This window comes from Phragmites australis, chromosome 2 (genome assembly GCF_958298935.1).
Source record: "Phragmites australis chromosome 2, lpPhrAust1.1, whole genome shotgun sequence".
Taxonomy (NCBI): domain Eukaryota; kingdom Viridiplantae; phylum Streptophyta; class Magnoliopsida; order Poales; family Poaceae; genus Phragmites; species Phragmites australis.
The window spans coordinates 34689922-34759704 of record NC_084922.1 but is presented as its reverse complement, the minus strand read 5'-3'; the positions used below and the strand labels follow the sequence as shown (position 1 = coordinate 34759704).

Sequence of the window (69783 nt, the reverse complement as noted above, 5' to 3'; positions counted from 1 at the left end):
ATGACCTGGATGGATCAGATCTTAGATTACCTTCAGAATCAAGCAACCCTTGATGATGATGGGTCAGCAGAAAAAGTCACATGGAAAGACCACAAATACTCTTGGGTAGGGGGACGCCTCTAGTGCCAGAGGAGCAAAGGCCTTTTACTGAAATACATCACTCAGGAAGGGGGAGCATAGTGTTCCCTGACATCCTTGGAGGCATATGTGATACCCGCACTTCACACCGTACTCTGATCAGGAAAGCGTTCCGGTAAGGATTCTATTGGCCCACTGAAAGGACAATGAAGTCGCCTAGAGGGGGTGAATAGGCGTTTTTACAAAAATTCATCCCCTTTTACTGTTGGCCTAAACTTGCAGCGAAAAATAAACTAATGGATTTTTCACAAATAAAAATCCTAAATATGCTAGCCTCAACTAGTGCGCAATCACCCTAAATAAGTGTGGAGGTTACAATCCTAGGGTGACAAAGATTACTCAAATATAGCAAAAGATATGCAATAAAACTCACAAAGAAAATCTTGAAAACATTGTTCATCTGAAGTATCTGGGTTGACCCAGATACTCTAGGTTCAGAGCTAGTTGTACAGAATCCAGAGTATCTGGGTTCAATATGTAACCTTCGGGTTCAACAGAGAATGAACTTGAAATTGAAATTAAACAACATCTAAAGGGTTCTAGCACAAACCAAGTGAAGTTATGTGTTCCAAGTGACGATTTCAAGTAGATCCACTCAGTATCTACAATCGATTTCACACGAAACAGTAGATCAAGCAATATGCATAAATATTGAGCAAGAACACAAGAACAAGGAAATTAGAGAGGAGACACAAGATTTGTTTCTCGAAGTTCGGACACCTCCTCTAGAGGTTCCTACGTCTCCATTGAGGGGCTCAGTTACATTTGAGCCGGGTCTCTCTCAACTCTTTTCCTCTCCAAGCTCGGTCACACTTGACCTTGGCGTTATATTCTTGATTTCTTCCCTTCTGGAGGCAAAATCGAAGCCTTCACAAACTTCCCGCGGCACACCACAACCTTGGGTGCTCACTAGCGACACCTAGCTGCCTAGGAGTTCAAAGCTCCAAGAGTAACAAACGCCTCACAAACTTCTTGCCGATGAACTCGAGTGCTCAAGATGTGAGATACGCTCACTTGCACTCAAACTTGCAATCTCTCAACCCAACTCACTTTTCTTCTCAAATCACACACTAGATTGGAATGGGAGGGACTTCTTTTGGCTCTAGAAGGTTTTTCTTTTGTACCCAAGCAGCAGCAAACAAGGATGGGGTTGAGAGGTTATTTATACCCTTCCCCCAAAAACTAGCTGTTACACAGCTTTTTGTACTGACCCAAAGTATCCGGGATAACTCAGAGACTCTGGGTTGGCATTAGAACGCATAACTGGGAACCCTGGCCGGAGTAAAGTCCGGAGACTCTGGCCACCCAGAGTATCTGGGTCAACCCGGAGTATCCGGATGAAACACTTAGGCTCTAACAGACCATCTGGCTCGGAGCTAAACCCGTAGTCTCCGGCCAACCCGGATTATCCAAGTTCAGCCCGGAGTATCCGAGTTCAGCACAACTGGTCCTCTGAAAACGGTGATAATTTTTTATCCCAAAGTCCAATTTTGATGATTTTGGACTCTATGAAAAGCTTATTCAGAGGGCTACACATCCTAACTGAATTCATAATCTAAAACATATTGGATCAAATTAGGAACACTCCGAAACCCAATTTGGACATTTCCACACATTCCACACTGAGCTCCTTAAGCTAACGGTCACTTTGGGTTGGTTAGAAAACTCTTGAGCACTGAGACACAACGATTAGATGTATGTTGAATCCTTCTTAATAGTGCAGCATACCTATAGCAAAATTTAAATGTAAAACTCATTTGAACCAATTTGAGCCTTTAAAAACTTTCAAATACCGATTCTTTCTTTCAAATCTTGATGGTTGCTAACTTCTATATAATCTTCACTTCATCTCTTCTTGGTTCTTCATATGATTGATGCAAGTCACCCATAGCTTCTCATGGCCTCACACGGTCCATTGACACAAAGCCTTCACTTGCTCTGCACCATCACCTTGATCCTTCAGTGCTAAGCCATTTGCTTGCCCTTCACCACCGGATGGTCCATCGCAGCCGAGTCTCTTGCTCTTCACCGTGATGCCATAGAAAACCATTTTGTTAGTCCATAGGTATTACCATTAATTATCAAAACCACATATAAGGATAGATGCACTTTCAATCTCCCCTATTTTGGTAATTGATGACAATCTCACTATATCGTTATATTTGAAAATTTTAAAGTTTTAAGTATACATGTAATCCGAAGATGAATATATACAAAGTATAAGTTTTGGAAACATCAAACATCACAAAGACATCTGAGGTTACCAAAACTAGCTTTACTAGCATCAAACACCACAAATGTTTTGTTATTAGTAAAAACCACTATGTGTATAGTAAACTCCCCACAATCTATGCATGTGTGAATGAATCTTGAATATAATTGCATATATTATCTATCTCAAATTTTGGACGGAGTTTCCTTTATACATATGAAGCAAGCATGACAAAGTATATATGAAAAAGAATATGCTCATGCAAAGAAAAAACTTTTCAAAAGTAAAAGAGTTGCATGATTTTGCTTTTAAAACTGAGTTGCATGATTTTGCATTTAAAACTCCCCCAATTGATATTCTATTTACAAATAAAATATCTATTATAAATTTTCCCCCATGAGAAATAATTCTCCCCCATAAATAAAGCCCATTTACAAAATATGATATATAGTCCAAATTCTCCCCCAATTGACATCAATGCCAAAATAGAATCATCGAATAAATTCTCCCCAAATTTACGTCAAATTGGTAAGAATAATGGAGGACTTACCAAAAGAGAAATTTAATTCAAAACACATTAGTCCTATCCCACAAGAGAGAATCATCAAAAGCTAGTGCTTGACCATGTATAGTTTTAACTCCTCATGATATGTGCATTTCTCATAATTTGAGTTAAACCAAATACACTTATCTAATTATAAACTATGTGAGGAAAAAAAGTTATACAATAGGTCAAAGGAGTTTAAAGATATGCCAAATGAGATTTCAAAAAATAACCAACTGAATGAAATACCAATTGTGATAGATGCCAATTGAAACAAATTCAATTTATAGATGAGTCAAGCATGAGTCCGAGAGTAGGCACAAAATTGAACATAGCAAAATAGTTGACATTATAATGAATATCTCGTTTAGTACAAAGTGTCAACATCTCATAAGCATACATGTTCAATAAGTCCAAACAAACCGGATTAAAAACCTATAGCAACAGATTTTGCGATTTTTATCAATATTGCATATAGGGCAACTCAAGCATTTGATATGGATTCTTATGCAGGATTGAATGAACCTTAAACATGATTATAAAGTTTCCACAAAAATATGCTACTTTAAATTGTTCATATTTACAATCAAGAGGTTTTTAAGCAGTTGCAAGAAAAACATATTTTCACAAGTCGTTTTCAGGCTATGATTCAATATTGAAACTTATGTAGATTGCATAGAATTACAGCTAGTTACTTGACCTCGGTTACTTGTTCATCTCGGTAATTTGTTCATCCTTAATTGACATTACTTTGATATGATCATTCCTTTTGATTCTAATTGACATTACTTTGATATGATTACTTTGATACCAATCGAGATAGAGACCTCTTTCATGAAAATCCAATTGAGATAGAGACCTCGTTCATGACAATCCAATTGAAATGATCTTCTATTTGGAAGAACCTTCATTATGATTAACCCAAGCTTCCAAAGCTTCTCCATTATACATAAAACTCATTTAAGTATAATTTGGTTCTCAAACTCATTGGGTCCGAAAAGGTTTAGTAAAAATAGACCACACAGAGTAAACTCCTCGATAAATGGTGCATATAGGCATGGGATGATAACTACTGAAGTTCATACAATAGATTTATACCGATAAAAAATATATACCAATTGAAATCAAATGAAAGATCTATGCACCTTTTAGCCATTAAAAGCACTTGAGAGAGTCTTACTCTATATGTTGGATCAAAGAAGGCAAACATGCAATAGATATTAACATTTAATCAAACAAGCATGCTCGTTACTTTTTGAGATACAAAGGATATAATTAGGACAAAAAAGCATATAAGACATAAAGATACCAATGAAAGGCACAATATCAAAAAGGTTACCCAAATTACATGTAAGATAAAAAGATCAACAAATGGTCATTCACTAAGTGAAGACTAAGTATATAGAGAAATGAATAAGTTCCAAACATGCTTAAAAGCTTATCTCAAGCGAGTATATTGAATAGGATACATGCATTGAGATAGCAAGCTTTCATAAACTTCAAAATGAAAGTTTTCTTGAAGAAACCAATATTCCAATCATATGAGATAAATAAAATCTTTCACAAAGAGAGAAATCACTTAGAAGCAAAATTTGAAAGAAAAATGATCGACAAGGATCACCACTTGTATTACTATCAATTGTAAGAAAACAATGCTATATGGAGGTTTCACAAGTCGTTAATTGCAACAAGATATAGATCAACTTTCTTTCAAGAAGCATGAGAAGAAAAATTTTAGAAATTAAACATTATGCTTCAAAACTTTCTTCACAAAATAAACTATTACAAGTAAACACATAAAAACCAGACTTGACTTGATTCGAATGAGAAATGATTCAAATTAAAAATCTTGAGATTAAATGGATCACTAGATAAGTAACACGAATCTCAAATTTCAATTTAAGATCAAATATGGATTAATTATTGGATTGTTGCAAAGATAAGATTTATATGAGCTTGACATACCACATAGATGCTAGATAAACAATTATATCAATTTCAAATGATATTGCTCACACTTTATGGGTTTTAAAGATGCACAAAGCATAATACTCTCACATAATGTGATAATGCATTAATTTCTTCAAAAGAGCCAAAATAGAATTCAATAAGATGGATAAGATCAAATAAGGCTCTAAAATCACAATCAACATATGAATGTACAATGCATCTTACACACACTTGTTAGCAAAAAAAAACTAGATGCACTAGAAATAAATTCATAGCACACTTAGCAAGCAATCAAGATATGTATGGATATGAAATATAGATATGCCAAGATTGCAATAAAGTCTACACATTCTAGGATAAGCATAAACTCTAAAACAAACATAGATACAAAAACTACACATGCAAAGAGCTAGAGACTTTTAGAATCCGGAGTTTCCGGATACAATCCGGAACCTCCGAGTTCTGGAGCACTCAGATACTCCAGCCTGACCCAGAACTTCTGATTTCTAGAACTTTCCATAAAATTATGTAGAATAAAAATCTAGCATAACGAACAAGAGTACGAATTTAAGGCATTGTGATAGAATGTTACCTTCATAGAATGACATTGGATAGATAGTAAATATATTTTTGACTCTTTAAACAATGAAAACTCTTCAAATAAATAGTCAAATCTCTAATGCCAATTCTCATTGACATCCTTGAGGACATTCATTTCACAAAGAGACTAAACACAAATTTTACTTGAAGAAATATTAGTTTCAAAGCACAAAATAGAGGATGAGCTCCCCCTAAATATGTGCATTCAAGTAATTGAATTACTTGTAACATACACATAGTTCATTCAAGAATCTAGAGGAGTTTACCCTATATTTTGAGTTAAGGCACAAAATAAATTTACAAAGGAAATACTTGTACCAAGAATGAACTTACAACCATGAGATCTTGTAGATTAAGTTCATATTTTATAGCCATCATCAAGTCCAAATCCTCTAGTATTTCTTTTACCTAATATAGATCACAAGGACACAAAAGGTAAAATTCACAAGAAATTGTAACTAGTGGTTTTAGCAATTACCACCTCTTTTTAAAATGTCTCTTTGAACATTAATGATGAAATGGTCTTTTTGACACTTAATGAGCTCTTTATCTCTCTTGATATTTTTCTTGATGACTCCCACCAAGCATTCATTGTCTAGCCAACGAAATATCATTGGTTCTTGATATTAGAACAATAATCTTCATACTTGGTGCCCTTTCCACAAATGATGACAAATACCACTTGAAAGAAAACTTGATAAGATATGTGCAATATAATTCTTCTCAAGTGAGTCAAGTTTTCAATACATCTCCAAGTACCTATTTAGCAAATTAAGAACTTTGTGGTACCTGAACCATGTTAGGTTCTTTAAGGTTAGTCACGAGAGACTTAGGCACCCAAATGGCCCTTGCATTAGCATGAGGTGAACTAATCACCTTAGCAACACAAGTATCACTCTTAACCTTCTTAAGCAAAAATTGATCATTATTGAAAGAGTTAGGTTTAGTAATGTTACCCTTAGGATAATTTTTACCAATATGTCCCTTTTCGCAGCATGTGTAGCAAATGCGATGCATGTCCTTGCAAGATGTCTTCTCATCTTGCTTCTTGCTTTCTTCCTTGCTGGTGAGCCTCTTCTTTGATGACATAAGGCTTTCATTTTTCATGTACGGGTATGATGCAACTTGATGTCCCTTCTTATTGCATCCATAGCACTTTCTCTCGCTTTTTCTTGTTTTCTTCTGTGGAAGTGTGGTCTTTTCATAATTTTGTTGGGACACACAGAGTCATAGTGTCCCATGCTTGAGCACTTGACACACTTGACATAAGCTATCTTCTTATCTTGGCTCTTGCTCATGTCCTTCTCTTCCTTCTTCAAGGAGCAATCTCTCACATGGTGATCCTCCTTCTTGCACTTGAAGCAAGTGATGAGAGCATTGATCTGGTTTTGATTTTGCCCCTTGATCTTGACATTGTTGGACATGTTCTTTTTGTTAAAATTGAGTCCAAATCCACTTTTATTTCTTGAATGCACTTGATCTTTGAGCTTCTTGCTTTTCCCTTTACTATCAATATCACAAGTAACACTAGAGAAAATATTATCTTTAGAGCAACAAGGATTAGTTGGCAATTCATCATTTGATATAGAATTAACATCGAATGAATTGCTAGAACTATCATATGTAAAATTTACATTCGGCAGAGAAAATGTGCCAATATTTACATGAGGTTCATAGGATTTTACTGTGATGACTATTACCTCATGAGCTATTTTTAACACGGTATGAGAATCTATAAGATCCTCATGAGTGCACAAAAGCTTGTCATGACTTTCTTATAGTCTCACATGCTTGTCAGTAAGTTTTTCAAGTTGAGCCTTTAGCTCAACATTTTCTTTCTTCAAAGATGCTACACAAGAATTAGAGTTAGTAGCACAAGCATCATCAATAGGAGAAATAGTGGATTTATCCTTAGATACAATATTGCAATTAGAACATGATTTTTCTAAATTCACTAGAGAAATAGCATCTAATTTATCAAGCAAAAAATATGCTTAACTTTAAGATCCTCATAAACATTAGATAAATAACTATGTGATCCTTTAAGTTTTTTATATTTCACATTTAAGGCATTAAGCTCTTCAATTTTTTTAATGAGGAATTCCTATTGCCTCTCGAGGCTTTCCTCACGGCCTTCTATTATGCGCATGAGTTTGATCATTTTAGACATATCATTTTTGCTCAAATGATCAAATCTGAGCTCATCACTATCACTAGCACTAAAACTAGCATTAGCATTATTAACCCCACTTACTGCTTTCTTTTTACCTTTTGCCATAAGGCACAACAGAGAATCGGTGTGAGGGGATGAGCACCTTGGAGAAGTGAATGCTTCACTTATAGGTTGAGGATGATCCATACTATAATGTTCATATTGATTACATCTATAGCACTTCCTCATTAATCTTCTCTTATGTGGGTCTCTCTTCTTGATTTTTTTTTGAAGCCTTTTCACCTAAGCTTTGTCTCAAGTAAGCTTCTATTTCCTTCAAATATTAGTCTCATAAATACTAATAGAAATAGATGCATCACAATGAGGACATTTAACCATATCATCATAATATATAGGTAATTTTTCACTAGATGATATGCAAGGGTTAACAACACTACTAGAAATAGAAATCTCATTGCAAGTGTTGTTAAAGTCCAAAAGAGGGATTGGACACTCACTTATCACACTCACAATTTCATTACTTTGCTCGTTGTTAATTGGTGAGGTGGATGATAAAGTGATATTCTCATGGATAAAGGAGGAAGTCATCTGGTGCTCTTCATGGTGTGATGATGAAGTTAAGCATTCCACAAATGATGTCTCCGGAAGAAGTTCTTCTTCATCACATTTGGACTTGTCATATCTTTCTTTAAGAGTAGTCCAAATAAGATGAGCGTCATCAAGCGGCAAGATGGATTCAACCACATCTATACTCAAAGCATTAAATAAAGAATTAATGGCTTCAGCATTGAGATGTATACATTTCTCTTCCTCTTCAATTGATAAGAGTTTATCACTAGGAGGAGAAATGATCACGTCTACAACTCGCTCTATTTGAGAACTCATGGTCCTAAAATTATGAAGCATGCGAGTACTCCACTCAATATAGTTAGAGTCATCTAATAGGAGTGGTTCTATGTGCACTAATCCACTAGTCGACATCTTTACTCTCTAGGCAGTGAAGCCCTAAAAGAGAGACTTGGCTCTAATACCAATTAAAAGGACAATGGTGTCGTCTAGAGGGGGTGAAGAGGCGTTTTTACTAAAATTTGACCCCTTGTATCGTTGGCCTAAACTTGCAGCGGAAAATAAACTAATGGATTTTTCATAAATGAAAATCCTAAATATACTAGGCTCAACTAGTGTACAATCAACCTAAATAAGTGTAGAGGTTCCAATCCTAGGGTGACAAAGATTACTCAAATCTAGCAAAAAATTTGCAATAAAACTCAAAAAGAGGGCTACATATCTCAACTGAATTCATGATCTCAAACATATTGGATCAAACTAGGAACACTCTGAAACCCAATTCAGACACTTCCACACTCACCGCATCGGGCTCCTTAAGCTAACTCTCACTTTGGGTTGGTTAGAACACTCTTGAGCACTGAGACACGATAATTAGCTCTACGTTACATCCCTCTTAATAGTACAGCATATCTATACTCAAATTGCCAGCTGTCGGAGGATGAACTCCACAAGTGGGGATCCGGAGGGACCCCCTTTGAGATTCGGCCGGAGGGATGATTCTGAATCTACATCGTACGTGAAATAATGGGAGTAAATGAGATGCAGGTGGAACGGATGATCGGATGCTAGAGGAAATAAATGCTCAGGGGATTTTAGACAGGTTCGGGCCGCACGGAGCGTAATACCCTACTCCTGTGTGTATGCTATAAATGCTCTGGAAATGCCTCTCTGAGGATATCTTGTGTTACAAGGGATTTTGTCTAAGTCTAGAGCTTTGTGCTTCTTGTTCTTCGTCAGCTTGTCTCGGTTCGGAAGAAGTTGTTGTCTTCTCGAAGAACTTGATCGGCAGCGAGCTTGATCTCTTTTCTCCGGGGAGCCCGCCCCCCTTTTATACCCCGTCGGGGCGGTTAGCGTGCCCAGAAAGGATGACGCGAGTTCTAAGGCGCCATAAATGGAAAGCAACCATCATGGGCTGCAGTTTGATGTTACGGGGGGTTGAAAACGCGCCCCCGTCCGGTCCTATCATCATTATCCCTCTTTTCAGCGGGTGCTGCGGGGAGGGCCCACCGGGCAGCCACCGAGCAACCCCGCCTGCCACTCGGCCATGTAAAACTCGTTTGAACCAATTTGACCCTTTGAAAACTTTCAAGTACCGCTTCATTCTTTCAAACCTTGAGGATTGCCAACTTCCATATAATCTTCACTCCATCTCTTCTTGATTTTTCATATAATTGTTGCGAGTCATCCATAGCTTCCCATGGCCTCACACAGTCCATTGGCATAAAGCCTTCACTCGCTCTTCACCATCGCCTTGGTCCTTCGGCGCCAAGTCATTTGCTTGCCCTTCACCACCAGATGGTCCATCGCTACCAAGTCTTGCTTGTCCTTCACCGTCTTACCATAGAAAACTATTTTGTATCCGATATCTTCAATAAATTCACTTTATCATATATGAAGTCCAATCTTGTTCTTCACTATTGGCATATATAATTTTAATTCAACTTATGTCTTCTTATGGATCCTAACCCTAACTCACTCTCAAGCGCAAAGCACATGAGTTAGTCCATAAAACTCTATTGACAATGGCATACCTTTAGTTACTTGATTACCATAAGTAACTTAGCATTCACGCTTATCGCCAATCTTATATAAGTTTTTCTTTCTTTTTATGAGCATCACTAAGAGCTCATTAGTTTTGATGCAATTCTTTGAACTTATGGTATTTCTCAATGAATCAATACTTTATTTCTTATGTATCTCCTATGGAATAACCTAATAACAATTCTCAACATCATTGTTAGTCCATAGGTATTGTCATCACTTGAGCATCACCTAGAGCTCATTGATCTTGATGCATATCTCTCTTTCATTCATTACTTATGGAATATCCTATTAACAATTCTCAACAACATAATTAGTCTATAGGTATTATCATTAATTACCAAAACTACACATAAGGGTTAGATGCACTTTCACCTACAGCCCTCCAGGATGCTTTCGAGCTGGTGAAACGGTGTGGGTCATGTCAGAACCATAGCCGATATGCCAAACTACCAGCCCAAGCACAGCAAACCATACCACTCTCTTGTCCTTTCACTGTCTGGGGGCTCGTAATCATAGGACCATTCCTTAAAATCCCTAGGTGGTTTTGAATTCTTGTTCGTGCCAATCGACAAATTCACCAAGTGGATAGAGGCTAAGCCCATCAGGAAGATCACCGCCGTGGCAACGATTAAGTTCATACGAGAGTAGGTAGTGCGGTTTGGTAATACACATAGCATAATTATAGACAACTGCACTCATGTCGCTAGTTGGAGAGTGCACGTCGCCTCGTACGACTAGGATGCACGATGAGAGGACAATACAAACCAGAGCGAAGAGTCCCGCGAACATGCTCAAAATTCAGGCAACCCGATGCCAACAGAGCCTCAGGCACTACTGCGACCACAGGGTGCGAAAGCAGACACTGGTCGTAAGCGACTTCGACCTCAGACGAGTCCAGGAATAGCGCAGGTCATGACAGGCTCTTCCCCAAGGGGGAGGGGTCCTACAAAGTGGTCTGGTTTTCCTGACCTGGTTTGGTCGACGTGGCCAGAGGCCGACCACAAATTACACAAACACGCTAAACACAGTTTCTATGTGTATGTTTGCTCGAAGACAAGCCTATTTTTCTATTTTGTATGATCTTCCAGACGAGTGTTGAACAAGCATGTATGTTTTTTAAAATTCAAAAATAGACTCTATTTTACAGGATAACTCGGATATGAACGGTCCCACCAAATGGTAAGTTTTTCTGATTCATAGGCTTGACCACCTGGTCGATAGTCTTTTGGCCAGCCAGACGATCAGGGGCTAAAGCTTTTGGGTTTTGTAGTTTGTTTTTGTGCAGCATACAATTTTTTTTCTACCCGATCGATCATATGTTAGGGTGGGGGTCAAAATTACTACTCGCCAGTGTCGAAGGTATGGGCATCCGAGGAATGATGACCACGAGTCCTGAATAAAGTTGAGCGTTGGTCGCCTCCGACGGGCTCGTCATGCTAAGGGCCATCCTAAAGCATTAGGAACCTTGCTGGCAAGCACCCCGAACCTACTCGTGCAGTGTCGAAGGTGTGAGCATCCGATGGATGACGACCATGAGGCTACGAGTCCTAAATCAGGTCAAGCGCTGGTCGCCCCCGACATGCTTGTCATGGTAAGGGCCATCCTAAGCACCAGGAACCTTGCTGGCGAGCACCTCGAACCTACTCATGTAGTTTTGAAGGTATGGGCATTCGTGGGATGATGACCACAAAGCCACGAGTCCTAAATTGGGTCAAGTGTTGGTCACCCCTAATAGGCTCGTTGTGCTAAGGGACATCCTAAAGCACCAAGAAGCTTGCTGGCAAGCACCCTGAACCTACTCCTGCACTATCAAAGGTATGGGCATCCAAAGGATGACGACCACAAGGCCACGAGTTCTAAATCTGGTTAAACACTGGTCACCCCCGATAGGCTCATCGTGCTAAGGGTCATTCTAAGAAATTAGGCAATGGTCTGCTTTTGGCAATCCTATAGAAGAAATGTCAAGTAACATAATTGAAAATTTTGAAAAATATTGGAAGGACATTAAAGGACTAATGGGAATAGCCACTATTCTTGATCCTAGACCCTATTAGGTCATACCAGTGGAGTGTGTATTGAAAAAGTTCATGAAGTTAGAGACTCTTTATGTGATTTGATGAAGGAGTATCAAGTGGAGGAGGAGGAGGATAACACAGAATCATCAGCTCCTCCACTTGATCATTCAAGTTTATTGTCTACAATCAGTGCACGTGTTGCAAGTAGAAGGCCAACAATCACAAGAGTCAAATCTGAGCTAGATAGGTACTTGGAGGATGAGTTGGTTCCAATTGCAACAGAGAAATTTTAGATTCTAGATTGGTGGAAGGTGATTGTTACAAGTTATCCTACATTGAGGAAGATAGCATGTGATATAGTTGCTATTCCAGTCAGCATTGTTGCGTCTGAATCTGCATTTAGTACTAGTGGGAGGGTTCTTAGTGAGCACTACAGCCAGCTCACTCCAGAGATCTTGGAGGCTGTAATGTGTTCACAAGATTGGATACGCAACAAGTATAAAGGTATATATGTTGTAAAATTCCTATTCATTCAATTTCTAGTGTCATGGTTGCAATATATTTCTTGTCATCTTGTGATTGTGTTTTGTAGATGATGAGAATAATGACAAGCCTAAAATCTTTTGGAGTTGCCTTCAAGAGATCCAAGAAAGGATGGAGGTGATGTTCATGCTATGTTAGAATAGCAAAATACATGTTTACTCATTTCCTTGTTAACTATCTAAGTAATTTGCTAGCATGCAGGGACTTGCACTTTGTTGAGAGCCTCAGGAGGACAAGAAGTCAAGAATGCATGTGCTTTTGTAATTTTATTGCCTTGTATCTTCATGTTTATGTAGATCCATTTCCTCTAATTTGGATGGTTGGGTATCAGGGAGTTGTATATTTTAGTGTCATCATGAAAATTGAAAGTGTATAGCCAAAATGTTTAGTGTTGCTCTCCTGTACTTGTGTACTGAGCAAGTCATGTCACTTAGTTGTGTTCATCTAGTTTCTTGCGAGAGATCTAATCTTTTGTGAATTGTGATGAAGATGTGCTTAGATTTCATCTCTGCTTCAACCGCTATGTTGTGTATCACATATGTCCGGTTTCTTTACTTTGTAGTCTGTGATGTAGCTAGCACCTGAGAGGTAATGGTAGATAGCACTTGACCTACAAGACCAGGAAGCTCACCCTCTGCCTGTGCTGGACATGGTGGTGTGATGGTGGCCAGCCAATAATGCATAGTGAGATCTTCAGGAACATTTTAACCTGGGACTGGGCATGTTATCTGCAGGGATGGGGACCCCATCGGGTACCCATTCCCCGTGCGGGGGCGAGGATGGGAGAATTTCCTCCCCCACGGGCGGGGACAGGGACGGGGACGGGGACGGGGGAAATTTCCTCCAATTGGGGGCGGGGATGGTTACCCATTCCCTACAGTAATTTTCCCCATTGCCACATCTACTGATGAGCAGGGTCGATAAATATCTTGTACATCAATTCTCGTATTTCAAGGGCAAAAAATATTTTATGTTTCCCTATAGCTCAGGTAATCATTGAGTTTTAGTGGTTATAGTTCATAAAGACAAAAAGTTATGGTACATAGATTCCATAAAGGAGCAATAGCATAATTATACTACACTGCAAAATCTTATCGATACATGAGTTCTCTCAGACTATACTCAATTCATTTGAGGTTATTTTCCTATTGTAGCACTTAAATTTATATTGTTCTTGCATGCATGTAGAGCTTTCGATGCATACATCCGTCTCAAACAAGATCCACATCCAAAAGGATCAACCAAACTAAATAATTCTTTTTAAACACCTGGTATAGAAAAATCTTTTAAATATGTTCTTATTGTTACTATGTGTCTAACCCACTTTACATAAATATATTTATAGACTTTCCAGTGCTACCGCAACCACGGGGCAACTCATGTGGCTTCTATGTTACCCTCCACATGCAACATATCACTTACATGAGTCGCCATGAAGATCCAAAAGTCATACATTATCACTTTTCAGTCAATCTTGATTTACATATGCCCATTACTTACATATTTTCCATACTGACACACTATCAAACTGCCAGCAACTATATTGTCAACTACAACACTTGCTGAAATCCGAGGACGACTCATCCTTTTCTTACTTTCTCAAGTAATAAACAAGAAATTGGAGTTTTATTAAGATTGGTGATGCATGGATGTATTTGAACTATGAGATGTATATGGACATTGATGTATCTGATGTTTATGCTACATTGTGCAGCTAATTTGATAATGAGTTCTTTACATGTGTGAAAGAATGTTATACATTGTATAACTTCGATAATAAATTCTGTTTAATTTTGTACTATGTGATTGTTATATGTGTTTATTATATTAATTATCTATATATATGGTGCATAATGTAATGAAATTGTAGTATATCCAAATGGGTGTCTGGGAGCAAAATTGGTGGAGAGGGGGGTAAGGATACATAGACGATTTTTACACCAATACGTCTGAAATATATATAAATAAATGGTTCTTAAAATAATACGGATGTAAATTTTGATCTAAAAAGTAGTCTATGTCATATGACATAGATGGTTTCTTATGAACTCCGTCTCAAATCATAAGCCAGACACAGACAGTTTTTAAATCTCCATATGAAGCCATCTGAGAGGCACATACGGTTCTGTAAAAAACTCGTATGTGACAGTATACACATACATGCGATTACTAAAGTAAACCCGTATGTGATACTTAAAAAATTGACAGTTGTGCAGCTATATTACAGACGCAATTGTTAATCAAATATGTCTGTGTGCACCTATATTACAGACGGGGTGATACATATCTGTGACGAGCACGAAAACATAGACATTTTTTACAGTCGGTAACCAAATCCGTCTGTAATGTGGTTTAACTACCGTATGTGATAACTCATTCTAAGGTCGTGTGATAATAACCGTTTGGTTTTACTGCACTGTTACGCACATATTTCCGTCTCCAAATTGATCGATCAGGACCAAATGCATGCAAGCTGTAAGAGCACGTTGGGATCCAAAGGCACTTTGGTAAGTGTATGTAGCTGCCAATCGATGCTTTCACCAAGTATTCCCGTGGCATTGCATTACCAGACACTATTCAGAATTTCGGCCCCTCTCAGATAAGGATGCAAGTGGGCGGGTTGCGGCTGCCCGGCCCGCATCCGCACCAGCCGCAGCACTTAGACGGTCTCATGCGGCAGGCCACACGCCGCCACAACATTTTTTGCGGGCTTTGCGGCAACCAACAATGCCACCGCTAGCTTGCATGCAGCTTTGCTTGCTGTATGCTTTTCAGCTTTGCGGGCTTTGCTTGCTTGCTGTAGGCTTATTTTCTTACCATGCCGTGTCACATGATTGAAAACAACGGAGAAGCATATTTACAAGTTGTAAATTACAAGTTGTAAATTACAACTCAAGAAACAGTCACAACGAGTTGAATTACCAAAATAACATATTAATCATAAGTCAAAACAGAATCAAAACATGTCTGAATGTGCATGACCAAATGAGCTGATCAACAACAGCAGCAAAAATATCCTCAACTGTGTACACATTGCATCAGTAGTAAGAGACAAGAGCTGATCAACAACAGCAGCAAAAATATCCTCAACTGTGTACACATTGCATCAGTAGTAAGAGACAAGAGCTGATCAACAACAGCAGCAAAACAGAGTCAAAACATGTCTGAATGTGCATGACCAAATGAGAACCGTTGTCAGCTAATCAGCTTCAAACTCAGATACCACAGGGACAAATGAAACTGAAAGGAATTGGAAATCCTTATCCGCACATCAAGTGGACGATGTCCAGATTGCTCAACTGCTGAAATAAGATCCACAGATAACTAATATGAAGATGTGTACATCCCTTTGACAGGAAGCATCAGACAAAAAGATTACCTTAACTTTCATCATCATCTCCCATCAAATTTCCTGCTATATTATCACTAGTAGTATCTGAAAATATTTGAAAGAGAGTCAATACACGGTTACATAAACAATGTATTTAGCACAATATATATAGAAGCTAGAACTTTCAGTATAGGGAAATGTACCATTTTCTCTAATCCAATCTTGAAGACAAATAAGAGCTTCTATTGTATCGCTGCTTAGCCTGCTCCTATAGTCATTGATCACCCTCTCTCCGGTAGAAAAAGCAGATTCTGAAGCCACAGTTGATGCTGGGACTGCCAACAAATCACGTGCCATACGTGCAAGTATAGGATACTTAGTTGAGTACATCTTCCAAAACTGCAGAATATCGAAATCAACTCCTACGGGCACAGTTTCTTCTTCCAAATACTTGTCTAGCTCACTAACTCTTTTTATTTGCTGCGCACTTTGATGTTGGCTCCAATCTGCCCATGGGCCACTTTCATCAACATTTAACTCATTATTGTTGTTTGTTTGTGCATTCTCAATGACTAAATCACCCATTTGTAAGGAATATTCATCAAAGAGCTTTCTAGTTGTCTTCTCAATTATGGAAAGACAACTAGATGTTGTACCCTCAAAGCCCTGCCTCAAGCGAAACTCAAGAAACTTTAACTTAAACCGAGGATCAAAAACAACAGGAATGCAAATTTTCAAGAATGACATATCCCAATATTTTTTTAGTTTTTGCCGCATCTCATGTACCACAGTTGCAATAACCAAGTCTGGATTTGACGACTCTCTTTCTAGCATTTTCTTCACCTCCCAAACATGATGGAAGTAGCAGCTCACAGTGGGGTATTTTGAGCCCGATACTACTTTAGTGGCATCGGAGAATACTTTCAACAAACCACAAAGCTTGTCAGCCATGTTCCATTCCTCATCTGAAGGCTCATATATGTACTGAGTGTCCTCTCGACTCAAAGCCTCAAATGCCCTCTTATACAACAAAGATGTTAGGAGCATGTTATATGTTGAATTCCAACGGGTGGCTACATCAAGAGGGGGGCGCTTCTCATATATGCCCACTTGCTCAACCATTTTCTCAAATCTCTGCTTGCGAGCTTGGGAACTCTTAACATACTTTACACTTTCTCTGATGTTGTAGGTAGCACCACTAATAGCCTTTAAACCCTCTTGAGCTATGAGATTAAAGACATGTGCAGCACATCGATAATGAAATAATTCTCCTTTGCAAACTAGCAATCGCTTGGCTACAAGATTTTCTTGCAATGACCTCACAAAAGAATCATTTACTGTTGCATTGTCTAATGTTAATGCAAAGACTTTATCTTCTATATTCCAATCCTGGAGACTCCTTAACATTGCATTAAACATGGTTCTACCATCATGAGGTGTCTCTACGAGAGTAAATTTTATGATCCTTTTATGAATTCTCCAGTCATCATCAATATAGTGACATGTGACACACAAATAGCCTAGAGTTTGATTCGAGGTCCATAAATCAGCCGTGAGAGAAACTCTAGAAGTTGATTTCTTTAAAATCTCTCGTAGGACTACCTTCCCTTCCCCATATGTACTAACACAATCAGCCTTGATGGTAGTTCTAGAAACTAGTGTGAACCAAGGATTTAGGCTAGCAACAAAGCTTCTGAATTTTGGGTACTCAACTAAGCTAAAAGGCATTTCATGCACAACAATCAACTTAACCAATTCCAGTCGAGATACTTCTTGATCAAATTTCCAATCTTTCAAAGAAGCATCATTATTAGAGTTCATTTGAGCAAGCATACGATCCAATCTAGTTTTTCCATCACAACTTTTCAAGTGCCTACGACAAGCACTTGTGCCAACATCTCGAGTAGATTTGAATAATTTGTTGCAATGCTTGCACTTAGCTTGCACAAGAGTCTGACTGTCATATATAGGCTCAAAATCAATCCATATGTCAGATCTAAGTTTGCGTCTTCTATTTTTACGTGAAGATCCTAACCACATGCATGGAAAGCATATTTCAAGACAATGGCATGAAAGCATATTGCACAGAAGATATGCTTTTTATAACAAAATAGTAGCAGCGGATTACAATACTTACCATGACTAGGATTACTTGCTTTCTGGCGAGAAGAAGATATTGACATTGGGGATGGAGACCTAAGCCTTGGCGACAACATTAGCCTTATCCCTGGTGACTTCACGACCATTGGTATTATTGGTGAGCTGAACCGTTTTGCATCCGATGCCTTCGCTCGATTCCCCCCGGGGATCTTCTGCTTTGCCATTGAGGACAAGGAAGTTAGTATCTTTTTTTTCAAACATGGAAGTTAGTACCTGATAACTCCACAGGCACCAAATTATGAATAAGTTTGACAAACTATCTGCAGAAAATCCTCAGAGGTAAAAGTGGTAGAACCTAATTGCTTCATCATAAACATAATTACAAACAAAATATTACATTTGAGCTGCTGCTACCTAGATAAGACACGGACATCTAAGAACTATCTTTATACAGATTCACCATTTCCAAATTTTATTTAGAGAAGAGACTTTGTAGAATTTAATCAAACCTGCCACTAAATCAATTTTTCAGAAACTCACCTTTTCTCTATGTGGTTCTTGCAATATCCCCTTCTCCTTCCAAAGTTCAACTTTTCCCTTTTTATTTTTGTCCACGGTACAAAATAAATTATTCAAAAGCCAACCCTAATTTCTGAGTAGGTGAAATTAAAGACTAGCAATTGTTAATTGCAACTGTTAATTGCAACTGTTAATTTCTGAGTAGGTGAAATTAAAGACTAGCAATTGTTAATTGCAACTGATGATAGTCTTGTTATAATGTATAGGTATCTTGCCAGAGAGAAAAAACGAGAAAAAGCTCTAGACGCTGTTGCGAATTTTCACTTGCAAAATGAAGCAGTAAGTTCACAAGTTCAGTGCTGTATACTATGCTGCATGAAACCCTACAGATCTACTATGCTGCATTAAGAACGACATCACGCCACTAAACAAATGAAGATTCAAGAAATTACCGGTGAGACGGCAGCAGAGGAAGGAGGAGGAGGAGCGGCGGCAGTGGGGGAGGTGGAGCACAACACCGTGGTTGGCGGCGAAGGGCGCGTAGCCGACCGACTTGGCGGAAGATCCTGCTGAGCAAGGGTGGCCATGGAGGGCTCGCAGGCGATTGGGGCGGTTGATGAGGCAGCAGAGCCAGGGCCCAGGGGAGGCCGGCGGCAAGGGTGCGCCTCAGCCATGGACGGCGGCGACTTCTCCCATGGCGCTATGCGGGGCTCCTCTCGTGCAGCTTTGCGGGCTCACGGTGCCGCTGGAACTCCTAGCTTGCCCGCATGGACCCGCTTCATCGAAGTGGGCTGATTTGCGGCGCTATGCGGGCTCGCGGTGCGGGCTAGCCCAATGGGGTGGCGGCACGGCCCGCCCCACTTACATCCCTACTCTCAGATGCCGTGGTGCCTGCGGAATACGTACCACCCGGGCATTGTACATCAATCGCTATTTGGAATCATATGCCACCACATTCCTCTCATAGGTCATTCCATTCAGTTTGATGCAACGGCGCATGTTAATTCCATTCAGTGTAATCAATCCATGTTGGATTTATACTACGCGTTGCATCGATGCCTCCTCCACTAACCAGCTTTGTGCAAGCTCTTTGAGGCGCATGGAGAGAAAGTCCAAAACGACTTTTTTTTTTATCAGAAAGACATTTGTGAAGGAACATGTTCTGGTAAGACCGTATGGAGCGACTCGAGCCGGCGAGGCTCGAGGTCCCGTCCTGCACCCTTTGATCTCGTGAAGACCATACAATTTGGAGGAGGCATCATTAAAAAAAAAGACATTTGTGTTCACAACGTACGGGGGAGTAAAAGATTTCATTTAGCACTCGGCCTCAATACATCAAAAGGAGGTTACCCCAATCATTTGTATTACCTCTGTTCTTAAATATATATTGTTTAGGGATACATACAATTAAATTTTATAAAGTTTGACCACTAATATATAAAAAATATTAAAATTTATCATATAAAAATGTTATTAGTATACTTTTCATAAAAAATACTTTAAATGGTTATACTTTTAGTAACTTTCGATACATATGTTTGGAAAAAACAATGATCAAAGACATATATTGGAGAACTGTCAATGCACTGAGCGACAAGTAAAAAGAATAGAGATAATATCTTATCACAGCTTCTAAAACTATCACGTCACATGAAACTGTGAGTTGTGACTATGAATTGGGAGGGCATTTGTTCTTTCCGTTTTTAATGAGTTGGATTTCGTACTAAGGTTATATCTTATAGATGTTGTACTATAAGGTCATCTCCAACGAAATCTCCAAACCTGCAAATTCCAGTACTACAGTACTTTGCGGTCTACTGTAGCACTAGAAATTCATCTTCAACAGATGCTCTATCCAGTGATACAGTACTGCTACAGTGTTAAAGATAGGGGATGCTGTAATAAAATTTTGAGGATAAAAATTTAAAGTAGCTGTTGGAGATGGTCTAACCCTATTATCTTTCCTCATTAATTCTATGTCAAATCAGCAAATAGTAGTATGTGGCAACGCATTTAATGTCTATGGTGCCCACTGGGATTAGTCTAAGTATAATGTACAGATCATATATTCTATGGGCTAAGTGCTGCACCAAATTAAATCAGACATGATTTACGCATCGAATACCCAAGCCTCTATTCTATGGGCATGAAGGAGATAATTATAGGGATGACGACTACAAGTCCCCCTAATAAATAACTCAATCAACATGTCTCAATAATGACGATTAAGTATGGTGGATAGATAGAATAATTAAGATAACTAGAATAACAATTTAAGGTCATGGTTGAGTCAATTGCTACTGGTAGCTTCAGCACGAAAGAATGATCGACAGATCAGCTGCGACGACTGCAGTAATTAAGCTATACTATGTGTCTTCAGATAAAAACTTTAGATGAGTGGTGAAGTAACTATTTGTCTGTTTCCCTCGAGTGATCAATCTGATCAGATTGTAGTTCTCTCCATTTTCCTGTGGACTGATAGCATCAAATCTGTTGCCTGGACTTGACTCTGTGTATGCGCGTGCGCGCGCGTGCTTGTGTGTGTGAGAGAGATAAGAGAGAGAGTTTAATTTGATTATGTATTCAATATCTATGTTTTCTGCTAGCACCAAAGAACTGAACGAGGCAACTGAACTAGTGAAGCTCCTTCCTTCTAACAAGAGAACGCTTATATTAGATGATATCATCTAGGTTTGTAGTTTCGTCATCTTGTGATCAGCTGTGATGTAGCTGTTTAGGAGATGGTGAGCTCATATCGTTATTGCGTACTTAAGTAGAAGTCTAGAACTACTTGAGTTTGAGGGTTAAGCATATGTGCTTATACAGAAAAGAAAACCAAAGTGGCAACAACTTGGTATTATTCTAAATAATCCAACTAAAAATCTGGATTATAAAAATATACCAATACAGTGTACTACTTGTACTTCTACTTGCATTGACATTTGATTATACTGAAGCCCCAAGGTTTTGAAGCTTAGAGCAGGTTAGTTTAAATCTCACGTCTCTATCTACGTATACAGAATTCTAGAATTCACTATCTGAAACGTGAAATTTCCCATGTTAAAAAGCACGCAGGAAATGCCCCCAAAAAAAACAACAAGTTTCCCGTGTTCTACCAAGGGGGTTCTTCTGAGCTTACTTCTATTGTATATATACTGTTCCGGTATCTCAGCCAGTTCTTTCGAAATGAAACAATTAGTTATGCTAGAATCTCTGGCATTCACTTAAGAAGGAGGTGAATGCCCGGGTTAATTTGAGATCACCTCGGCTAGTTGTAAGCAGGCACTACTATTGAGATGTGATCGAGGTCTTTGATGTAATTTGCATTCCTTCCCTTGAGCTCGTTAAACTACACTATCAGATCCTAGATGGTCACATCAGAACATCGTATGTCAACTAGCTCCATCCACATAAAAACAAAAACAAAACAAACGAGTAGTGTATATAAGATAGAACAAGGGTCAACTATTATCCGAACCGAGTCAACTATTATCTCGGGCCACCGGTCAAATCGTGCAATACTAGGATAAGAGCAGGTTTGTTTGAGCTTTTATTTTTAACTTTTTGAAAAACTATATTGTTTGTTTGTCTAAACAGTTGTATTTAAAAATAGATTGTTTGGATTCTACAACAAAGTTTTGGCTTCTAAGTATATAGTTTCTCAACAAACGTCTCACAAGCATATTTCTTGCTTCTTTATAAATCACTTCTTCAAAATTTCGTTTGTTCTAATTTCTGCTATTTAACTTATGGCATCAGCAACAGAAACAGAATGAAATAGAAAATAAACCGGCCTAAATATAGTAGCGGGCGCCGTTGTCGTCTCGCGATGCGTTGGCCGGTTCCTGGTCGCGAAATTGACACTGATAAGCGACGACAGGGACGCGCTCGTTTTCTTATCAGTCGGGCCCTGGCATGGTGATGGACGCGACCGACCAGCCTACGAGCAGACGGCGTGAACATAGTACGTACAAAGGTGGCCGGTTAGGAGAAGTGATCAGATCTTAGTTTCCAGAGGCGCACATAAACTAGAGCCCAAACTGCATAGTCTTTTTCGTAGCAGTTGTCGATCTATCGCCCCCGGCCGGGCCCCTACTTCCGCTGCACTTGCATGCAGCCATGGTGTCCCAGCTCGTCACTAACCTCTCCCTCTGCCCGGTCGTTCTCCAGACGTGTCACTCTGCAACCATTTTGATGGTCGGTTTTGCGGTGTTCTATACCACGAATCGACCATCAATTTCCCGCACGTTTACATGTATCCACCGAAGGATCGAGCAGATAACTGTGGTGTTTATAGTGAGAAATCCGTCTAACTAGCTTAGGGACCTAGGGCCTCGCTCGTTTGCAGCAGCTGGAAGCTAGTTTTGTCTATGGAGCAAGTGCAAATGGCATGCTATGGATTTCTCAACAATAAATCAAGCAATGTCGATTCCCCGGTTAGATTCGGTCTGCTTTTCACCAGCTGGTTAGATGGCCACCGATATAATGCCCGTTTTGTCGAGTTCAGGACATTAAGAACCCTACACATTCGCATCAATCCTTGTCAAATGGCCAATTGTTTAGAAGTTAGAACTACGTAGTGCTTATTACATGTATAGCTAGAAAAACGGATGGGTCAGGTAAGAGGTGCCGGCACGTTGAGTTGAGGCAGCAGGGCAAACTGTACATAAAAACAGACGCTGATTTCATCAGACACGATTAAACCTTCACCGAAACCTGCCAAATCGCGCATAAGAACAAACTTATTTTAGACTATACGAACGAACTTATTAAATACATAGGGTCTGGTCAATGTACGTACATATGACGCATTCTGCATTTCTGCAGCAGTGGTTTCAATGGTCGATGCCAATATAATGCATGCACTTCTCCAAGAAAACCACTGAAGAACATAGTCTTGTGGGTACCATAACTGGTTGTATCTTGTAGTGTCCTTGCCACTCGAATGAGCATTTTGGGAGCAATGCAGCTATGCAATTGCAAGTTTTGAGTTTCTACTACGTCCACGGAGGCAGAGAGCGAGTGAGGTTAGCGTCAGCTCATCACTGTAGGCCATGCCTATGACGGTAGGTACAAAAAGAGAAGCCAAACCCTTGTCCCAGCGCCCAAATAAAGATCTGAGCCCGATACCCTGCAAGATGCATCCGACTGATGTGCTTTCGATAGTCCTAGCTCATCTTCATTTGAACGCAGCAGCCCATGTGAATTTTCCTGGCCCGAACACAACCATCAGTTGCGAGGCACGGCATGGGCTGCCTTAGAAAACTACTCCGAGCCCACGGCCTGAAAAACTTGGAGTTGCCCAACATGATGCGCCCGCCTCTCGTCACGGGTCCTCCGGCTCTACGCGCCGAGGCGGAGGAGACGGACGCTCCCCTCCACGCGGCGGCGTCCCGAGTGTCGAGACTCGAGAGCGAGGCGAGGGCACAAAAACCAACCAACCGACCCAAATTACACAGCAACATCGGGAAAAACACGAAAAGAAATGGAATGAAGCGTGCACTTGTTCCAGTCACAGCTTCATTTCACTATTCAAACAGCTGAAGAAAGGCCTCTGTTGCACTTCTGGGCTTCAATAGGCCTAGCCCAAACATTAGAACGGTATGGGCTGCTTCAGCAGCACACGGCCCCATCCACGGCCTGAGAACCTGACGGACGGTCTGTGCATTTTAGATTTGGATCTAATTTATAGGATCACTTGTAACAATTTATTTATTTTCTTATTATATTTTTTATTATGAATTTTACAATAATTTTTACCACGTATCACCCTCTAAGTCAGTGCTCTACACGAGATCAGGTCTCATTCCGTCCCGAGCGGCGAACTTCGACACAGACAAAACAGCCACCAACCCAGCAACGCCGCGCGAAAAATTCCCACTCAAGTGGTGCGCCCCAGCACGTGCGGGCCACTGCCACAGCACCGATCGACAAGCGGAGGGAGACACCCCATGCCTCCTCACATGGCGGCGATCTCGCACCGGATCGCGGGCCCGGGCCCCGCGGCGGCCTCGCCGCGTCAGGGGAGGCGCGCCGCCGTGATCGCGGCCGCCGCGGCGAAGGACGCGCGGCGGGGGCGGATGCTGGAGGGCGCGAGCGAGGAGCTGAGGGCCGCCGCGGCGCAGTGCCTGGACTGGGCCCCCGCGCGGCGGCGGGTGCGGGCCGCGTTCGCGCCCGTGCTCCCCACCCTCGACCACTTCCTCTTCAAGGTCCGTACGTCGGTCGCTCCTCGCTTGATTGGGTCTTGTACGCTGTAGCAAAGGTTCTAAATGGTCAAAGCTGACAGGATAAATGGTCAAATGCTTCGAGTCTTTTACAGCACTTGCCCTCGTTTACATGCGAGCTGAAATTACAGCTGAATTGGTTGAATTTGTTCCCATTTATTTGTGGAGCTGTAATGCTTATGTGCCGCTGCATACCCAACAATTTAGCGGTAGCACAGTGGAGGCCAGAAGAAGGACGTGTATAACATAGAAATGGGCAGGCCTATGCTTCATTGTGCAGTCTATGCAGTTGCTAGAGCCCGATTATGTCATCTGAGGTAGACCAGAGATGCTTCCTATAGTTTATCACCAGTCTTCGCATTGTCGCACCCATTTGAATCTGATTTGGAATGCAAAAATGAAAAAAGAAGGCCTTAAGAAAAGGGGGAAAGGAAAGAAAAAATAAAACAAATGGATGAAATCGTAGAGGGGGGAACAGACAGCACTAGGAGTTAGGACTCTACTCAATTCTAATCAAAGTAATATATATATATATATATATATATATATGTATGTATATATACATATATATATAGTACAAGTTTTTCCCTTCCGAGGACTTGACGGACCATTTGCAAGAGTTTTTGAGTTGTACCATGTATTACTATTTCATACGACGTCAGTTGGCCCAATTTTCTCACTTTCTACGTCCTGCTTCTCATTATGTAGATGGCTCCCAAGGGAATCCAGATGGAAGAGGTAAGCACATGATGGAATTTCTGAATTGACATTGCCTTCCATTTGGTTCAAGTAGTTCCCTGGCAGAACTGCAATGTACAAGTGGCACAAGCATCATTTTCTGTTCCAAAAGTTGGGATCACGACATCCAGTAAATGATAGATATTTTGAGCCAGTGCACAAGCTCGTGGTGTATTCAACAAGCAGAACTTTACAGGGAGTGGCGTGATGTTACCACATACTAATGAGCCAAAATAACTTACTTGCACTTAATCTTCAAAAAGAAATTATAAGTCTAGTGGGAGGTTTAAATCTTGAATGAACTCTTCAAGAGCTTCTTTCCCTTGCTTTGGAAAATAACACTTCTTGTTTCTATAGAACTATGAGACCAATTCGAAGGGAGTTGAAATATTCTGGAAGAGCTGGCTTCCTAGGGAGGGCACAGCCACGAAAGCCGCACTTTTCTTCTGCCATGGATATGGGGATACCTGCACTTTCTTTTTTGAAGGTGGCATTACTTGTTCTGTTATGTTTTGCTTTGTGTTTTACCGTTCCTTTGCCTGTATGTCTATCAACAAGTTTGAAAATATCAGGGATTGCTAAGAGAATAGCCGCAGCTGGATATGCGGTTTATGCTATGGATTATCCTGGTTTTGGCTTATCATATGGTCTGCATGGCTACATTGCAAGCTTTGATGGAATGGTGGACCATGTCATTGAACAGTATGCACGAATAAGAGGTTTTTTTATGGCTTATCTCCTAAAAGAAGAGTAGCTATGTTATGTAATTTTTTTTTCTTTCTCGACCACGGGGTGGAGACACTCCCCGGGCTTTGAATTTTTAGGTAGTGGGTACTGAACCCTGGCTGGTCAGGATCATGCCGAAACCAGATTCTTCAGGGAGGTACCCACTACGAGCACCTGAGTTCAAGCCCGGGTGGGTGGGCCTCCTCGACGGGAGGCTCTACCAACTAAGCTATCGCTCAATTCTCAGCTATGTTATGTAATGATATAGTCTTTGCATTGTAATATAATTATTGTTAATGTCCAGGCATGAAGGAAGTGCGTAAGCTGCCACACTTTCTCTTGGGACAGTCAATGGGAGGTGCGGTTGCTCTGAAAGTACACTTGAAGCAACAAAAAGAATGGGAGGGAGTGCTTCTTGTCGCGCCTATGTGCAAGGTATTTCTAAAACATTTCTAAAACTCTCAATGAGACTGATCCATTTTGGCGATCACATAATTACATTCTCTCATTTATACTCTAGAGTATAAGTTGTTTTTTGTCTAGTGTCCACTAACTTTCTAACCATGACTTATGCTATTACATAACTGTGATCTGTGGCTGTGTGTAGTTTCACTGTTAACAGTAGGTGGAAATATAGTCCGATGTAAATGATGGAACCACTGATAAAGAAATGATTTCTCATTGACGTGTTTGTCAAAAAAATGTATTGCATAGGTACTACTAATTAGTACATTCATGCCAAATTTAATTTTACTTTCAGTCGTTGCAGATATGCAGCTTTATTGCATGGTTTAATAACTAATCTGAAGCATGCATGAACAAATTACCTAAATTTTATAGTTATTTATCATAAACAACTAACGATTGCTATGGAGGGATTTCTTTGAAGTATTCTTGCATGTTTCCATGCCCAAGGATATACTTGATTTATTTTGTGTCCTCATTCTTGTTCAGTAATCCTGTTTTATAATACTGACTTCTTTTGGTAAGATTTCAGAAGATGTCACACCACCGGCACCAGTATTGAAGGCACTGAGCATATTGTCATGTCTTCTTCCTGAAGCGAAGTTATTTCCGCAGAAAGATATAGGAGATTTGGCATTTAGAGATCCAAGGAAAAGAAAAGTAGTAAGTTTCTAGCACAGTTTTCTGTGCTAGCATCTAGCATGTATCCTATTACCCATATGACATTTGTGGATTTTTCTCTCTTCTCTACAGTTATATAATAGAATATACCGGATTTTGCATAGGTTGTTTGTGGCAAAACGCTTAGTCCTCTACAGTTTTCCTTGTTTGTCACGTCCTTCTAGTATAATTAATGTTACCTCTAGAAAACAAGTCAATACAACACTGCTGCTGGAAATATTTTCTTTTTTAAGAGAAAGCTGTTTGAAATACTTAAGTCACTTACCCTCGCTATTTTCCTTTTTCAGGCTGAGTACAATGTCATCTCATATACTGACCAAATGAGATTAAGAACAGCAGTTGAGCTTTTGAAGGCCACAAAGGACATTGAATCACAGTTGGAGAAGGTCACTATCACTTGTACTTATTTCTCATGGATTTGGTTTTGGTTGATATCATTTAGCTTGATCCAGATGCAGCCACTGTCATTTCTTCTCATTGTAAAAGTACCTAATTTGAAACACTTCTGACATGTTTGATATTCCTATAGGTCTCCTCCCCATTGCTGATTCTTCACGGAGCAGCCGACATGGTAACCGATCCTCAAGTAAGCAAATTCCTTTATGAGAAAGCCAGCACGAAAGACAAGACCCTCAAGCTCTATGAAGGTAGCTACCACTCAATCCTAGAAGGAGAGCCAGATGACCGGATTTCAACCGCCATTGTCGACATCATTTCCTGGCTGGATTCACACTGTTGAATACCCTTCATGTATGGCCTCATCCATTGTTGTGGATCTTTCGTATAGTATGCGACTCTACTTATTTAGTTTTGGCATGGTGTGCAGAGATTAATTTCTGTTCACTCTGTTGAGTACCCTTCATATATGGCCTCATCCATTGTTGTGTATCTTTCGGATATTATGGGACTCTCTAGTGATTTAAGTTTTGGCATCGTGTCCAGAGATTAATTTTTCTCTAGTTTAGTTCGTTGGTGCTTGGTATCTTGATGCTGTTAACTGGCTATGTTTTTTTTTTTTTTTTGTTAATTGTGGACACCGCATTGTATAATTTCTTAAGTTGTTTTTTTTCTTGATAATAGTTATATTTCACAAGCCAAATTTGAACCTAGGCTGCCAAAAAAAACTTCCTTGTTTTTCTTTAGATGGTAATTGGCGCATGAATTCTGCTGTTCATACAGCCTGCTTTGGAAATCTAAAGGCTCATATTTAGTGAACCAACAAAGCTTATGCCATTTCAAATTTCCTCTCCCCTTTTCTTCTGTGTTCCAGACACTACACCACAAGACCGACATCCATTCCATTAGGGGTGGCATACTATCAGTAAAGACTTTTGCGAGCGAAAGAGTAAAGCAATACGTATACCACTTCCCGTAAATAGTGTCATGTATCGCAAAGGCAGTCCTTGCATTTTGGAGTTTGGACACACAATCTCTAAACTAGTTCTGACCATTATTTTCTATTAAAATATATTTATCAAACCAAATATTGTTATGATATTATGAAAGTAAATCTTAAGACAAATCTAGATAAATAATTTTCATGTTTCCAGTCTATATATTTTGAAAGATATTGATAGTTAAAGTTTTAAAAGTTTCACTACAAGTATATCCAATATGTCATGTTTTTGTGACTGAAGGGGTTTAAGATTCTTATTGTGGAAATTCACAAAACTATAGATAATCTGGCTAAATTATCACAAAACTACATATTTAAAAAATTGTATCGCAAATCTACAGATTTAATGTGCCAATATATCATAAAGTACATATTTTAAACATGTGTTGTAAACTACAGATTTAGTGCACACTTTTTTCTCAAAATTACAGATTTAGTATGTCAATATACCACAAAACAATATATTTAAACCTTGTAAACTATATAGTTTTATGATACTTGGCACATTAAATATGTAGTTTTATGATACATTGCACATAAAAGTCATGCGTTACAACTTCTTACACCTGTAGTTTTGCAATACAATGATGCATGTTCTGGGATACAATTTCTTAAATATATAGTTTTGTGATATTTTTGTCAACTTATCTATATGTTTGTGAAAGTTACTTTTTCTTATTTATTTCTAGTTATTACCATTGTTGAGTGTTTTTTATATTAAAAATCGTATAACATTTGATAGACCTTCCATACAACGTAGAATACCCGATTTACTCTAACTAAACAAATCCCCAAAAAAGACTATTAACTCGAAAAAGGAACAACGAAAGGGGTATAACTGGAAAAATACACGGGAGAGCATCTTGTTTCTCTCTTCCCCCTGCTACTACTTTGAGCTGTCGACAATCGCCGGGCGCATCCGTGGGCGAGGCCACCGACGATGTCGTCCCTCAACTCGCTCTTCAACCGCTCCACCTTCGGCACCAAATGGTTAGCCTTCTCGTCCCCTCCCAATCACGAACCCCGGCCTTCGTCACAAATTTTCCCGTTTCGGTTGGGGCGGATTCTGAGATCGGCGAATTTCAGTGTGCTTGCCCGGAGTTCTAGATTTAGATTCCTCTCACTATAGTAGAGTATTTTATGATGATCTGTTATGGTGATGCAAAAAAGTAACAATACTAGCTGGATCCGAAAGATAACAAGTGTGCCTTTCTTTACCCCGTCCCCTCCTTGGTGTCGAATTGTCATTCCCGAGTGCCCTATATTAGATGTTGATGGGCAATTCCATGTATCTTATGTTGTTGAAGATGCTATATTCACCCAATTCATACTCGGTATAGGAAGATTGATTGGCAGCTTCATTTTTGGTAGCAAGGATGGCTGCTTCAGTAATGATATCTGAAATTCTGAATATTATAGCCAACGTGAGTGGATGAAATTGAACTGGTATTGAGCTTACGGAACTAAATTATTAAGTACCCGTGTGTATTAGTCCAACTGCTTCATCAATAGCCAATGACTTTTCATAACTTACTTGATTTGAGTTATAGAAGTGCCCATCAAGTATCAGTTATTAGTATATGGCTATGTGCTTCCCGCAGGACACAGTTACTGTTTCGTGTTGTTCTAACAGTGTTATTCATTTACATGCATGGCAGACATGGAGAAAACAATGCCATGTTGTTTAAATCCTTAATTAACAGAATTTCTTTGCCTTTTGTAGCAAAACATGTTTGAATCTGGTCATTTCGAGGATCAAGCTGCTGCGCAATAGGAGGGAGCTACAACTGATAAATATGCGCAAAGAGATGGTCCAGTATCTTCAGACCGGCCAGGAATCTATTGCAAGGATTCGAGTAAGTTGGAGTTACAGCTATTCCCTTCGCATAGTTTTCATTATTTTCTAATATATCATTATTAATCTTAGGTGGAGCACATTATCCGGGAGCAAAATATATTGGCTGCCTACGAGATTGTTGAGCTTTTCTGTGAATTTGTTCTGGCACGAGTCCCTATTGTTGAGGTCCAAAAGTAGGTTCTGCTTTAGCAAGTTTGATCGTATTGAAATTACTAAGGTCATGATTCAAGATTATTTTTTTGTTTCCACTTAACAAAATGTGATTAACAGCTATAAATTTTATCATGGAGCAGGGAATGCCCCTTAGAACTACGAGAAGCAATCGCTAGCATAATCTTTGCATCTGGAAGATGTTCAGACTTGCCTGAGCTAATGCATCTCCGTAATTTGTTTACCACCAAGTATGGGAAGGAGTTTGTTGCTGCTGCCATGGAATTGCGCCCTGACAGCAGTGTTAATCGCACAGTAAGTGGAACCTCCAACATGCGCATTTTTTGAAGAAGTCAGAATTGTATTGCTTGCAAAGTGAGCATCTTTTACCTTTTCAAAAAAATATTGAGTATCTTGTATACAGATAATCGAGAAGCTTTCGGTGAAGGCTCCATCAGGTGAATCAAAGCTGAAGGTTTTGAAAGCTATTGCCCAAGAGTACAATATTGAATGGGATTCATCTAATACTGAAGTAGAGTTCAACAAGAAATATGAAGATCTACTGGTAGCATTTGCTAACTCCTTGCTTATCCCCACTTCGCCCCCGAAAGCAAAAACACTCCTTGCTTATTCCCTAATTATTAGTCATTGAATGCATACGAAAGGTGTTTCATGTGACGTCTTCAAAATTAGGTGTTTGTGTTTCTGCTTAAAGTGAATAGAACTATAATGTTTAAACAACTGCCCATTTTATGTCTATGTGGTTGAGCTTAACATCTAGGAAGGTTCAGGACTTTTCAGTTTTCACACACTTTTGTTTCAGTTGAAGGAATTTGGTTGGATCTGTATGGTCATCCTGAGAAACCATTAGTTTCTTTTTACATTTTTTTTAAGTTGATGCAAGACACTTTTTTTTCATCTAGCATTTAGCTATGAATTTGGGACTGTTGGCTGCATGCTCCACTTGACTTGCCCATGATAGGTTTCTGTGTGCCCGTCTTTGTAGTTCAGTTTATAGAGTTTCCCCCTCCCTTTTCGGCCCTGTGGCTTTGGCCCAGGCTTCTGTCCTTACTTCAATTATCTTGTTCCCGTGGTTTTATGCATGTCCTTCAATTGATTTGGTTCTTACTCAATGAGAGTTGCAAACATTATTTTTTAATGCTAGAAAGTTTGTTGGCTGCTTATGGCAAAACTGTGGCCCAACGATTCATAAACGTGGTGCAGTTGACTAAGACAATCGTAATCAACTTACTTGAAGCCTCTTTAAGCCTACAGTTACCATAGAGAACTAAATATTCAGTTAAATATGATCAGAATACTCTTGAAGTCACTTCATTTGTTCTGTGCTGGTATCCAGGACGGCTCAGGATCTTCAGTCCGCCAGGTCCAGCCGCCTATTATTGAGAGCTCTCCAGTTGTTTCTGCTTCCAGAGATAAGCCGCCGGCGTTGATTTCTCATGTCGAAGACACAGGAAAACATCAAGTTCGCGAGTCTCCAAGTTCACCAGCTGGGGGCGCAAGAGCTTATGTTGCCACTAAGACAAATGTGGCAACCCAGGAGCACCGCTCCCAATCCCATGCGGAGGAGATATCCTGCACTAGCCCAAGCTCGTCGGACGCGCTAGAAAAAGCCCAAGCGGCCATTGCTGCCGCCACCCGTGCATCTGCCGCTGCTCGTGCGGCTGCAGAGCTTGCAAAGGTTAAAATTACAAGTAAGTGACGCCTTCAGTTGCAGGAAGTCAGGGCATGCTTCATGGTTTAACAATCAGGCAATTCAGCACCAATACTGGGCGACTGGCTGAACATATTTAATCAAAATCACCGAGTTACTGTATTCTACTATATTCCTTTTGTGGGTACTTCAAATGAGAAAATGTAGCTCTCTGTTCCGGTCTTGCATTGCTGTACCAGAAGAGAAAAAAAAATGTTTGTGGTTTCGATAATATGATTCAAGGGCTTGTTTGGAATAGAAAAAAAAGTTTATTTTACTACTCTGAACTATGTCAATATTCTGAATAACCCTTTAAACTATTAAATCATTTGTTTTACTCACCAAATTTTGAATATCGGATCACATAACCTCCTGAGACCGGTTTTACAAGTGGTTTTGTCACCTTGGATTGTTCACTCTTCACACAAGCCCACTAATCAGCCCGTTCAATGCTGCGCAGAGGAGGTTGGCCACGTGACTGCAATGCCTACCGACCATTCCATCGCCGCGCTGCCAGAGCAAGTGGCCGGGCTAAGCACCGCACGCGCTGTGCTCAGCTCTTGTCATCGCTCCCCTCTACTCTCCGCTCTCCATTCTCCCTCTCCAGAGTCGCACGCGCGCAACAGAGGTGAGCAGTAAATCACCACCCGTCTTTCCTTACTATGCTAGCCAAATCCGATGAAATCCAACCGGATCCGAGCATGCCGAGCTTAGATGATAGCAGCTAGAGGTCGTCTGAAGCTTCACCGACCTTCCTTCGCGTGAATCCACCCCTTCCCCGAGCGAATCGGCGAGTGCCCGACCATCTTCTTCGCCTCCAGTGGCCAGCTCCGCCCCTCACCAATGGACCAACACCACCCGAGCCATTCCCTCCTAACCCACTGGTGGTGAGCACCGTCCGACCCCGACGAACATTTTGCACGTGCTTTTTCCCTTGCAGCACGACACCAGCTCGGCCAACCACGTGCGTCGACCACCACCACAACTGGGTGCTCGCCATCAGCCATCGTTAGATAGGGCTAGTCAAACCCCAACCCCTTAACTAAGCTCACAATTGTGCACCGATGCTACTGTAGGGGTCCGTCGGCCTCCCCATCAGCGAGATCACCATCGTCGAGGCTGCCGGTGCGTCCTTAGTGTGCGCCAACAAAAGAGAGAGATGATATGACGGTCAGGTAGCAAAAACTGGATGACATGACAGCCACAATGTGATTCGGTATTCGAAGTTTATGAAAATAAAATAAACGGTTTAATAGTTTACATGATGTACAGAGTAGGGGTATAATTTGAAGGAATAAAATTGCCTTTTTCCTTTGTAATACAAGATTCACGTGAAACTGTTCGTTCCCTATTGGATTCAGAGAAAATTTATTGGTTCCAAACAGGGCCTAATCATGGATTATGTTGCGTCAGTCATAATTGTTGTTTGAAATTTGAACTAATAGATATCATTATACTAGCTAAGGGTTTGTGCGGTGTAATAAAAATATAAATATTAGATATGGTAATATTAATCGTAAATTCAGATATGGATATTCTAATGTGTCATAGGAGTGCACCGAACGAATACATCGAGAACGATGTTGTAGTTTGATTTTATATGAGATAAAAAAAAAAGATAAGGAGATTGTTTGTTAATTTTTCTTCTAATTTATTTATTTTTATTGGTTAAACGGGTCACATATTTATAGTTGATAATGGGATGAGGTGACACGAAGATGAGGTTGTATGGCCAAAATAGATACATTATTTGAATTTTAAGTGTTTTTATTAGATGAGAGAAGAGTAGAAAAAGATGTGACGTGAAATTAACTCATGTTTTTAATAGCAAGATCAGTCTCTGAAATATAAGCATAATGTAGTGTAGAAAATATCTCTAGGTTGCGCTTCACAATCTTGCAGAAAATATCGAAGCCGGGAAGCCCACGTGCTAAGTACCTAAGATCATCTCAAATCGATTCCTGTGAATCTCTTTACAAAAATATTTTCGTTTTCTTCAGTGTTCTAATAGTTTTTTTTCACGGTTCTTATCACAAAGAGATTTTCAAGATCATTTCTTTCGGGACGGGATTCTTTTTTGCGAATACTTTTGAAGTGAAGTTGTTAGAGGCAGGAAAAAGCGAAATAAATAGGAATGAAGAGGGGAGTTGGAAAGAAAATTAAATGAAGTGAATATAGTTCACATTGTTGCAGCTGAACCCATCCCACTCTACGTCACCAGCCTCCCGCACCGCACCGAGCCGAGTTGGAGGCGATGGAGGAAGCGAAGGCGGCGGCGTACTACGACGAGCTCAACAGCAAGGGCGATGGCGCCCGCCGCTTCAAGCAGGGCCTAGGCTTCTCCTCCTCCGATCCTACCTCCTTTCCCCCCAAACCCACCGCCTCTTCCTCCCTCCTCTCGAGCTTCGTCCGCGCCGGCGCAGCCCCCGGTCCCGCACAACTCCCTAATTACACCAAACCGCCCTCGCCGCCTACCGAGCGCCCATCCAGCTCGCGCCACTGCTCCCGTTCACCGACCTGTACACGGTCCAGGTCCCCGTCTCGCTCGCGCAGGCGCCGGTCGAGGTCGAGGTCCCGATCGGGAGAGCGGAGCCGCCGGTCCAGGTCGAGGGAGAGGGGGGACCGCAGGGGCTCGCGGAGGCGCTCTCGTTCGTGGTCGTGGTCGCGGTCGCCTTTTGGCCGGAGCGGCAGAAGTTCGCACTCCGAGAGCCGGCGGGATCGGCGGCGCGACGATGGTGGCGGCCGTGAGAGCTCGAAGGGGCGCGGGGGTAGGGATGGCGGTAAAGTGGACTGCTCGCGGCTCATAGAAGGATATGATAGAATGGTTGGTCGCGACCTGCTTATGCTCTGTAAATTAATAATGGCTGTAGGACGGTTGTGTTGTGAGCTTGCACGTGTTTCGAGATGATGAGATGTTGATGCTTCCTGCAGACCCGGCTGAGAGAGTCAAAGCAAAGATAGCTCTCAGAGACAGGTATTGACCGCCTTTTGAGTTCTTCATTTTTGTTACTGTTTCCATTCTTATGAGCTAGGATGCTGCCTTTTTCAACCAAAAGCAATGTTGTGGCTACTCGTTTGAGCATAGCAATGGGTTGCTACTGGTAGCATAGGTTTATTGAATATGTGATTCTGCAGTGTAGACCAATGTTGGAAACTGATTTTAGGTCTAGGAAGTTTACTTTGCTATGCTAGCTTGATCAGTGGAAATTGATTATATGTAAGTCTAGGCAGCACAATGCTTATGTGCATTTCTCTTTGGATATATAGCTATGCTTACATGATATAACTCCAAAGCCAACTCTTGAATGCACGACCAAAATGCTGTTGGAATGTGCATGGGGTTGCAATGTTTTATGTTGATTACACTCCATTATAGGTGCTTTTTGGCGACATTTTCATTGTTCTGAAGCTTTTTTTTTCAATGTTTGGCAGCTGCAAAAGATTCCACTCTTGGGACTGCAACTGTGGGGTGGGAAAGATTTGAATTTAATAAGGATGCTCCCCTTGATGAAGATGATGATGATGTTGAAGGTTAGTCTTGATATGGCTGCATTGTCTTGATTATTCCTTCATATGACTTTGCATTAATATGGTTCTTCATCAGGTCAGTCTTGAATCTTTATATGGTTGCATTGTCTCGAACTCTCGATTAATCCTTCTGTGGCTTTGCATAACATGGTTGTTCATCTACTTATTATTCAGCTTGGTGTGATATCATTTTAGACATCAGCCTGGGATTCTGATATTGGTATTAAACCCCTAGGATTTACAATCCTATTTTTAGGGTGCGTGCACTTTACAGAACCTTAAAGTAAAGTGAATTCTACATAATTGTTTGACACACCCAATTTTCACCATCTCATGGCGTTCTTATTAAAATAAAATTTGTATTTGAGTTATCAGATTCTCTGTAGGAAGCTAAGATATCTAACATATTAGAGGTTCTTGTTAGTTGGGTAGTTGCTCTCTTATTTTTTTTCAGTTTTTATGCACAATGAAATAACCATAATCTTTATATAAATTTAAGTGTGGATTTAGAATGCCCAGTTTCCATATGTTCACCGACCGCATCAGTTCAACCATTGCTAGAGTTATCAATAGCTTAGGCTCAATGCAGGAAAAAAAGAACTTGTGTCTTGCATCATCTCAGTCACAGTTACAGCTTTTGTTTGGACTGTGGCGCTAGAGCTGTTAATTGCTTGAGTGATAGTTTGGAGCTTTAGATTGATGCACGATGTGTCCAATGGCTGTACAGAGACAGAACAGCCTGTTGAGCATAAAATACTTTCCTAGTTATAGTTATGTGCGCTGAAGAATCATATGGAGATTAATACAATGATGTTTGATTCAAAATTTCAAGAATTAGTAGCTGAATAGTTTTGAATTAAACAATTGTAAATAGATGTTGAAAATGATAAGTGAGTTGCTGAGCATTGGCAAAGATCTCCATCCAAGGCCCATGTTTAGCTATTCATGCAAGCACTGTTACCACATCACCATTGGCCTATCCTGATTGCTGTAGTGTGTAATATACTTGGCTGCTTAAGCATTTAAGAGGTTTTAGTGCGTATGCACACACACACACACACACAATATTTTGTCCATTTATGCATTCTGTTATTTGGCAACCTTGAATTTACCTTTATTTTTTTATCTGTATTTGCTAATGATGATGCTTCACTGGTGAAGAACATTGGAAAGAGCTTCCGACTTTCTTTTGTGGAGGTATAGCACGGCAAAGTAATGAGCTGCAATTTAATTGCATATTCTGCACCTTTTCCATTGTTCCTAACCATCTTCGTTTTTTTTCATTCCTTGCTCTTCACATATCATAGTCAAAGCATGAAGATAAAGTCAGAGATGCACATGATATGGCTATATTTGGAGTACCTACAACTTCAATTGTTGATACTGAAATTGCTGAGGATGAGGTTAAAACCAATGATGAGGGCGAGGAAGTTGAAGATGTAGAAGCTCAGACTTGCAATTCCCTCATTAGCAAAAAGGTAATATCAACTTTGGTTTTCCTGTATTTTGTTTATTTCTAATTATTCCAAAGCTAATCCTCATGAAACAATGTTTTTTTAGGTTCTGGCAATGCAGAAAGGTTCATGGAGAGAACGGGCTCAGAAGTTGCGGCGGGATTCAAATACATGAATTTTATCCTTGCTGTTCTGCTCAATTTTGACTTAACTGATTGTGTAATCACGAGCTGGCAGATTGTGAAGAATTATACTTGATACCTAAAGTTGAACTCGAACTCCCATTGTATGTATCTTCTGTGTAACATGTTGTTTCATGTATTCATGTTTGTGTAGGAAGGCATAGATCGATCCAAGCATCCAGTAGGTCCCTTAAAAACGAAGAGTGTGCGGATAATGTAAGATTTGTGCCTGTTCTAAATTTATTCAAGTCAGTGCATAGATCACACCTTGGAGTTAACTGATATTGGGAACTCACCTTCACCTGTTATTTGGAGTTTGCAACTGGACTTGTGGCAATCGGGACTTTAACCAGAAATGGATCTGCCGCTTCATGCGAACCGAGCGTAGCTCGGATGGCTGCGTGGCTGTGGCACGACGCAGCCCGTCCGCGTTCCGAGGTTTTAGAAACGACGTGGGTGCGCACGGGGGATAGTAGTTGTAGTGCGTGCATTTGTACTTAAAAAAAAGATCTGCCACTTCAATGTCTCACCAACTTATGGATCATCTTCAGATGTCAATGTTATAATGACTGGCAATGGAATTACTGTCCTAAATTTTCCTAATCAAGATAGTAGATATGATCGAGGCCAGCTTGTTTGTTTGTGGCTAATGGGCTGTTCTTTTAATGAACTAATGGCCTGATTTGAACATCCTATCTTGATTTAGCTTCATTTGTGTAAGTATCACCATTACAGCACAGTACATTTCCTTTTATTCTCCTTTTTATTCTTTTTTTTTCAGGAACTGCAATATCTATATGCAAATCAGGTTTCAGATTTACGACTTTATTGGAAACACTCGCCTACAATGGAGTGATGGACTGCTATACACCCCTCGGAAATTGAAGGGAACTACTCTAGTACATGATATTGCAAGCACAGTAGCACGGAGATGCGGATTGGACGGCCGAAGGTTTGTTTGCACGTTTGCACCAAAAATTTCGCCATTGAAGATATAGCAAAGAGGCTACTACGTCCACTGCACATCTAAAACTCACACACCCAGATCAACATATACGAACACTCGTAAAACAAACTGACAAGAAAAAAACTGCAGCCGCATACATTAATATATGTACTTACACCGGCCGGAGAGCACGTGACCGAGTGAGCCTGCCCAGCCAAGCAGCCAAACTGCCAGCAGGCTAGACAAACTGTGGAGTATGTCGTTTGATTAACTGGTTATTCATTGGAGCGACACAGCATGCACCAACACTAACAATATAGCTAGCTTGCATGCAATGATCGATGCATTTCAAGCTCGTCGATTGCCTCCCGAGCGCCTGCGTGCACGGGGGACGACTAGAAGATAGCGGCGCGGGCGGCGGCCTGCGAAGAAACGCCTCAGCCTTTCAGCAGCTCCCGGGAAGGGCCGCACCCGGTAGAAGGAGAGCAGGAGGCCGAGAAGCCAGAGCAGGAAGCCCGCGAGAACGCGGTCGCTGCTGGCGGACGGCGTGCCCCGCGCGGAGGCGGAGCGCACAACGACCGACGCGCCGACCAGCATGAGGAACGCGGGGAGGTCACTGCGCTCACGGCCGCGTCGCATTACCGGCGCGCCTGCGGGAGGCAGAGCGGCCGCGCGGGCGCGGCGCTGCCCTTCACGGCGGGCCATCGCCGCTACAAGTTCAGGAACCATTGCACGTGAGCGTGTGCTTGCGTGGGTACACTGGTTGTGGTTGGTGCACCTGAGAGCTGGAAGGCTGGGAGTATTGTTGTGTACTTTTATACACGCACAATGGCGTCGTACAAAATGACCTGTCACTTGTGTACCCCACGACCACGATGTCCGCTGAGAGCGACTTCCATTGCACTACATCACCTCTGTTCCCGACGTCAGTTCATTATCTAACCTTTTTTTCCGTTGAAGATATTGTCAGCTGTCACTTGCATACTTTCAACAAGCTGATCCGCTGCAAGGAATCAGCAACCATTATTCGTCACAAAACAGGGTACACACCTCAAGCCAAGTTGATCCGCTGCAAGGAATCAGCAATGAGCTCCCTGAGAATAGTATCTCCTTTTCATCTCCGGTCTTGTCACAGGATGTCGAAACCTTCGTGATAATAATTTTATCTCTAGCACGTCGGGTTCACCGTTTTGGTTTATGAGTTGCAATTTTGCACGAGTTCCTGGCCACCCTGCAAATGCCCGTACCTACCAGATTTGGTTGGCGACAGCATTGATGAGTACATTAAGAATTATAAGACCATCTCCAATAGCTACCTCAAATTTTCATCCTCAAAACACTATTACAGCATCCCCTATCACTATTACAACATCCTTTATTTTTCTACTGTAGCACTGGATAGCACTGGATAGAGAATCTGTTGGATATGAATTTCCAGTGCTACAGTAGACCGCAAAACACTGTAGCACGAGAAAAGTGAGATTTGAGGACTCTCTTGGAGATGGCCTAAGCTCACCTTGTTAAGGAGCACTTTAGCTTCTTGGTCAAAGGATAACCATGACTCCTCCGAATTCAGCTGGAAAAGGAACACATAGGTCATTACGATAAATTAGTAAAACGAGGTCATCAGATAAAATTCAGGCTATATTCGTATTATAGAGTCATTCGAGTGTATCATCCTACATAGTTTTGAGCTTGTAGATTAGGATTTCCAGTCTATGTACAGGGTCCAGCAGCTTTAGCAAGTACATGATATATTGAATAGCAAGTATGATTGGGGCAAAAATCAATGAAGTGATAGATTCGAATTTGTAAAACTATGCAAATTTAAACGAACAAGGAAATGTACCCCCAACAGTAACTTCAGCACAATATACTTCTACAAAGTTGTATATCAACTAGCAACACATGCCACAGGGTAGAGTAAAAAGCATAAGAACTATATGGAATAACTGAATAGGGCAGGAAAAAAAAGATAATTTGGTGTAAAGTTATGTTCTCCCAATCCCTACTTTTCCAATCTATAAGTACACAAGAAGCAAATAATTATACGGTAGATTTGATCAGCATTTAAGGTAGTCATCAAGGAACTATAAAGAAAACTGAAAGGCACGGAGTTTAGCAAAAGCTCATGCAATTTCAGTCTTTTATTCGTTGAACATATTCGATAGAGCCAAATGATGATGCACTTTATAGCAGTGAGCATGATTATAAGGTAATTTGAATTTTCCTAGCGAATGTTAGGAGGGACTAATGCAGAGGACTTTATGTCCAGCTTCGTACTAAAAGAATGAATGCAATTGTATCAACTGAATAAGGTGGCAAACATTTAGGCACTCCTGCCCATGCTTACCTTAGGCACCAGCGTAGCTTTGGAGTCATCCTGTGGTTGTGCCTTTTCTTTATCATGCATCTCTCTAAAAAACTCAGACAAAAATACAACATGTGAAATGACACGTCATATTTGATCCTGAAATTTTTGTCTTTTTTGTTTCTAATTTTAAAAGCAATTGTTTGAGTTGAAATTTGTTAGAGAGTTAAATGATAGCATCATCTACATCACAATTTTTTTTAAAAAAAAACCATGACTATTTAAATAGTGTTTTCAATTTTAAGAGTATTAGAACACAATATTTTTATTTTTAAACCTATCGTTCGTTGAAAATATGACAGGTAAAGCCTATCACCATTCAAAAGATGACAGGAGTCTTAGATTTATAATTTTCAAAATAGATAAATATATTTGCAATTTTTTAATTTAAAAAAAAGAAAAAATCAGCTTTGCCCGACGGGCTCGTGCGGTGCCACACCCACACCCACTCCTACGTTGGGACCAAGTCAAGTCGACGGTCTTCCATCGTACTGAATCTACCGCCTATGCGTACCGAATGTCCCCTTTTCTGAAGTTCACACGGCCGCAGCTTGTTCATTGCCCGCCTCATCATCGCCATTGCAGCAATGCTTGGAAACTGACCTTCAAGATCGTCAGGTGGCATACTAGACTCGGGTGTTTGTTTCTCTACATTTGAAGTTCCATGAGAAATAGGGGTGTGGCACCATCTTCCTATCCAACGATTAAGACGTTTTGCTGAAATAGGAGAGCCTTCTTGGTTCTGTTTGGTTCGTCAATCTTCCATACCTTAGTTGATCCTCCTTCACATGGTTGATCATGTAAGCTCTTGACCAAACACGGTACATGGTCCTACTGGTGGTGGACCATCTCCAACCTTTGATCTCTTGGAACAAGGGAAATGAGGATCTGAGATATTGTGTTGCAGAAGATTGAGCCACTTGTCACTTGGTTCGGAACATACTGGTGACTCAATTAGAGCACTGGAAATTGGATATCTCATTCTGCTTATTTGAAAGAGAACTAGACCTAGGTTCATGCTCGATGTCTTCGACATGCTCCATTCTTGCTTACTGGCAGATGTTGCTTTTAAATAAGAGTTTTGATCGGGCGGAGTTGAAGATTCCACTTCGCTCATTTTAGCGTTTTTTCGTGCAGCTCATGTTGTGTTACGGGATGAAGTTAAAAGTTGAACCGCCTTGAATATTTAAGGTGACGTAATTTCACCATCCTGTTGCTCCACTAATCATCGCTTTAGTTTTAAGCACAAAATCCTGTTTATATATGGATCAACTATTATGCTACAGATGTTATTAAGAGCACGACAATTAACAGCAGCAGCAAGTACCAGGGAAAAAAAAGGATACCCAGATGACCAGACAAGCTCTACCATGGTGCAAAACAGGAGTGCATGAGCATCACCAGTTGAATTGGTCATGTAGCACCATCGATTGCATGATTCATGAAACAGGAGTACTTGGTGCATCCATGATCTCATCATGACTGAAGCTACTGACATTGAGACTAAATTAAGCAGAAGTACTTGGGCAGAAATTATGCCTTCAAGCAGTCAAAAAGAAAAACTAAGATACCACAGCCATTTCCCAGGACAAGACTATTTGAAACAAGTTCGATCATCTAGCCCGAGTAGCTGTACCCTGAGATCTTAAAGATCCGGATGGTTCCATCAGTGTAACCGGCGTAGAGTGTGCTTCCATCAGCACTCCAGCTCAAGCTAGTGCAGTACAGCATCTGCACGAAAGTAACCAAAACTAGTAAGTTACAATTGGTCAATTCAACTTTTACGCAGTGGATATTCTTAAGGTAGAACAGGAGATACAAAACGATAAGATGTTCTAGCAAAACTAACAATATTGCTTCCATCCCATAACTACTAACAACTTAAGTACATTACAGACTCAGATCAGAAATTGAACTGATTAGACAAAGACAGCACAAAGGGTACAAAGCAACGAAAAGAACAGCATAGTACACAGAAAACACGAGTGACACACGCCAAGCAAGGAAAAAGAACAGCAAAGAATATAAACAGGAAATTTTGCATCTCACAAAACTTAATCCATCTCATCTCAATAATCTAAAAGAGCACATACAATCCTCAGTTGCAAACACAAAGCATCAGTGATGGCACTGCAAGTAAATCTTTTTTATAGAGTAAATTTCACAAAACTACACTACAATTGTAAAAACTATCGCAAAAACTACACTTTTACAAGACTATAGTTTGCAAGTCAATAGTGCAAAGGCAACCTAATATTTTTATATGAATACAGCAAGCAATCTAATAACACGGCACAGTGCACACAGGGAGCGATCAGCATTTACAATCTAGGCTGAACAAAAAAAGAAGATACTACTTCACACACACACACACATATATATATAAAAACTAAATACAATAGTTGAAGCATTTACAAAATACGTTCTTAAACTATATCAGAACTGTAGACGAGTAGCAACTTCAACCTAACACACTAAATCACAGTACATATATACATCTCATAAAACAAACAGACATTCAAATTGTTGCTTGATCCAAAACCTTTGAAGTGAAAAATATTCAATACAAGCATATATCTAGAAAACAACATTGCACTATTGACTTGCAAACTATAGTCTGGGGGTGCACTAAGCTACAAACTAGAATGAATGAATTAGTATTCCAAACATGAGTGGCATACTGGCACATAACTACACCATACTCATCACCATAGTGCAGGCAATGACATCATTATAGCACAACAGATCAATATGATTGAATACATCAATGACAAATGAACTTCAGATATCTACGTAATCGACAATAATCAGTGACAACAATAGGAAATCAATCGATGACACATGAACGCAAGTCGTATCTACGGAATCAACAATGATCAGTAGCAACAATAGGAAATCAATCAATGACACATGAACGCAGGTCGTATCTACGTAATCAACAATGATCAGTAGCAACAATCGAAAATATACAGTGATGGTTAGGAGAAGGACCTGGTTCTTAGCGATAGGGACCTCAGGCTTAAGGTCCTGAACAATGTGCTTCGATTCAAGATCCCAGATCTTGATAGAGTCCTGTGTGGCTGCGCACAGCCAGTAACGATTGGGCGAGAAGCACAGGGAGTGAATGATGGCGCCCGCATCGAGCGAGTACAGCCTCTGGCCCTCAGTCAAGTCCCACAGCAGTGTGCAGCCGTCCTTCCCGCCGGAGGCGCACAGCGAACCGTCTGGGCTCACCGCGACGGCGTTGACGTAGCCGCCGTGCCCATTGAGAGTTTTGCGGAGCTTGCAGTTGGTGAGATTCCACACCTTGACGCTGCGGTCCCAGGAGCCTGAGACAATCATCGGCTGGAAGGTGTTGGGAGAGAAGCGGACGCAGGAGACCCAGCCGGTGTGCCCCTCGCTGGCGCCTTGGTCGCCACCGATGGTGTACTTGCACTCGCCGAGGGTGTTCCAGAGCTTGATGGTGCGGTCGCGGGAGGCGGAGACGATCTGGCGGTTGTCGACGGAGAAGGCGACGGAGAGGACGTCCTTCTCGTGGCCGACGAAGCGGCGGGTGGTAAGGCCGGTGGAGAGGTCCCAGAGGCGGAGCTCGCCGTCCCAGGATCCGGAGAGCGCGAACTGGCCGTCGGAGCTGAGGACGACGTCCTGAATGAAGTGGGAGTGGCCGGTGAGGCGGCGGAAGGGGACGCCGTAATCGGTGGTGTTGGTATTGTCCTGGGTGACCGGCACGGGGTTGGTGAGGTCCCAGACCAGCACCGACTTGTCGCGGGAGGAGGAGACGATGAAGGGCGAGTTGTCGATGGGCGTGGCGATCGCCGTCACCACGTCGTTGTGGCCGCGCATCACGCCAGCGAGCACCAGGGTCTCCGGCGCGCCGGCCATTGTGTTGAGGGTTAGGGTTTGGGGGGGGGGGGATGCGAGCGGGAAGGCGTGGAGGCGACGGCGGCGCTCGGGTGGAGATGGGAACGAAGGCGGGCGGGGGAGAAGGCGGGAGCTTTTATACGGGGCGGCGCGGGACGTTAGGGTTTTCTGGGGTTGGCAGGGCTGTGAAGTGGTTCAGGGGAGATCATGGCCGTTGAAGCGAGGACCGGAGCTGATTATCAAGCCCATCTCACACATGTTGAAGGTTTGTGGGTACATTCGTCTACGGAAATCCAGGTTAATGAGACATGGGCCTACATCCCTCAAAAAGATTTTGAGACATGGGCCTACTACATCGTACACCCACTAACCTACATCAAGCTAGGAGATGCAATCTAAGTTTATAGGTTGTGAATTGTAAAAACTTAAATTATAAAAATATTTTGAATTATGAATTCTAAAAATTTTGATGGATAGTTTTAATAAAACAGGCTTTCACAATCTGTAAAAGCTAAGAGAAACTAGTTTCTCAAATTCTTATATTCTAACAAGTAGATTATAAAACGCTATAGAAAAAATGTGTCTCTTTGTTTCAATTTCGAACTAAAAGCCACCATCCCAAACCGAAGCAAATAGACCCTGAGTACGCTCACTTGTGTACTCGTATTACATGAGATTATATGTATAATCTAATTTATACATATGTTAGGGCATATCTATACAAGTGTGTGGGTATGAGTATAGTGTGCACGCATGAGATGTGTAAGTTTAATTTTATTTAAAATCACAGTTTTCTCTCGGATTTTTCTTCTGAAAGAAATTCTCTCTAAAAGGAAAAATTGTAATGCACAACTGCATAAGCAAGTGAAGCTCCTGTGCATTCAAGTAAATCACAAACAATATAAACTTTTTCTTGCGATTGTCATGGTTATCTTCAACACTCTATGCCGTCATCCACAAGACACGTGTGACACACGTGTGGACAAGCAACCAAGCCACTAACGATGTCATGGTCAGCTAGTAATAAGAGACAAGAATAAACATTTCTGGATTAGGACGGCACAAATCAACTTTCTTGATATTAAAAAGGACAATCAACTTTTCTATTGCTAATAGTACTCGATCTTATATCCATTATATAATGAAAGCACATGACATGCTTTCTAGAGTTTCTAAGGAAAAAATGAAATGAAAATACGCTAGAAATTCCTATCACAACATGTAGCCCTTTTATAAAGTGGATCTTAGTACGTTCTAGAAAAAAGGTTTAAGTGAACCTTAATTTTGAAGAACATACACGAGGTTGACCTTTTGATCTAGACTCTTGCCTAGGGAAAGACCAGAGTTTTTGCATCTGTTCTTCAGGAATAACAATGGCAGCAGCACTGCTCTCGATCGACGCCACGAAACGAATCGATCGCGGCCTCCGTCGCCACTGAATCCCAGACAGTAATCCTGGTGCGGATGCCAAGCGGCAAAACGGAAAGCAGCAGATTAAAGACGCAGCTTGCAGCTTGCAGCCACAGCAGCTTCAGCTAACAGCCATGAAAAGGGCCCCATGGATGACGAATCCTCACTAGCCATTACCGATCAGCGTCTGCATCGAATCGTGCTGCTGCTGCAAGATTTTGACCTATGAAGAACAGCACACGTGTCGATCGAGCATGGGGAACGGCCGTGGAGGAACCACACGCACAATGCGCTCATCCACTGTCCTTATCAGGGGATGCAGAGGTGTACAGGGACGAGTAATCCCTGGAAGCGAATAATTAGGGCGTTCAGTGCAGCGATGGAGCCATCCTAATCCACCACCCCAACCCCTCCAATTGTCACCTTCTCCACTCTGTTCATGGGGTCACCGTTGCTAGAATCGAACGGGAGCTCAGTACGGCGATGGAGTCGCCATCGAACGCCATGAAAAAAGTGGACCGTTGTGCTACTTAGACCATGTTGAGCAGTATTCTACCTTTATATCAGATCTGATATTTATAAGTTAATATAAAGTAACTAAATATCTATTTTTAATTTAAAATGTAAATAAAATAATTCACTTAAACACTTGTAATATATCTTTAACTATAACTTATAAATTTGTAGAACTAAAAATATCTTACTTTTAAGCTGAAGCTTTACTAAAATACACTTAGTTGATAATAGAGGTGGGTGTATGTATCCACCATATAAGTTGGAGTCCTCTATTTGTATCCAGTTGCTAGTTTCTTCTCTAATGTATCTTGTTTGAACTTTGTTCTGTTAGTGCAAACATACGCACTCCTCTTGAGTATTCGAGGAAAAGAATAGGACTGCAAATTTAATTCTATCCCGAGGAAAAGAAAGGTCCCCAATTGAGTCCATGGTTCGCAGACTTCATACCAATGAACAGTGTCTCGGCACGAAGAACTGAATCAGTTTCCAGCGATTGTGCCAACGCCAGGTACGTTATGGACCATCTTCAACATCGGTTTGGACTGTTCCAATGAACAAGTGTCGAAGTTTTACTAGTAGTTGGTCCATGTATTTTCACTTGCGTCTTTGACAGCACATCTCCCAATTACTCGGGTTTGTTCCAGTAGACGCTAACCCGTCCAATCCGACAACTTGTTCCCATCAATCAGTTATCTATTATTTTAATATCTAAAAGAAAAAAATCTGTCATTCTCTCTCGATACCATAAAATTATTATATTAATAAAAAAATCTAAACAGCTCGTTGTTATAAACATCCAACGGTCTAGATTAATAAAAAATTCATATCAAATACGATTAACAAATAGCTAAATTCAAATTAAAATTTATAAAAAAATATTAATTCGAATGTAAAATACAATTAATCAATAGCTAAAATTTATAATGAAAAATAATGAAAAAAAATCAAAACTCTTACTAACCTAATAGATTAAGAATCACTGTATAGCCCAATATTATCGCATTAAATAACTAACAAAAAAGACAAATTTATTCTGATTTTGATTAGACTGACTATACTTGATACAAGATTTTAGCAATTGATCAAAATATATACGAATTTAACCAATATATGCCTACGCTATTAGCCTGAGCTAACTTACTAGTTATCGCTTATCACTTATCAGCGGGCCACTGTGACTGCTTAGCACGAATCGCGAGGCAGGTATGAATCATGCTGCTTTCGGAGGCAAGAAAGAGACCAAATGCTGAGGGACCAATTGGATGCGGCCGCCAAATCCATCGTTTGCTTCCCTCTCTATACCACCTGGATGTTCGGAATTCGTACATCCTATTCCTAGTCCCGCGTCGCAAGCCTCCTTGTCCTTGGCTTGCTCTCGCCGTTGCCTCTGCTCAGGCTCAGCTCAGCTGGTCCCTTCCTTCCCCACCCAGCTCCTTTGCCCTCGGCGTGGCCTTTGCATCGCTCATCCTTGCCTTTCTTCCTCCATCCGTGGAGAAAGCCATCGAGATCCTTGCGGCGGCCGGAGACATACGTGAACGCGAGGCGTCCTATATCGCGCGCGTCTCATGCCGTGAATAAGCTCGCGCCTTTTTGTTGCCTCGGCTACCTCTGCACGGCCTCCCGGTTCCTCTGCCCAGGTGAAAACTAGTAGCCTTTTTCACAGCTCCATGCCTCTTTGTTCTCCCTTTTATCATGACGGGTTTCAGCTAAAAAGATGGTCAAAAGGAGACTCTTTTCAGCTGTCTCGTGTGATGTTCGTGCTCCGATTTCGTAGAAAATATATCCTGAATCGTATCGAAGATGATGGTTGGCGAATAAAGCCATATCACCTGGTTCAAACATGTGCTTGTTCCGAACTCTGAAGAAACTTTGTTTTAGTGTTCCAGCAATCGCCGCAGCATGTTGCCCGCAGCTCTGTGTTGATTCGATCTTCTTCCTCGTCTTTGGGAGCAGTTCAAGGATGGCGGACCACTTCGCGCTGATGACTGGCCGGCTGCTCACTGAATCGACGCTCCTGTCCGCTATCCATGATGACTTCGCCATCCCTTCCACGAAGGCCAGTCATGACCAGCCCGATCCCTCCTCTGTTCCTGAAGATGTTCAGCTGAGCATGGGCAAGGCAAAGAGTGGTGTCATGGTGGAGTGCAGAATCTGCCAGGAGGAAGGAGACGAGGCCTACATGGCCACCCCCTGCTCCTGCAAGGGCAGCTTGAAGGCAAGCTTTCTTCAGTTTCTTTTTTTCGGTGTTCCAGTTTGATAGTTGGCCTATGAACTATGCGCTGACATATGGATATGGTATTTACATTTTTCATGAGCAACTGTGTAAGAGATTGCTGAACTGAAACGATTGGTAATAATGAAAGGACAAAGAAACTAGCCTTGATCGATGCTGCAAAGAACAACCAGTCAACTAGTTCAGAAATCAGAACCCGTTTATTAATTACTGAATGTTCAATCATGGAATATTGCACGCTTTGGTAATATATTTTCTTCTCATTTTGCTCAAAAAGTGTAATTCGTTTTATTTCTAACAAGATGCTGCTGGCCTACTGGGCAACAAACTTTCTATTTTCTACAATGCAATCAGGGATTTCTTGTGTTATCAGTTATCGACTTATCGTAACTGAATCGGACCTTTCAGAGTCTTACCCCAAAATGTTGATAAGTTTCAGGACCTCCTATAGATGGCATTATCGCACGATCTCGACCACAGTCCAGACTCTATTAATTTTCTTAGCTCTTATTATCCATCATCATGTACAACAGTTTTTTGTACTGTCCCATCAACGGAAGTTTTACTTGAATTAGTTTGTTTCTGGCTGCAGTACGCTCACCACATATGCGTCCAGCGGTGGTGTAATGAGAAAGGAGACACCATATGTGAGATATGCTTGCAGGTGAAGCTTTCTGAAACCTCCTTATCATAACAACCATTCTCAACAAAATTACACGAAAAGATGCAGCTGAATACGTTTAGCTCTTCTCTTTTCTTAATAACAATTCAGATTTTTTTTTCTTTAAAATCTGAAGGTGTCCATTTCAGTTTTAGTACTCATAAGAAGATGAGAAAACACATAATCGGTCTACAGTGCTGAAGACAATGACTGATGACTGATCTGTTGTTTTTGCTCTTGATGCCACAGCAATTCACACCAAACTACACTGCTCCTTCCAAGTTGTTTCGGCATGGAAGGAACCCGATTAGCTTCAGGTACCACTTGATGCACGAGCTCCTTGCTAAAAGAAATATTACATAGATCTGATCACACAAGTTTCACCTAATAACTAACCTTCTTCTCATTATAGGGGAGCTGGAGAAAGACAAGAAAATCGCAGTACTAATTACGATCACACCGCGGATCAAGCTGATGGTGCATCAAGCTTTGACACCCAAAGTTCCAACCCGAAAGGCGTCATATACTGCCGTGTAGCTGCCATAGCTGTAAGTGTTACAGAGCACAAACCTTCCACTTGGACATGAGCGTTCATGCTGTAGCCAACTGATGCACATGTACCATTTCTGAAAAATACACCTTCAGTTGATGGCTCTGTTGGTGCTCCGTGACGCAATCTCGCTTATCCTCGGCGGTACTGAAGTGTACTCGATGGCGCTAATCACTGTAAGACACTGAAATCTGAGATCCCACTATCTTCCTTGTCATAATTTATGCACAAGCTGAACACCTGAGTTGTGGAAATTGCCCTGTTGAGACAGCTGCTGATGTTCAGAACGGCTGAGATTATCATACCAGTCTACATCATCTTGGTAACAGTTACCGTATTGCTTCATCGGTACAATCAACAACAGGTATGTACAACCAAGTACATTTTTACATTCATTTTTTTTTAAATAGCGTCATTCACAATGTTAACTTTCATGAGAATGCAGATTATGCACGAGACACCAGTTTCAGAACCTGGGGGGGCAGGGGGCTTGCAGCCAATGCCACCTCAACAGCAACAGCATATCATCAACATCCAGTAGGAAACTGCAGGGTGATTCGTAGTCAGGGTGTAAATATCTGAGAAATGTTCTATGAGTCGAATGAAGTTTGAGCTTCAAGGGAAGTCAAATGAAGTTTGAGCTTCAGGCTTGTCATGATAAGATAAGGAAGATAAAACATCACTGCGATTGAATGCACAGAGATTTGCAGTAGTTTATTTGTACATAAGGAATCCTACAACACAGCCACTCAACTTCGCAAGTCGTGAAGATGAAGTTGGCTTGGTGCCTTTAATGTGAAACAATATAGGCAAATTGAGTAAAATGTAAAGGTTATGCATTCATGGCAACGAAATAAAGTGTGCTCGTTTTCCAGATGATGAGAATCACTAATTCTTCTGTGTTATATACGAACTACTTATTGATTATCGAAAATAAGTATGCAAGAATGTAGAGAACATAGAGAATGAGAGATAAAATCAAATATTTTTATTGTCTTCTATCATATGCATATAAACTCCTATGTATGAGTTACAGGTCCAAAAACTTCTCTTTTTTTTAGGGAATTCAATTCTGCTTGAATTGTTTTATTCCATTTTGGCTAATCTTTTCTTTGTTTTCATTCCTCTATTGATCGAGGTACTTGATCTTTATTTTCATCCATAATTTCTAACGCAAGGTTATATGCAAATGCATCATCAATGATGATTTTATCACGGTTCCAAAAAATTTCAGACATGACATAGTTTAATGAGATCTCATTTTCTGAATAGTCAAGTACATTTATTTCCTCTGTAGCATTACTATTTGCCATGTCTACTATCTCCTCAAAAGATTTTTCTTGAATTATCGTTATTTCCTCGACCTGGCCATCTTAATTCTTTAATCCTTTTCTTTTTCGAGAATTTTTGTCTTTGAAACCCAATGGTCTACCATGTTTTATAGTAGATTTTAATTCATTAGCGGTGGATGGTTGCCTGTCTTGGACATTAATTTTTTCAGAGCATTAGCAGCTGGAATATGTGACTTTATCACTCTTTTCAAGACCGTGAAAGCGTTTGATAAATTATTCGCTAAACTTTGTAAATGAATTATCTTTTGAACTTCTTGCTCATATTGTTTTGTATGAGGATCAAAGTAAGATAATAATAATTCATTCCAATTTATTTCTTTATTCAACTGCTTGTTGTCTCCCCTTGTTGTTAGGAAATTTGATTCATCGAAATGACAATCAGCAAATCTTGTGGTAAATACATCTCCCGTTGATGGTTCAAGATACTTTATTATAGATGAGCACTCATACCCAACATATATTTCCAACTTTCTTTGTGGTCCTATCTTAGTATGTTTCGATGGAGCAATTGGAACATATACCGCACATTCAAAAGTTCTTAGATGGAAAATATCTGGCTCTTTGCCATAAACCAATTGTAACGGAGAGTAAGATGATAGCTTGTTGGCCCGATGCGAATTAATGTTGCTGCATGCAAAATATCATGACCCCAAGCATGTGTTGGGAGTTTCGACTTCATAAGTAATGATCTTGCTATTAATTGGAGCCGTTTGATAAGCAATTCGGCAAGACCATTTTGTGTATGAATATGTGCTAAAGGATGTTCATCACTTGTTCTAGTCGACATGCAGTAATCATTGAAACTTTTTGATGTAAATTCATCTGCATTATCCAATCATATAACTTTGATAGGATTGTCCGATAATTGTGCTCATAGCTTGATTATTTGAGCCAACAGCCGCACAAATGCCAGGTTGCGGGTTGATAACAAGGAGACATGTGACCATCTAGTCGATGCATCAATTAAAACTATGAAATATCTAAATGGTCCACTTGGTAATGAATGGGTCCACATATATCTCCTTGTATGCGTTCTAGAAAAGTAAGAGATTCATGTCCAACTTTAGCTGGTGATGGACGCACAATCAATTTTCCTTGAGAACATACGATACATGAGAAGTCATTAGATTGAAGAATCCTCTGGTTCTTCAACATATGCCCACATAAATTATTAATAATTTTTCGTATCATTACTGATCCGAGATGGCCTAACCGGTCATGCTAAATAATAAAGTTGTTATGGTTGGTGAACTTTTGTTCTACCATCATATATGATTCACTTATTGAGATTTGTGTAGTATAAACCAGAAGGCAATGTTGGTAATTTTTCTAACACATATTTTTTTCCCAATGACATCTTTGTAATGATGAGATATTCTAAATTATCCTCACATATTATATCAATGTGATATCCATTTTATCGGATATCTTTAAAGCTCAACATATTTCTTTGAGACTTGAGGTAATATAGTGTTTTGTGTATGTTTACCTTTGTCCCACAAGGTAATTTAATTATGGCTCTTCCAGAGCCCTGTTCCAATTTAGCACTTCCAAATATAGTGTGAATAGTTGCATCTTGTGTCACAAAATACGAAAAGTACATTTTACTCTTTAATATGGTATGTGTTGTTCCATTGTCTATAAGACATATATCTTCTTCATATACAAGCTCTTGAGCCAACAGCTCATCCATTCACTTAAGAAGAAAATGTCCTAATAAATACTAATACGTTTAAATGAATTTATAAGTAGTGAAACAATATAGCCATAAATGCTAAATGCAAACATATTAGAAATTATTTATTCACAGATAAGGTGCAACATGCTTTATTCTTACTATTATTACATCATATTTATTCTGTGGTTAAGAAATCATATACTGTCACACTGTAGTCATGAATCAAAATACAACGATGACTCATCTGGTTCGTTTACAATTTTACACAAAAATAGTTCGGAAAGTTCTCTTACTATCCTGGCAATCAGAAAGAAACAGATCCATCTAGTCTAGACCAACAGTAACCGTCGATAAATGAGCTAACCATAGAAGACCGCCTAATTTGAAATGTTTCTTAATACGGTGTGAACAGACTCACGGGTGAAGTACATAACTTCTATCCATTTCTTCCAGAGCCAAAATGATAAATAGGCCGAGAATTATGGGCATCTCGATTCTCTAAGTCACGCCCGTTGAAAGGCCACAGTGCACACTTGAGACCCCTCAACTCCTCCAAACATTATAGTGGGGTATGTTCGGACATGATCTATGTACCGTAAGATCTGGGACACATCTACTGCACTTTCATCCATATTCTCCTTGTAAAATCTTTTCTTACTGAAGTCTTCTACTTCTTGCAGAAGCTCATCCTTTGTATTATTACATGATGTTATGACCTGAAGAGATGCAATGCAACAGAAAGTTTCATGTCAATTTACAGATAATGGGTACACGAATTAGGATAAAATTCGATCTATATAGTTTTATAGGAGAAAGTACTAACCACAATGCCACCAGGCTCCACCAAATTCGATATAGATTCCCAATACATTATTCTGAATAAAGAATATACAGAAAGAAACGTTAACCACTGAACTGTTTGCTTCTGAGGTAAAATTACTTTTTAATATAATCAAAAGATCCAAAATACTAACCCTCATCTATCTACTGTACTATGTAGTTCTGTATATCAGAAACTACAAAGCCAATTGAGAGTCAGAAAAGACCATACAACCTAAAGGCTACGGCTATTCACCATCGCAGGATGGCTTGTAAAGACCTACACGCTGAACAGGTTCATCAAAACTAATGATCTAGTTATTTCATTACTGGCAGCATTGACAACTAAATGCGCTAAAAATTCTCTTTGGGGTTCCCAATCAAATTAGGGGCGGCTGAGACCAGGTCACAGTTTTTGTACCTTTTTGCACGGCCATCTGGATGCAATCCGATGGCATCCAATGTCCCTTTGTCTGTAATAATTTTGAATTTCCTATCTAACTTTGTCTCAAGTATATCATCAACCTGATTAAAAAAAAACACACAAACACAAGATATTACAGAGTTGAAAGGACCACAACATGTATTACTAAAAGCATCAATAGTACTCAGCTGCACTTAACTGGTTACTGGTGGTGCAAGTTAATTTAAGGGAACAGCAGTGACCATTCTAGATTAATGGAGAGTATACCGAGTTGAGAATTTTCGATGTATCATTTGGCAATTGCAAAGTCAGATACCACTATAAATTTACAAAGTAATGTTTGAAGCAACGTGTAAGTTGCTATTCTAGATTGTTGAACTCTACAATATATTGACTCAGTTGCTTGTAATAATTCTAGTTTAACAATTTAATAATGGCCTTTGAGCTGAAGTATATAGTTTTTTCCTGAGAAACTGCACTTCTGAGTTGATATTCCCCACAACTATTGGAAGGTTCCACAGTGATTAATTTGACAATCATCAAATCTGGAATTCTAAATGTTGCAATTAAAGAAAGGAATAATCATCAATGATCTACCCTGATTTACTTTCAGAGACATTAGAAAATTAAGTAACAAATCCAATGAACAACGTAAGTATAGTTGCATAGATTCTCATTAACATGATTTTCAACAAAGATGCAAAAATACTTTCTTATTAAATAAGACTGTTAAGAGTAGATGTATTGTTCTCATACGACCTTGCCTCTTGGTGCTGTGGGACATTATATAATGGTAAGTCCCAAATAACACCCATAACAATAAAGCATGGAATTCCATTAAAAAAAAGTGTAGTTGAACAAGTTCACTAGCATATCAGTAGCATGCATAGAAAGAAAAAAGATTCAATTTGAACATAGCATACTAACCAAAAAGTTTATTGCAGCAAATCCATCATGAGCGGCGAGGTGTTTTGCAAGTTCAATGGCTCCTTCACTGTAATCAGTTCCTGTTAAGTCTGTAAACCTGTAAAAATTGCAAAAACCATTTGTTCGCAATCATGCAACCTCAGAAGAATAATAAGGATGATTATGGCAGTGGCAGAAACACGACCCCAGTTGATGTGCCATTGCACATTTATCTTATATCAAAAGGCAAATACTCAAAATACCCCAATAAAAAAATGGGTGTCACGTTGTGCACACATTATATAAGTTGATTATAACTTAAATAAATTAGCATATGGCCCTCACTTAGCTGTGTGTTGCTTGAATGGTGTTTCCTTGCCTCTCAACACTTGTAGACTATTTATAGTTTCCATTTTTCCAAAGAGTGCCATTGAAAGGTGCCTTTAGATGAAAGTATGTCTCTTTATGAAAATATGCATATAGTTTCTGAAAGGATGATATTTTTTTCTCGAACCGGCAGGAGAGCTACCCGTCATTATATTAAGAAGAGAGAACAACAAAACAAAACAAGAGGTCCACACATCGCCAAAAGAAAAAACAAACAAAGGACACAGACTACACACAAGACCACCCGGTCTAGCATACTAAGTACACCCAAGCGCCACCAACATGGAGGAGCACGACCAGCACATAAGAAACTACACTAATAGCTCCGACAAGTCCTTGGAGCCCGCCGAGACGCAAAGTGCATTTTCACTAACATCCACCATTTCAACTAATAGGTGTCTAATCAAAGTATCTCTTAGGTATTTAAGATATGATGGTTAATTCTCTATTTGAGTTCTTCTGATGGCCATAATTTAAGAGGTGACGGGGAATGATATGAATGATCATTAGGAGTCATTTGTTAGGGTAAAGGACTAGATGAATCATCTTTTTTGAACATGGAGAACTTATATGAACAAGATAACAGATGAATTGCCACAATTAGTTGAACAAACTTACAGCAGGTAAGTGCTTAACAAGATTCTGTGTATTACTCAACAACATTATGTTATTTCAGGGGAGCTAATTAAAACATAATGAAGATAAATTGAGTAGTACCCTTGCTTTGCAAGCGCTTGCAAAAGAAGGCCGTTCCCAGTTCCAACATCGAGCACAGGATAGTTGGAGAATACTTTTTCATCGACTTCACATTTGATGCTGTCATCACCAGATGAAATCCCACCTGGAATAATGTTACACAAATTTTTTGTCCAAACAGCAACTGTATCCATTACATCTGCACCAAACCTACAAACAGGAGGATCTGCTCACAACCAACAATAGAAAATCATCTAGCACTCACGGTACCCCAGGGAAAAGTGCAAAAGGAAGCTTAAAGAAATACCAATGAATCATAATTTCCTAGAAACAAAGAATCATCCTTGATAACTAAGTGAAGGATATAACCAGGTAGAGGTTATTTTTTGTGATCTGAATTCTTAGTTCAAGGTGCCAAAAATGTGAATGCAAATATCCATGCTCAGTGATTCGTTTGCAATTTTCCTATCCATATACCTGCACTTGAAAAAAATATTGAGCAGAGCTAACATGATCACAGTGATTAAAACGAAAATTGGAGCTAATAGTAAACATAACCAACCAAAAATAATGATATTTCATCTCCAAATATTTTATGCTGACCATGCCATACTTGGGCCTCAAAGTTTAAGTAATATCGCTAGTTACATCATGAAACTAGATAATATAAACAACTTGGCTTTATTGCAGCAATGAACATGGAAATATGCCACTTATTATTTACTTAGTGTGAAATTTCGATAGTTGGTATGAAAAAGGAAAAGATGTGGTCACCATATTTCTCCAGCATGCCCATGTTCCTGAAAATTTGCAAGATCTTCTGAATAAGAAGCATCCCAATAGCTTTGGAGACCCAGCATTGATCCTTCAACCTCGCCGGGATCTTGATCATCCTTGTCAGAACTACCTCAATGCAAGGACATTTTAGAACACATTAAAAAGGATAATGTTTGTTTTAGTATGTAAACATATACCAAGAAGACTAAGGATAAGAAATAAGCAGGCAACAAAATAGATTTCCATTCTTGCCACCTGTACCAGATTGCAATATGCCAGATCTAGGAGGTTCATCTGACCACAAACAAGAGGTTGTACGTTACATGTTTACAAGGTCTGAAGAAATTGGTGTATTCTATTAAAGAGACCAAACATATGACACTTCCATACAATATGGTGGAATGTGAGACCTCTGCCTCTAGGCCTCATTCCACCTTGTGACTTTTTTTAGATGCACCTTGTAACATCAGATGTCAAGTTGTCAATCTTTGTGTTTTAGAAGGGACTCCTTTTAAAGAGGATTTCCCCCCTGGGGAAACAAACATCGTCCTACTGGATTTGTAGTCCGGTTGTGGAAGGAAAGGTATGTTTGCACCTAATGTATTTTTTAATTGATTAGTTGATACCAACCATGGATAAGAAACAACACTGTGCTATTAGATTGGCAATCAGAGATATAAGCTAGTATTTATTTGACAGGTGATGGGTCCATGTGATCCTCAAAGATCACTAACCATACAGAACTCTTTCAAGACAAAAACTCAGAATGTTTTTTTTCAGTAAAATGAATTACTTGTTATTATCACGTAGTTCTATGTTCCTCACAAAAAAGCCAACAAGGACGTTTCTTTTATTTTGCATTTTTCAACTCTAACGGACCGATAAACACAGAGCATTAACAAGCAACACATAAAACTGGATATACATCTGGTCTTCCGATGAGAACAATCAGAGTGTTGCCATAGGTTCACTTCTAAACTGAATTATCAAGCTAGAATTAATAAAAAAAAGCTCACAAATTCACTAGCCCCATATAGCAGCTAAAGGAACAAGATCTCAACCGACTCAACGAGATCAAGCGGTTCCCCCGCAATTCACGAGATCTATACCTCGAGGTCGCTAGCGTCCAATATGCGCTCGAATGAAATTGGGCACAAGTTGGCAAACTACCAGTAATCGGAGGCGGCGGAGGGGAAGTTGGCGGAGGCCGTGGCGGCAGCGAGCACCTCGGCGGCGTCGGCGTAGCGCTGGTCGTCGTCGAGCGTGCTCCCGTACTCGCTCCGCACGGACCACGAATCTGCCGCCACGGACCGCTCGTCGTCCGACGCCATTTCCAGGCCTCCGCCGCAGGGCCCGGCGACGGAGGGCGGGAGCTGGGGCCTGGGCGGGGTGCCGACCGGTACCTCGGGCTCCTCGGGCGTCAGCCTTATTCCGGTCATGGATTGGGGCGGGCGTGGGATGAGATCGCGACGAGGGGCAGGGCGCGAGGGCGGATGCGACGCTCGGAATTTTGGGGGGGGGGGGGGGGGCGGCTCCGGCCGCGGGCCGCTTCGAGTTCGGTCAGGGTGCGTGCCTGCGTTGTGGTGATCCGTAATCGCTGACGGAAATGACGTTTCCTTGTCGGGTATGTGCCTCGAGGCTCGAGGCTTTGGCCTCCAGCCTGTCCGCCGTTGTTGCACGCAAAACGCGTAGCAGTGTCAGAATCACTAGCGAGTGCACACTGCACGTCAACTGTAGTACCACACTACTTCAGGTGAAACAGAACATCATGACATGTTTGAAACTGGACATGGTGACGAAAAGAGGAGGTGCGATTCAACGAAATGAGAGCAGCTTTATCTTTCTACTATACACCCATGACCCATGTTGCCCCTTTTATCAGATGGATAATTGGCGTATGAACTTTATGCTAACCAGTGCAACACTATACTCCAATAAGATGTCTCCTCTTCAGATGGGGCCTACGAATAAACACATAAGACTGGCTCGCCCATGATATGCATGGACAAAGAAAGACATTGTGGCATGACAATTGACAAAGCTCTGGCAGCACATATTAAGATGCTGTGCTGCTTAAGATTGTTCGCTGTGAAAATCTGGGCAATCGAAAATTGCTTGAGAACCCGAACATCCTTTTTAATGGTAGCACCTGTCGACGCCAAACCATGCGAAGAATCACCAGACCGGATCGTGAGGTGGAAGATCCAGAGCAGATCTCGATCATGAGATGGAAAAGACACGGAGCCGAAGAAGATGAGTAGCCTGAGAGATCCCTTGCTTCAAACACGCAAGATGTGCAACCGTATAAACAAACAACAAATTGAATTCTTAACTCGTCACGTGACCAAACAATTTGTTCGTTTCCTTGGGTCAGGCGACACAACATGCAATCGCGGCCGTTTATTCTTCTGCAGGACAGCCATGTTCCTATGACCTCTTTGCTGGTGCAGATCTCAGCTCTAGTTCCTATGACCTTGTTCGGTGACGATGGATCAGAGATAAAGCTAGGGTGGCGGCATCAGAGCATGGACTCTTTTATGCTTTTTTCTTCTTTCAGGTTTCTACTGTGTAATGTGTTCATGTTTCGTTTGATCTAATGAAAATCACCGCTCTCTCTTAAAAAAAATCTATCACGCCGCCATCGCTCTCTGCTCACCAACACAGGTCCCCACGGCAACACAACTCGCCAACACCGCCAGCGAGCTCCTTCGCCGAGCCACCACCCTAATAAATCCTCCTAATAAAATGTTCCAACAAATAAAATCTATTGTTTGTTTGGGGATCAAATTGAAGGTGGGGGCACAAAGCATGGCATCGGCATGGGTGCTGATATACATGATGGCAGACACGCGAACGGAAACTAGAAGGAGGAAGCGACGGCGATAGGGTCCACGATGCCCGTGATCAGGGACTGAAGAGAGGAACTTCACAGATCTGAGGAAGGCGGCGATGAACTTGGGGACGATTGTGCTGCCCGAGGATAGAGAAGACCAGGATGGGGAAGAGGAGGGCGAGAAAGGCGGGTGACATTTTACTATTTTTAGGGAAAACAAAGCCTGTGCCTGCTGTGAACCCCAATTCAAAATCCTGCCAACTCTAGAGTTAGAGACATGCTGCTGAGTTTATGGATTTGTTTTCGGAAACCACAAGATCAGAAGATGGTTTCAGTTGAAAAATGGCAGAGACCCAAAGAAGGGTTCCCGAAGGTCAATGTTGACGGTGCATTTCATGAGCAAGAACATTCAGGAGGCCGGCGCTTCGTCATTAGAGACCAGAACTCAGCAATGGCGCCATTAGAGCAGGGCGTATTCAGGCAGAAGCCGAGGCGTGCTTTCTAGCTTGCTCTCAGTTTTGTTGCTTGAGATAGATGCAAGTAACCTGGAGACGGGCCTTGTCAGCAACGATTTTTTTTTTGATTTTGCCCAATCAGGGGATCCTTTTCCGAGAGATCAAGTATCTCTTGTTTACTAATTTATCTGAAGTTCAGGTTATGCATTATCTCCGCTCTTGTAACGATGTGGCTCATAAGCTAGCTAGTGTCGGTGCGAGTTTCGGGGGCTGGGGTGTGTTACTCAGGCCTAGCTCCGTACCCACTGTAAAAATCTGGGCAATCGAAAATTGCTCGAGCCTTTTGGTAGCACGGGTCGTGGCCAAATCATGCAAACAATCTCCAGACCAGATCATGAGATGGAAGACGTGGAGCCGACGAAGTAGCCTGACAGATCGATCCCTTGCTTTCCAACATGCATGATGTACAAACAAATAATGAAACAATTCGTTCGTTTCCTGGGGCCAAGCGACACAACCATGCAAATTGCGACTATTCGTTCGTTCATTCTTCTGCAGGATAGCCATGCAGTGGGAGCTGCGTGCCCCCACTCGCCGCGAAGCGCCAAACCGCCACGGCGACGTGCGTAATCTGACTGAGCAAGTCAGCGGCCGGCTCCCGCGAGACTTATCTGGTCGACGAACGCCTGGACGTCGCAGTCGGACGAGCCACCGTCGCACACCGCCGCGCGCGCCTTCTCCTTCCACCTCGCGGCTCGTAGCGCCATCGCCTCGGCCTCCGGCCCGCTCATCACCTCCTCGACGCGCTCATGCAGCGCGTCCTTCGTCAAGGGCGCTGGGGCGCGGACGCCGACACGGTGCACGTCGACCAGGAACCTAGCGTTGATGTGCTGGTCCGACCACCTCGGGGAGACCACGACCGGCACGCCCGCGGCGAGCGCCTCGGCGGTGGAGTTCCACCCGCAATGCGTCACGAAGCAGCCCACGGCGCCGTGCGCGAGCACGCGCCCCTGCGCGCACCACGGCACCACCTTGCCCCCTCGGCCGCAGGCGGCCGCGAGGGCGTCGAGGGCGTCCGCGGAGAGGAGCGCGCGGTTGTTGTCGCGCACCACCCAAAGGAACGGGTGGCCGGTTCTGGCCAGCCCTGCCGCTATCTCGGTCACCTCGTCCGATTCATTGTTCACGAGGCTCCCGAACGCCACGAACACCACTGACCGCGGCGGGTGCGCGTGAAGCCACGCGGCGTAACCGTCGTCGCCGGCAGCCGTGGAGGATTCACCGTTGTCGGCATCGTCTGGCTCGAGGAGTGGGCCGACCGGTTTAACAGGCAAGTGCTCGCGAAGTCCCTCGACGGCCGCGTGCTCGAGCTCGTTGAAGGTGTTCACGAAGACCCACGACATCCTCTCTCTGGCGCTGCCGAGGTCCGCGACGAGCATCTGGCGCCACAAGTCCTGGCCGGAAGGGTAGATCAGGAGCGGCCGGAGCTCGTCGGCCTCCAGCTCCGGGAGCCCCGTCAGCGTCACGGAGCCTGGCTCGTCGGCCTCGGGGAACGCCGCGAGCGCGTGGACGTGGTGGTAGTACACGGACAGGAGGGCACATGACTGGATCCACAGCATGCCGCACGGGAGCCCCATCTCGCCGGCGACACGCAGCGCCCACGGCACGAAGGCGTTGGCCACCACGCACGTGACGGGCCGCCCGGCCTCGGTCTCCCGACGGACGAGCTCCTCGAGCGCCGCCGGCCCCGCGGCCTCGACGTGGCGCGCCATTTCGACGGCGACGCGGAACCGTGGGTCGTCGGGCGCCCACATACCGCCCCCGCGCAGCAGCTCGACCCGAAGGCTCCCGCGCCCTGCTCCCGCGTCGTCGCCGTCCCCGGGGCAGAGGCGGATGCCGGCATGGAGAGCTGTGGTGAAGGTGACGAGCAGGCCCTTGGCGGCGAGGCGCCGGCCGAAGCGGAGGAGCGGGTTGACGTGGCTCTGGAACGGGGCGGCGACGAGCAAGACGTGCGGGCGCGGCTGGGCCGGCGGCAACGTCATGGCGGCGGCGGCGGCTGGTTCTTGGCTCATCCCGCAGGCTGAGACTAGTCAAAGTAGGGAGGTTGTCAGTGTCGCTGCTCGCTAGTTAATTTGGGTTGCAATGTCATATTCGTCGGTCTCGTGGGCGGGGTTTATGGTATATTTAGTTGATATCTAATCTCGCCATCACTAAACTTTAATTAAGTGTGATTTATCATAAAATTATATGATCAATAAATTCTTAGTCACAAATATGATAATATTAATTAGAAAACTCTGGGTCGGCCGGAGTCTCTGAGTTTAGCTCCGAGATGAATGTTTTGTTACGGACTAAGTATTTCACCTGGATATTCTTTGTTGACTCAGATACTCCGGGTTCTGTTAGTTGTCCGGATCCTCTGAGTTGTACTCCGGCTAGAGTTATCGGTTATGCATTCAACTGCCAACCCGGATACTCCGTTCAATACAAAAAGTTGTGTAAGAGCTAGTTTTTCGAAGAATTGTATAAATAACCCCTCACCCCACCCTTATTTGATGTTACTTGGGCATGAAAGAAAAAACTTCTAGAGTCAAAAGAACTCCCTCCCACTCCAATCTAGTGTGTGATTTGAGAAGAAAAGTGAGTTGGGCTGAGAAATTGCAAGTTTGAGTGCAGGTGAGTGTATCTCCTATCTTGAGCACTCATGTTCATCGGCAAGAAATTCATCGTCGCTTTTGTTACTTTTGAAGCTTTGAGCTCCTATGTGCCTAGACGTCGTCGGTGAGCACTAAAAGTTATGGTGTACCGTGGAAAGTTTGTAAAGGCTTTAATTTCGTCTTCGTAAGGGAAGAAATCAAGAGTGGAAGCCAAGCTCAAGAGTGACAAGACATAGAGAGGAAAATAGTTAATATAGACCCGGCTCAAGGTGACCGAGCCCCTCAACAGAGACATAGGAACGTCTAGTGGAGGTGTCCGAACTTCAGAAAACAAATCACATGTCACCTCTTTTATTTCCTTATTCTTGAGTTCTTTGTTAATATTTGTGCATATTACTCCATCTACTTGCTCATGTGAAATTGATTATAGGTTCTCTGTGGATCTACTTAGAATCATCACTTAGAACATGACTTCATTTGGTTTAAGCTAGAACTCTTTAGGCATACATTAATTTTAGTTTCAAGTTCATTCTCTGTTAAACTCAGAAGTTCTGGATTTAACCCAGAAACTCCAGAAACTTTACAATCAGCTATGAATCCAAAGGTTCCAGATTCAACCCAGAGTATTTGATAAACAACATTTTTAGAATTTTTAATTAGATTTTTCTTACATATTTTTTGCTAGTTTTGAATAATCTTTGTCACTCTAAGATTGTAACTTTTGCATTTATTTAGGGTGACTGTGCACTAGTTGAGCCTAGTATATTTAGGATTTTTACTTACAAAAAAACTGTTAGTTTATTTTTCGCTGCAAGTTTATGCCAATGGTAAAAGGGAACAGATTTTTGTAAAAAAAACGCCTATTCACCCCCCCCCCCCCTCTAGGTGATATCATTGTCCTTACAGCAAGAAGAACCCCAAATGAGATAAGGGAAAGGAAACTAAAACTGATGAGGTTTTGGCAGATCTTCTCGACATGTGTCCCAGCTCCTCCCGAGGCAAAGGGCACCAGCCATGCATTGGCGAAAGCGGTGGCAAGCCTTGGTGTGACTTCCACTAGACTGACGGCCTCAGCCTTCATCAATGTCCCATCTGGCAGAAGCTGGTCAAGGTCAAAATCGACAAGGCCAAAGGGAAGAAGACCTAGGTCACGACCCAAAGCACGGACTCCAGCTCTAGCAGCAGCGAGGATAACTCGAGCCCAATGTCCTTCCAGTTGGAGGAGACAATCATCAACCACATGTTCGGCGGCTCCACGTCCTATGAGTCTAAATAGCAGTACAAGATGGTGGCTCAAGAAGTCTTAGCTACCATCCCTAAGGGACACCAGGCCGTCAAGTGGTCGAATGTCAAAATCTATTTCGGCAAAGACGACTGACTGTCTAGAGAACTTTGTACGACCAAGTTGCTTCCTGATTATGGTCGAGCCCACACTCAACAACTGCAAGATCTTTCGAGTGCTTATCAATAGAGGAAATTCTCTAAACATCATTTTTTTCATACGCACTCAAAGCGATGCAAATCTCCTGATCTGTTATCAAGCCAATTACCCAAGCTTTCCATGGCATAGTATCCAGATCTTCAGCTACACCCATCGACTAGATATCACACTTGTCACTTTCAGGAAGAATGACAACTTCTGTACAGAGAAGATTATGTTCGATATGGTCAATGTTGAGACGTCATATGACGCCATCTTAGGACAACCAACCCTAACCAAGTTCATAGCTACTACGCACTATGCCTACCAGTACGTGAACATCCCTAGACCCGAGGGAGTAATCACCATCCAGGGTTTCCCTAAGGCAGATCTTCGTTGCGACAAACGAAGTCTCAACATGGCATCTTAACACCAACCCGACAAGGAAGCCAAGAGCTCAAGGTGAATGAGAAGCCTTTATTGTGACTGCGACCAGAGCACCTAAAAAGCAAACTCGACAACCCAGAGATTTGTTCCACGACTAGTTTGGAACCAATTTACACAACGATGCTCTATCCCTAAAGTAGAAGGGTCCCTCCGTATTAGCCAATCTAGTTTGTATCGTTTAGGTTAAGGTGATAGGTCCACAATAATTCAGGGAATGTTGATTAGCTTTGTAAGTCCCATATGTAAGTGCTAAGAGTACATTCATTTTAATAAAGATCATATTGCCCAGAAGATCGCCTGGATACCTTTTTCTTCCTTATTTGTCGTCATGCGCATCCTAATGCTTGACAACGAGATAAGTCGTCATCCGGGTACCTCTATTCATACGCACACCTAGGGTTACGAAAAGTCTTTCTACAACTATAAGGCAGTACGAGTTTCTTGTACTTTCTTGTGCTTTTCATTTTCTAACTTTTAGACTGTCCATCCGGGAATTCTTCTCGGATAGACAGTCGAGGTCTAAATGGGTACTTAGTACTGAAAGTTGAAAATGACATATTGTGTATGTTTCGAAATCAAATTCCAATGAGAAGGGATGGAGTGCTAGGTTGTGACTTGGGGTTGCGAAAAGGTTTCTTAATGCATTCACAAGTGATTGGAGGCTATGACACCTTTCACTCAAGTCGTACCTAAGTCTGACCATAATAAGCGTCTCGATTAGCGGTTGATGCGTCCTGAACTAATTGAAGGGAAACGAAAGTAACGCTATCATGAGATGTTGTCGAATGTGTCCACTACCAGGAACCCACTTTAAGCGCATGAACGTTCAAATTTTAAGTAGTAACAAACTACTGAATCTTATTATAGATTGCAGATAATAAAAGTCTTAAGGCAATCATGTAAACACCATTATATCCACGAATCCCTTGGCCAGCCCAAGCATCTCCTCCACCTTCTGGAATGCATCCTTGTCTGTTTCCCTAGGAAAGTCCGCTTAAAGGACGCCGGTGTTAATGTCCCGATAGTGTGCCTTTAGAATGACCAACACCTAGGTGGCCACCTCCTCCGCGCCTCACTGTGCCCGGCTCAAGACGTGGCCAACCACCTTTGGCTGGAAGCCTCCAAAGGCTTCAGCATGCTTGGTCGCCTGAGTGGCTAGTCTGGCGGTGTCATCATCCTCCATGGGCTCCACCTGGATTCTAACTCCAACGATGGTGTCTTGGAATGTATCCATGGTTGCGCTAAGCTGCTGTCGGATTGAGTTCATCTGGGCCTCCTCCTAGGCCAAGGTGTCACGTATCTCGGATAGCTCTACATGGATGAGGCATCAAGTTCAGAACTAGAAGACAAAAGCGTGAAGTGTCTAAGATATCAAGGGTTTACCCTTGGACTTGCTCTCCAGCTCGCAGTGCATCCCCTCCTTATCAGAGGCCTCCTAGGATAGTAGGGAGCCCATCTCTTCCAGTTGGCAGTCCTTCTTGGTGAGCTCCCCCTCAAGTCCGACTACTCAAGCTATTGCTTCCCGGACTTCTTTGTGGAGTGTGTGCAACCGTGAAATGAAAAACTACAAAGCATCAGATCGGTACCTATGCTTCTATCAATTAGGCAACTGTCTTGCTGGGCAACACTCACCACGAAGAAGGAGCTAAAGAATTCTTCCAGGTCACGGCCGCCTAGGACTTTGGACCCCACGACGATATCTCTCCAGGACATGTCACCAGGCACCTTGTGGATTAGGTTCACATCTGCCCCGGGTGATGGAACCTCCACCCCTACTTTCGTCAGCAGATGTCAGGGGTTTGGTGGACTCATTCCCGCATCCCTTGGATGAATTGATCTCCTGGATCCAAAATTCTTGGGGCTCGGGGGCTGGCATTGGTGCTCTAAGCATCTTGCGAGAAGAACGCTAGAAATGACTCCCCTGGGATCATATGGTAAGACATCCATGACAACAACCATACCTAGGCACTTTATGCATCGAGAGAGCTTCAATAGGTGGAGGGGGCTGATCTCTTGGATGGCTTCTGAGGGGCACCCACCACAATCCCCGCTCTTGGCATAGGAAAGGTCATAAGGGCCGAGTCACCCACGCCAGAAACTGCCTTTTCACGATCCTGGTTCGGCACCTATTCGTTGACAAGTTAACCAACTACTACTGATGCAAGGGCTGGGTGAGGATCTTCGAGAGCCAGATTTGGGGCTGGAGCTTTAGGACCCAGAGTTAGAGCAGGAGATGGTGGCAACACAAGGTCCTTGATTGGTGAGCCACCGCCCGCCAAGAACTCGTCTTCATTCGACAAGTCACCATCAAAGGAGGACGAGTCTGGCGACATGACCTCATCATCCCCGCTTCCTCCTGGGCCTGCAGCTCCTAGGATCTCGATCTCATCCAACTCTCCGCCACGGACGTCTGCGTTCTCAACCTCTGGGTCAGAACACCCATGTCCTAGTCGCTTCAAGATTTGTGCCAGCCATCACCCCGGATCAGGCCTACTCGGAAAGAAGTTAAAAATAAAAAAAAGATCACAAAGCTTACCGATAAGACTAGGGCCCAAATGTCAACCTCCATCTCCATGATGGGGATTGGGATGTTCTTGCGATTAGACTTGAGGGCTGTGTTGAAGAGAAACTTGGTCCTTTGCTCCACTTCGTTCGGGGAGAGATCTACGAACAAGAAACATCTCGTTAAAGATATACCCATAATCCCCATAATATATACTCGGGATAGGTTGTCTCACCTTCTCGAGCTAGGTCCTCTGTGGCCATGTATTCCCATGCATCGGAAATCCTCGAACTCAAATGACACAGGCGGTGCTTGATGACATCTCTGGTGATGTCCCATGCCAACAACCCCGCTCCTTTAGATCTAGTATCTCAACAATGAGGTCATGAGTGACGGTGGTGGACATCGGCGCCTTCGTCCACAATGGCCTCACAAATGGCGCAAGACCTCTATACAAGATTTCAGGCGGGCCAGTCTAGCAGTAGAACCATCTCTTGTGCCACCCCGACCAAGAGCTCTTGGTAGAGAAACCGATGTACTCTATCGACTTCCCTTCTCGCATGTGGAATCTGGCGCCACCAGCGACCCTACCTAAAAATCTCTTCAAGAGATAGAAGTACCAGAAGGGATCAACTGAAGGATGCACACCCAGGTAGGCCTCACACAAGTGTGCAAAGACGTTGAGCATTATGATGGAGTTAGAGTTAAGATGGACAAGTTTGATGCTGTAAAAGCTGAGCACTTGAAGGAAGAAGCTGGAAGGGGGGAAACGAAAGTCACAGCAGAAGAAGTCAAGAAATACGATGGTCCAGGTGGTGTCTAGACTGGAGATCGTCTCACCTAAAGCTGGTGCACAGGTAATCAAGGCGCGCAAGGGAATGACCTCATCGCGCTTTGCCCGGGTCAGAACCTCCTCTGAAACATTGAATTTTGGAGGCACTGGTAGCGGAGCTCTCCGGTCTGTCGGTCATCTTACGACCCATGGCATCGGAAGGAGGCAAATGATGATCCTAGGCTTTCTAGTGGCGGTTTGCAGGCGTGAAGCTCGAGAGAAGATGGCTTGAGGAAAACGATGACAGAGGAAGTAAACATCATGTGGGCTCCCTCAGTCTCATTTTAAATAGAGGCATAGGTGCTATGGGTGGTTCTCCGACTAGCACGGTAACGGTTCTGAGTATAACTTGGGGCCACATTCTCCTACCTTAACATCATCTCATCACATTTAATGTTTGAAATACCATTCTACTTATGTGGAGACAGTTGGAGTAGTAACCTAGAGAAATCGACATACTACTCTACCGTACGCGCTAAAAGACCCTTGATGTCTCCTAAAGGGGGGTGAATAGATGTTTACCTAAAATTTTAAACTTTCAGCGAAAATTAGTAAAATCAAAAGTTCTGATCTGATACCAAATGTTTCGACCTTAACCAGAACTTCTAGGGTTCAACTCGGATATTCCAGTGATAGAGAGAAAAACTTAACTTTAATCACCCCTACTCAATTCTAGTAATTGTAATACATATCCACGAGTTCACAAGGAAGCTGCTGACCTATGCAACCGATCTATTTCAACTAGAGCTTCACCTAATGAAGAGATCGACCGAGTATAAGATGAAGAGAACAAAAAAGAACAAGTGTTCAATAAAGAAAACCAAGTGAAGGAGACAACAATTTGTTTACCGAAGTATGGACCCCTCCAATGAGGTTCCTACGCCTCCGTCGAGAGGCTTCTAAGAGACGGGTCTCTCTCAACCCTTTGCCTTACCAAGCAATCACAAAGATCGAGCTTGGTTGTCACTATATGATTTCTTCCCTTTCAGAGGTGAAATCGCGACCTTCATAAACTTTCTTGCAGCACACCACAAGCTTGGATGCTCACAAGTGACGCCTAGCCGTCTAGAAGCTCCAAGCTCCAAGAGTAACAAATCCGATGATGAATCGACTTGCTCACAAACTCAAGTGCTCAAGATGAGAATTATGCTCACTTAATCTCTTGCTCTCACAACCTAACCCGCAAATCTTTGCAAATCTC

The 69783-nt window shown here is 41.9% G+C and overlaps 8 protein-coding genes across 13 annotated transcripts; 4 read left to right on the top strand and 4 right to left on the bottom strand.

The window, feature by feature from the left end:
- Positions 1–15665: 15665 nt before the first annotated feature.
- On the bottom strand, positions 15666–19603 carry LOC133908510 (zinc finger BED domain-containing protein RICESLEEPER 2-like). Of its 3 annotated transcripts, none has more exons than XM_062350573.1 (5): positions 19191–19603; positions 18257–18431; positions 16323–18149; positions 16168–16224; positions 15666–16090 (listed from the first exon to the last, which is right to left on the bottom strand). In XM_062350573.1, exons 1-4 carry the CDS (start codon positions 19410–19412, stop codon positions 16169–16171), a joined length of 2280 nt encoding a protein of 759 aa, XP_062206557.1. In that variant the 5' UTR covers positions 19413–19603; the 3' UTR covers positions 15666–16090; position 16168. The 3 variants fall into 3 exon arrangements, with proteins under 3 accessions (XP_062206557.1, XP_062206559.1, XP_062206558.1); XM_062350575.1 differs by having other exon boundaries at positions 16323–16454; XM_062350574.1 differs by having other exon boundaries at positions 15666–16224.
- A 4949-nt stretch (positions 19604–24552) lies between these two features.
- Positions 24553–30819, top strand: LOC133908508 (caffeoylshikimate esterase). Of its 2 annotated transcripts, XM_062350570.1 has the most exons (9): positions 24553–24947; positions 25671–25700; positions 26058–26187; positions 26273–26419; positions 26731–26861; positions 27417–27554; positions 27860–27958; positions 28102–28322; positions 30692–30819. In XM_062350570.1, exons 1-8 carry the CDS (start codon positions 24690–24692, stop codon positions 28309–28311), a joined length of 1143 nt encoding a protein of 380 aa, XP_062206554.1. In that variant the 5' UTR covers positions 24553–24689; the 3' UTR covers positions 28312–28322; positions 30692–30819. The 2 variants fall into 2 exon arrangements, with proteins under 2 accessions (XP_062206554.1, XP_062206553.1); XM_062350569.1 differs by lacking the exon at positions 30692–30819 and having other exon boundaries at positions 24554–24947; positions 28102–28536.
- On the top strand, positions 29798–32913 carry LOC133908509 (uncharacterized). Its single transcript, XM_062350571.1, has 6 exons — positions 29798–29958; positions 30692–30824; positions 30896–30999; positions 31120–31291; positions 31401–31541; positions 32334–32913. Exons 1-6 carry the CDS (start codon positions 29909–29911, stop codon positions 32694–32696), a joined length of 963 nt encoding a protein of 320 aa, XP_062206555.1. The 5' UTR covers positions 29798–29908; the 3' UTR covers positions 32697–32913.
- Positions 32914–34890: 1977 nt separating this feature from the next.
- Positions 34891–38115, top strand: LOC133908506 (uncharacterized). The gene is given in 7 exon segments (XM_062350568.1): positions 34891–35515; positions 35619–35646; positions 35648–35661; positions 36120–36218; positions 37348–37412; positions 37523–37693; positions 37776–38115. Coding segments are annotated over 7 exon segments (1020 nt in total). The 5' UTR covers positions 34891–34941; the 3' UTR covers positions 37845–38115.
- Positions 38116–42539: 4424 nt separating this feature from the next.
- LOC133908505 (small ribosomal subunit protein RACK1z) lies at positions 42540–45198 on the bottom strand. The gene is made up of 2 exons (XM_062350567.1): positions 44160–45198; positions 42540–42899 (listed from the first exon to the last, which is right to left on the bottom strand). Exons 1-2 carry the CDS (start codon positions 45048–45050, stop codon positions 42786–42788), a joined length of 1005 nt encoding a protein of 334 aa, XP_062206551.1. The 5' UTR covers positions 45051–45198; the 3' UTR covers positions 42540–42785.
- A 3080-nt stretch (positions 45199–48278) lies between these two features.
- On the top strand, positions 48279–51275 carry LOC133908504 (uncharacterized). 3 transcript variants are annotated; one of them, XM_062350566.1, is made up of 8 exons: positions 48279–48592; positions 48909–49170; positions 49781–49852; positions 50099–50166; positions 50262–50397; positions 50495–50575; positions 50671–50763; positions 50845–51275. In XM_062350566.1, the coding sequence occupies exons 2-8, from the start codon at positions 48916–48918 to the stop codon at positions 50938–50940; spliced, it is 801 nt and encodes a 266-aa protein (XP_062206550.1). In that variant the 5' UTR covers positions 48279–48592; positions 48909–48915; the 3' UTR covers positions 50941–51275. The 3 variants fall into 3 exon arrangements, with proteins under 3 accessions (XP_062206550.1, XP_062206549.1, XP_062206548.1); XM_062350565.1 differs by having other exon boundaries at positions 48842–49170; XM_062350564.1 differs by having other exon boundaries at positions 48834–49170.
- A 2372-nt stretch (positions 51276–53647) lies between these two features.
- On the bottom strand, positions 53648–59006 carry LOC133908503 (uncharacterized). Its single transcript, XM_062350563.1, has 7 exons — positions 58609–59006; positions 57436–57564; positions 56683–56871; positions 55600–55696; positions 54670–54773; positions 54253–54304; positions 53648–54145 (listed from the first exon to the last, which is right to left on the bottom strand). The coding sequence occupies exons 1-7, from the start codon at positions 58875–58877 to the stop codon at positions 53933–53935; spliced, it is 1053 nt and encodes a 350-aa protein (XP_062206547.1). The 5' UTR covers positions 58878–59006; the 3' UTR covers positions 53648–53932.
- A 2151-nt stretch (positions 59007–61157) lies between these two features.
- On the bottom strand, positions 61158–63005 carry LOC133910030 (gallate 1-beta-glucosyltransferase-like). The gene has a single exon (XM_062352555.1). The coding sequence runs from the start codon at positions 62793–62795 to the stop codon at positions 61371–61373; it is 1425 nt and encodes a 474-aa protein (XP_062208539.1). The 5' UTR covers positions 62796–63005; the 3' UTR covers positions 61158–61370.
- Between the last annotated feature and the right edge of the window lie 6778 nt (positions 63006–69783).

What these genes read in the sequence shown, in the direction of transcription:
- LOC133908510 (XM_062350574.1), bottom strand. Translation starts at nt 19,412, where the DNA reads ATGGCTGAGGCGCACCCTTGCCGCCGGCCTCCCCTGGGCCCTGGCTCT. An exon ending in AGCAAGTAATCCTAGTCATG is followed by an intron (nt 18,150 to 18,256) that starts GTAAGTATTGTA and finishes GCATGTGGTTAG; the next exon opens with GATCTTCACGTAAAAATAGA. An exon ending in AGATTGGATTAGAGAAAATG is followed by an intron (nt 16,225 to 16,322) that starts GTACATTTCCCT and finishes AAATATTTTCAG; the next exon opens with ATACTACTAGTGATAATATA.
- LOC133908508 (XM_062350570.1), top strand. Translation starts at nt 24,690, where the DNA reads ATGCCTCCTCACATGGCGGCGATCTCGCACCGGATCGCGGGCCCGGGC. An exon ending in AGGGAATCCAGATGGAAGAG is followed by an intron (nt 25,701 to 26,057) that starts GTAAGCACATGA and finishes TTGTTTCTATAG; the next exon opens with AACTATGAGACCAATTCGAA. An exon ending in TTGTCGCGCCTATGTGCAAG is followed by an intron (nt 26,862 to 27,416) that starts GTATTTCTAAAA and finishes TCTTTTGGTAAG; the next exon opens with ATTTCAGAAGATGTCACACC.
- LOC133908509 (XM_062350571.1), top strand. Translation starts at nt 29,909, where the DNA reads ATGTCGTCCCTCAACTCGCTCTTCAACCGCTCCACCTTCGGCACCAAA. An exon ending in CCTATTGTTGAGGTCCAAAA is followed by an intron (nt 31,000 to 31,119) that starts GTAGGTTCTGCT and finishes ATCATGGAGCAG; the next exon opens with GGAATGCCCCTTAGAACTAC. An exon ending in ACAGCAGTGTTAATCGCACA is followed by an intron (nt 31,292 to 31,400) that starts GTAAGTGGAACC and finishes TCTTGTATACAG; the next exon opens with ATAATCGAGAAGCTTTCGGT.
- LOC133908505 (XM_062350567.1), bottom strand. Translation starts at nt 45,050, where the DNA reads ATGGCCGGCGCGCCGGAGACCCTGGTGCTCGCTGGCGTGATGCGCGGC. An exon ending in TCCCTATCGCTAAGAACCAG is followed by an intron (nt 42,900 to 44,159) that starts GTCCTTCTCCTA and finishes ACTTTCGTGCAG; the next exon opens with ATGCTGTACTGCACTAGCTT.
- LOC133908504 (XM_062350566.1), top strand. Translation starts at nt 48,916, where the DNA reads ATGGCGGACCACTTCGCGCTGATGACTGGCCGGCTGCTCACTGAATCG. An exon ending in ACTCGATGGCGCTAATCACT is followed by an intron (nt 50,576 to 50,670) that starts GTAAGACACTGA and finishes CTGTTGAGACAG; the next exon opens with CTGCTGATGTTCAGAACGGC. An exon ending in ATCGGTACAATCAACAACAG is followed by an intron (nt 50,764 to 50,844) that starts GTATGTACAACC and finishes ATGAGAATGCAG; the next exon opens with ATTATGCACGAGACACCAGT.
- LOC133908503 (XM_062350563.1), bottom strand. Translation starts at nt 58,877, where the DNA reads ATGACCGGAATAAGGCTGACGCCCGAGGAGCCCGAGGTACCGGTCGGC. An exon ending in GGGCATGCTGGAGAAATATG is followed by an intron (nt 56,872 to 57,435) that starts GTGACCACATCT and finishes TCCTGTTTGTAG; the next exon opens with GTTTGGTGCAGATGTAATGG. An exon ending in CCAGATGGCCGTGCAAAAAG is followed by an intron (nt 54,305 to 54,669) that starts GTACAAAAACTG and finishes TTCTTTATTCAG; the next exon opens with AATAATGTATTGGGAATCTA.
- LOC133910030 (XM_062352555.1), bottom strand. Translation starts at nt 62,795, where the DNA reads ATGAGCCAAGAACCAGCCGCCGCCGCCGCCATGACGTTGCCGCCGGCC.